Source organism: Nicotiana sylvestris, chromosome 2 (assembly GCF_000393655.2).
Source record: "Nicotiana sylvestris chromosome 2, ASM39365v2, whole genome shotgun sequence".
In the NCBI taxonomy this organism is placed as follows: Eukaryota; Viridiplantae; Streptophyta; class Magnoliopsida; order Solanales; family Solanaceae; genus Nicotiana; species Nicotiana sylvestris.
In genome coordinates, this window is record NC_091058.1 from 105,242,518 (window position 1) to 105,314,606 (window position 72,089).

The window sequence follows — 72,089 nt, forward strand, 5'->3', positions numbered from 1 at the left end:
TTTATGTCACATCATCCTGAGAAATCACAGTCATTGAGTTCAGTAATACTTGTGTAAAGAAGGGTTAAAATGAGATAATAAAAGGGTACAGATACATCTGATCAACTCTTGAGAAATCGTAGTCTGAATTAGTCTATATTAATGTACATTGGTGGAAGAATGTGCCGTCCCATAATAGTTATCTGGGTTTCATACAGAATGTCCTAGTTTATAGAATAAGCATCAGACTTTTTCCCTAATCAAACTATAGACGTATTATTAACACATGAATATAAATGACCCTTAAGCTCTTCTAGACAGTATAAATTTAAATAGATAGTTGTTAGTACCTCAAGAGTTTGGAAGGACTTTCTCAAATCTTTTACTTCACCAACAAAATTTGCTCTGTAAAGCATGGCTTCTACTCTTTTGAAGGCAAATGGTATATCAAGCACTCCCTTGAGGAATTGTTCTGCAGGCCCTAATTTGGAGGTGTCTCCGCTGTACTCTCTCAGTTTTATCTCTTCTTCTCTTGTTGGAGCCATCTTGACCAAAGTCTCCAGAAGTTCAGGCCCCAATCCTTCAGGATTTCCTGCAACACAGAAACACATTGTGTCGCACGTAAATTATTTTGATATATGCAGAACTGCAGATATGTGATTAATTAAGCCCCCTGGTGTACTTGCCATGTTTAACGCTCGTGGTTCAAAACATGGCACAACTTGAGACTGACAACAGATGTAGTTTAAGTTGATCTAGCATGCATGTCTTAAATGTTTGGTTGGGCAAAATGGTGATAGAGTTTTCAGGGAGATTCACAAAATCATTAAAAGCAAGAATGAAAATGATATGCTGCTTCTAGATAAAATTGTTTATTATGTTGAACACATATTTTCTGGCAAGACAAATCACAGATAAGTTTTCAGGAATACTACAAATATTAAAAAACAGATGAAAGGATATTCTGTCTAAATACTTCAAATTGTTTAATGAAATAAATGCGGGACCTCATGTTTGTTTGGATATATGTTGTTTTTTGTTTTCTTGCTCTTCTGAAGAGGTTGGAGTTATTACCTAATGAGAAGCGGAACTAATAAGCTTTTACCTTTGAAATAGGAAACTTTCGTTATTCTGCTGAGATAATTTGAATATTCTCCGAGGCACGGAATGGTATTAGGAAATTCTTGAGAATTCTATGGGTTAGACGCATGATCACTATGGTGCAATTGTGTTTAGGAACTTACAGCTGGAGAACTAGAAAGATATGCATTTGAAATGGCTTTCTCATCGCAAGGAGAATGAAAGTATGCAGGAAAAATACCATATGAAAAATGCTCGCTGGCTATTTCTAGTAATGGACTTGATTCAACCTTTCTAAATCTTATCTAATCTATAGGTCCTAGGCAATATCAGAATTTAATGTATATGCTTGTTATATACCAAACTTTATTCATTTATTTGATTGTGCAAAAAAGATTGCAGTTTCACCTGTTTGGGCATATCCAGAGTATGTACAAAATACTGAATCCGAATTCTAGTGCAGAGGCATGAGAGATTACATACCATTTAGAAGGGCTTCGGAAACCTCATTCTTGGTAACATTTAATGCTCGTAACATTATGGCAATATTCTGTGACTTCTTGGGGTCAAGTACCTTATTCTCCTGCTCAACAGGAGGAAGGACTGATTTCCTTGTTGCTTCCTTTGGTACTGGATTTGCTGAATTACATCCAAAAAGTGACTCCATCATGTCCTCATTCAATCTGCAATACAAAAGGTAGTACTTATATAAGATATTAGTGTTGCTGGTAATCGGACTTTAACATCTTTGATTGTCTACTTACTGGAAGGAGCTCGATTTTAGTTGGTCCCAAACTGTGGCTCGATCAGAGGTTGCTCGCACTTTGTCCCAGTGCAAAGGCTTCAACTTAGGCTTGGAAGGATCTGTATCGCCAGAATCATGTCTTTCTAAAGAACTGGCATCTCTGTTTTCCTCTTCAGAAGAACTTGTCTTCTCACTCCCTGGTGTTGTTTTTGGAGTGGGACTCCTCGATTCTGTCCTAACCATTTGAGGGGAAGCTGTCGAAAGAACACTTCCTTGTAATCCTCCCGGTTTGCGGGGTGTTGAGACTGGAAGTGGGGGTGGAGGAGGAGGACGAGGGGGAGGAGGAGGCGGAGGAGGTGGTGGTGCCTTCAATATTTGTTGGGCTTGGTTGCTTATCAATTGAAGCTTTGCCATGTCTGGTGGAGGAGGTGGTGATGAAAATTTAGCCCTTTTTGGCAGAAATGGCAGTACTGGCTTAGTATACTGCGAGGGAGGCTCAGGTGGAAGTCGTTCCAAATGACCCCCTTGTGGTTGTAGCGGTGGTGGTGGAGCTGGAGCTTGCTTAATGGATGGTATTATAGCATGTTTTACATCAGGGGATGAATCAGATAGGCGTGATCTTGGAGAAGTTCTCTTTGAGTAAGGGACAAAATTCTTGTTGCTTTGGTAACTCTGCTTTAAACTGGGAGTATAATAACCTTCTTCATTGCTAACAGAGGAGCCTTGTGGAGTGTGAAATGCAGTGTCACGGCTTTCCTCATCAGATGATGACATTGCAGTGGGTGAATCCATGCTAGGAGGGGGTGGGGGTTTGCTAAGTGGTGGAAGGGGTTGAAGGTCAGGACTTGGCCTATACCTATCCGGTCTTTTAACAGAGTTCAATTTTCGATAAGGTGAGCCATTAGCACCATTGGACTGAGTCACAGTTGTTTGAGCAGATGGCTCAACTGTCCCAATATAAAGGAAAGTAGAAGGTGGCATTCTTGATTCCTCATTGATCCTCTGATTATTGCCCCCTACAAGCTTTTGAGTTTCATCAGGGTGTCTAGCGCGGTGTTTGTAAATATAGAATGCCAAGGCAGATAACATTCCCAAGGTGACAATCCCAACTGATATTGCAATTGCCACTTTCTTGACTGGCTTTGCTGGCTGTGTGGCAACTGGATTTGACACTGGAGTTCCATTAATTGGACTTGCTGGAGGTTGCTGTGTCTGATCTGGTGTAGTCCCAGTAGGGACTTCTGGAAAGAAAGGCTGGTCTGGACTGGAAATGACCGGCTCTATCGGCGGCGGTGGCGGCGATAGTGGTGGTGTTGAACTAACTGGAAAGAGGGGCTGATGCAGAATTCTCCTTGTGTTTTCCTTGGCAACCAAATCTTGAGCTGTGAAAGATGTAAGCAGTAATAGTATGAAAAAGATGCTCATAAGATGAGCTGCTACTCTCATGGTGTTATTTTTAAGGTCTCTCTTAAGTTATTTTTCTTTTCCCAAATCATCTCCGGTTTTTGTTCCACAAAGAATTCTAAAGAGAGAGAGACTAAAGAGAAGCTTCTGTTAGCTGCAAGATCTGGATGCTGTAGTGTGGGGTGGATGATGGGAGCAGTCAGCCGCACTTTCTCTTTTCATATTTTGGTAATTTCCTAAGATTATGTCCTGGAATTTAGATTTCGTTAAGTTTACATTTGGTTGTTTTTGGAATCACTTTCTCCTAGTCAATTGTATTTAACGGGATGTGAAATTTTAAATTGTTAATGTAATTTGAGTAGAAAAATATAATTAAAGCAATTTGATTTTTAAAAACAATTAAGAACGTTTCAACTGAGGACGTATAAAGGAGCAGAATGCCATAGCGCACAGTGGTAGTGAGAATCTGCTTTTATTGGTGCTTTTTCCACGTTAATGGACGATGGGGATATAAAGATCACGTTCCTTGCAACTTTTTTCTCCATATAAAAACCTTTTTCTTATTTTGTTTTATTCCCTAAACTTACGCCTTTTCGTGACAGAGTGGAGGGGACAGAAGAATTTTCCACTCTTTCTTCTTGGTACGTTAAATACGCAGTCGAGTTGTGTCAATTTAGCTTTCAAAATTCTAAGGGCAAAAATTGGGCATTAAATTTGTTTGACCCAAAAGATATTGAAATCTTTTTGATTAAATCAATTAAAGAAGATGAGGTAAATCTCAGCCAAGTATAATAAACTCTAGATTGAAGGATGCAAGTGATGAATAAGATGAATAATGTTTCTTGATATTATGAAACCGAATGATTAATCGTCAATATCACAACTTTGAATGTAGAAAGATATTATAATGGATGCTCTTAGCCAAAAGTCAGTAGTTTTTACAAAGTCTTTCCCTCCTATTTATAAGGGACAACCCCCTCTTGAACCCTAAAAGATATAGCATAGAGAATATTCGAGAATATTCGAGTCTTCTAACCACTGTCAGTCGTCGCCGTCTTCAGCGGCCACAAGACGCCGTGTCGTAAGGATCTCGTCCCTTGTCGTATTCGTCAGTAGCCGTGGTTAGGGGTGTCAATGGATATTCGAAAACCGACCAAACTGTACCGCACCGAACCGATTTTTAGGTTTCTTTTTAAGAAACCGTAGGGTTTTATATAAATTTATAACCGCACCGATAATTAGGGTAGGCTTTTTATTTTATAAAAATAAACCGAAAAAAAACGAACTGTACCGAATAAATTTTACATGTAGAAAATATATTTATTTAGTAAGTTTAAAAATAATAATGCATTAAATTTTCTTTGAGCCTTGGAATTATGAAAACTATTACAAGCCAACAAGTAATTAAACTCAAAATACTAATTCCTAAAACCTATTATGCTACTTCTACTTAAACCAAGTTATTTCAAGTATCTTTATTAGCAAGACACAAAGTATTCTAGCAATTATGAGTAGCAAACTATAATGTAATGAATATGTTTCCTTTCATATAATTTAGATTTATTTTTTTGAATATTTAATCTTCTATAGACTTAAAATTCTTGAGTCCCAACTTGGTATATCTTTCAACTCGTGTGATTAATATTTTCTTTGCCTTTGTTTGATTTCTTTTACGCTGTTGCAGAATAGTTGATGGATCTATACTATAGCCATATTTTTTTTTTAAATTCATCACCCTTTAAACAATAAAAATGTATAGAAAGTGTTGCTAAGTCCTATAAAAGAACGTACGTTATTGCAATTCTACTTCTACTGGTGAATTTTACATGATATTAAAAAAATACCGAAAATTAACCGAATCGTACCGATACCGAAGAGAAACCGACATGATTGAGATGGTTTCGAAAAGTCTAATTTTGGTTATATATAATAGAATAACCGAAAAATTGGTATGGTACAAATTTTATAAAATAACCAACCGAACCGAACCATTGACACCCCTAGCCGTGGTCATCCAAATTTTGACCTATATAGTTAGTCCTTCCATTTGTCGAGGTTGCGGCTTGATGCGTCCTCAATAAACGAACATCGCCCACACCTGTAGAGAAATTTGGTTTACTAATCACAATGGTTTGGCCAACAACGGAAGGTTAGCGTGCTCAACGATATCTTGGGTGGTGTGTCTTGTCGGAAAATGATGTCACTTCCACGTGCGTCATCATTATGCGTGTTCTTGAGACAGAGGCTGATGGTTTGTCAATTCGGTTTCAGTGCCATTTTGCAGCCTTCCGCTTCAATTCTGGTGCCACCTAATCCTATAAATAGGTGGAGGGTTTGTTTTTTCAAAAACTCTTGGCCATTTCATCTCTGGTTATTCCTTCTCATCCCTTCCGCGTTTGCTCTAACGATTTCTTTGCTTTTTCTCTTCCATTCTCCGTTCTTAGTTTTTTCTGTTATATTAACACATCTCTTGCCATAGATATGCCTAGAACACATCGATCTCGTGAGGGGATTTCTGACACCACCCCGTTGTCCATGGCGCTCACCTGTGGTGGTGAGGACATGACGGTGGAGGAAGGGGATAGTTTTCCCACCGTGGAAGAGTTACTGTCGTACTGCCGAGACACCCCATGTCTCAGAATGACATTCTTAAAGAGCCTCCTCCTATTCCCGCCTCATTATTTTCTGGAACTGAGCAGGTCCATATCGATGCCCTCTGTGCAAAATACAACATTCCCACTCATATTGAGATGGTTCCAGCGGGAAGGGACTTCGTGGAAGTCCATAGACCGGGGTACTGTGCTTTTTATGAATACCGCTTTGTGATTGGTTATTCCTTCCACCTTCTCCCGTTAGCAGAAGAATTATGTTGATTCTATCAGGTTTGCCCGGCGCAGCTTTCCCCATACACGTGCAAAATACTCTTGGTATTGACAAAATACGCGGAGTTGGTGGGGTGCGAAGTCACCGTTCACCACTTCCTACACTTGTTTTCTCCTAGATTTCACAGGGGTACTATGGTGCATCTGAGGCACCGTGGGACAAAAGGGCTGGTGGTCAGAACTGATGACCGGGCGAGTCACAAATTTTGGCATAAGTACTTCTTCGTCAGAACTGAACACATCGTTCCCGGAGCGGTGGAACGAGAATCGTAAGTGTCGCAACTTGTTTACTCTTTCTTTTTTCTTTGTCCAACTTAGTGTTTATTTGCGGCTCTCTTTTGTAGCTATGGGGTGTCCACCCCACCCCATTGCAGGTATAGGGATTGGGTAGCCCGTCTGCTGCTTCATGGAGCGGAGACTCGAGACTGGCCCGCTTTTGTGAAATGCTTTGTGCCGAAAGTTTCATCTGGTAAGTATTTTCATCTATATCACTTTTCGGCTATATACCATTGTCTACTGATACGACTCTTTATGATGATAGGTTGTGGAGCTTCTAGGCGGAGGGCTCTAGTCCCTGCATTTCGCTAGACCGTCGCCTCCGCAGGAATGCAGTTCACTTTGGATGAGTCTGCTCGAGAGGGTCGTGCTCAACCGGTATAGGTGAGGGACTCCTCTCGGGATATGGTTGTGAGGGGAGAGATCTCTTCTTTACCATTCCATCATCTCGTGGATGAGTCCTCTAATGGGGATGAATCTTTGTTGAGAAAAAAAAGAAGGATAGAGCTCCGGAAGAGCGTGGTCATTGATACTGGTAAGAGTAGGACAGGTGCATCGGAGACGGTACCGGTACCAACTTTATGGCCGACGCCATCTTGGCGAGGAGGTCTCCTCAAATAGAAGGGGTTTATCAAGGAGTGGGGGTCTGTGCGCTCTGCCGAGGGTGGCGCATTGTCACGACCCTGACCCCGAACCCGGTCGTGATGGCGCCTCTCGTGAAGACAAGGCCAGCCAAACCAAAAGAGAACACCTCATTTAAATAACATAAATAGTTCTAAAACATGATATAATAGCCATAATTTACGGAAATAACGATGACAACAGTAGAAACCATCCCGACATAGCCCAAACCGGGGTGTCACAAGTCATGGGAAACTAATAAATCCGGATACCAGTCTACTAGATACGAAATCCAATACAGAAGTTCAAGAACATAAAAATAGTAAGATAAGGGAGGCACGGGGCTGCGAACGCCAATAGCTACCTCGTAGTCTCCGAAAAACACTACCTGGACTAAGAGGATTAGCACTCAAGAGCGGACTCTGCGATGCCTGAATCTACACACACGGTGCAGGGAGTAATATGAGTACTCCGACTCAGTGAGTAATAAATATAAATAATGGTTGAAAACAAGAAAACACGTAAAGGCACAAAGCAATTCTATATCACGCAGTAAAATCACTTAAAGCAGTAAATCCATGAAAAAGTCAAATGAAATTCCTTTAAACCAAGTAAAATAGGTAATTTAGCAGGTAAATAACAAGTAGAAATCTGCCCCTCGGGCACAGTAACAATCACTCAGAACAGTATCAGCCTCTCAGGCTCACTCTCAGTACAATATCAACCCCTCGGGCTCACTCTCAGTACAGTATCAGCCCCTCGGGCTCACTCTCAAATCATGATGGGTACCCGTGCTCACTATGGGGGTGCAAACTCCGGAGGGGCCCCTTACGGTCCAAGCGCTATATCAAGCCACCTCGTGGCATTATCTCTCGGCACTCGGCCTCACATCACTCAAGGCACCTTGTGGCACATAAAGTATCTCAGGCCCTCGGCCTCATATCACTCAGCATATCCTCACATATGGCCTTCTGCCTCACTCAATCCGAAAATCATCACAAGCCCCTCGGGCATTTGTAAAACAGTAGTTCTCAGCACAAAACATCATTTAGAAATATCATTTAAGTTTCAAATCTAAGTAAAAGTGGCTGAGTTCGTAAAATAGTAGATAACAACAGGACTGAGTTCAAATAATAAGTCAAAACAGTGATAAAATCCCTGAAGGATTCAAATAGTTGGCACGAAGCCCAAATATGGCAATCAGCCCAAATCATGATGATAACAAATAAGTTTCAGTCAAATACGCGGTAATATCATCGATCGGGACGGACCAAGTCGCAATCCCCTGTAGTAAAAGACCCCACGCTCATCATCCAGTACATGTCTCACCTCAATATAGCACTACGATGTGCAATCCGGGGTTTCAAACCCTCAGGACATCATTTACAATCATTACTCACCTCGAACCGGCTACAACTCTAGCTCGCGATGCCTTTGCCCCACGAATCAGCCTCCACGCGCGTCAAATCTATCCAAAATCAGAACGAATACATGACAATATGCTAAGGGAACAAAACCCAAGCGAAAACAATTGAAAAATATCGAAAATTCCGAAATTAGAAAAACCCGAGCCCACTTCTCGAAACTCAAAAATTTTCACATCATTAGATTCCTTATCACCCCACGAGTTCATACATACCAAAAGTTCTCAATTCCGACCTCAAATGGTTCTTCAAATCCCAATTCAAAAGTTCAAAATCTCAAGCCCTAGTTCTTCCATTTTTAGCTTAAGTTCCAAGAATTTCTAGGTTAATTTCACAATAGATTCGAGTTTTAGGTTCGAAAATCTTACCTCCAATCAATTCTCCTTGAATCCCTCTTTAATCACCTTCAAAAAGCACTCAAAATACTCAGCTATGGAGGAAAAATGGCTCAAAATTGCAGATAAAATGACTTATAAACTTTCTGCCCAGGGGTTTTCGCATCTGCGATCCCACCACCGCTCCTGCTATACCGCTTCTACGGTAATCCCTCCACATCTGCGGAAATCACTTAGGAGGCCAGGTTCCGCATCTGCGGTCCACGAGCCGCATCTACGACTGCGCAGGTGTGGTCCATATGCCACATCTGCGGTCCCTGGTTATTCTTCCCAAACCGCTTCTGCGGCTCTTCTTCCGCATGTGCGGCACCGCACCTACGGCCCCCAATCCGCAGGTGCGGAAATACCAGAAGCAACAACTTCTGAGATCTCTTAAGTCCAAAATCTTCCCGTTAACCATACGAATTCACCCTGTGGCGCCTGGGACCTCAATCAAAAGCACCAACATGACCCAATACATTATTCAAACTTGTTTCAATCATCAAAGCACCTCAAACAACATCAAATTACCCGAAACACATCGGATTCAAGCTTAGTTTTTGAGAAATCTTCCGAAATACGTTTTCGATCAAAAACCCAACCAAACCACGTCTGAATGACCTGAAATTTTGCACACACATCCCAAATGACACCACGAAGCTACTACAACTCTCGGAATTCCATTCCGACCCTCGGATCAAAATCTCACCTACCAATCGGAAATCGCCAAAATACTAACTTCGCCAATTCAAGCCTAATTCTACACCGAACCTCCAAAACCAATTTCGATCACACACCTAAGTCATAAATCACCTTCGAAGTTAAACGAACCATCGGAACTCACATCCGAGCCCTCTAACTCATAAGTCAACATCTGGTTGACTTTTCTAACTTAAACCTTCTTAAAAGAGACTAGGTGTTACCAAATCCACTCCGAATGCAAACTACTCAACTTGATCACATAAAACACGGATAACGAAGCATAATGAAGCAGAAATAGGGAGAAACGGAGCGGTAACTCATGTGACGACTGACCGAATCGTCACATCCTCCCCAACTTAAACAAACGTTCGTCCTCGAACGAGTTAAGAAACATACCTGAAGCCTCGAATATGTGAGGATATCTTCTCCACATATCCTGCTCGGTCTCCTAGGTAGCCTCCTCCACGGGCCGACCTTTCCACTGCACTTTCACTGAAACTATATCCTTTGACCTCAACTTCCGAACCTGATGACCCAAAATAGCTACTGGCTCCACATCATAGGTCAAATCATCATCCAACTGAACTGTGCTGAAGTCCAAAATATGAGACGGGTCTCCATTGTACTTCTGGAGCATAGAAACATGAAATACCGGATGCACGCTAGACAAGCTGGGTGGCAAGGCAAGCTCATAAGCCACCTCTCCAATCTTCCGAAGCACCTCAAAAGGCCCAATGAACCGCAGACTCAACTTTCCTTTCTTTCCAAATCTCATAACACCCTTTATGGGCGAAAGCTTCAGCAAGACCTTCTCACCAACCATGTAGGACACATCTCGAACCTTCCGGTCCGCATAACTCTTCTATCGCAACTGCGTTGTACGAAGCCTCTCCTGAATCACCTTCACCTTCTCTAAGGCATCCTGAACCAAATCTGTCCCCAATAGCCTAGCCTCGCCGGGCTCGAACCAACTAACTGGAGATCTACACTGCCTCCCATACAAAGCCTCATATGGAGCCATCTGAATACTCGACTGGTAGCTGCTGTCGTAAGCAAACTCTGCAAGCGGTAGAAACTCATCCCATGAACCTCTGAAATCAATGACACAAGCAACAACATGTCCTCTAATATCTAAATAGTATGCTCGGACTGCCCGTCCGTCTGAGGATGAAAAGTTGTGCTTAACTCCACCTGAGTACCCAACTCTCGCTGAACAGACTTCCAAAACTGGGAAGTAAACTGAGTGCCCCGATCTGAAATGATAGAAACTGGAACACCATGCCGCCGAACAATCTCCCTAATGTATAACTCTGCTAACCGCTCTGAATAATAAGTAGTACACGCAGGAATGAAGTGCGCGGACTTGGTCAGCCGATCCACAATCACCCAAATAGCATCGAACTTCTTCAAAGTCCGTGGAAGTCCAACAACAAAGTCCATAGTGAGCCTCTCCCACTTCCACTCGGGAATGACCATCTGCTGAAGCAAGCCACCCGGTCTCTGATGCTCATATTTCACCTGCTAACAATTGAGACACCGAGCTACAAATTCCACAATATCTTTCTACATTCTTCTCCACCAATAGTGCTGCCTCAAATCCTGATACATCTTCGCGGCACCCGGATGAATGGAATACCGCGAGCTATGGGCCTCCTCCAAAATCAACTCCCGAAGCCCATCCACATTGGGCACAAAAATCCGGCCCTGCATCCTCAACACCCCATCATCACCAATGGTCATATCTCTAGCATCATCATGTTGAACTCTATCCTTAAGGACAAGCAAATGCGGATCATCATACTGGCGCTCTCTGATGCGATCATACAAGGAAGATCGAGAAATCACATATGCCAACATCCGACTGGGCTCCGAAATATCCAACCTCACGAACCAATTGGCCAAGGCCTGAACATCAACTTCTAGGGGTCTCTCCCCAACTGGAATATATGCCAAACTCCTCATACTCACTGCCTTTCGGTTCAAAGCATCGGCCATCACATTGGCCTTTCCCGGATGGTACAATATAGTGATATCATAATTCTTGAGCAACTCCAACCATCTCTGCTGCCTCAAATTAAGATCCTTTTGCTTGAACAAATGCTAAAGACTGTGATGATCGGTGAATACCTCACAAGATACATCATACAAATAATGCCTCCAAATCTTCAATGCATGAACTATGGCAGCCAACTCCAAATCATGAACAGGGTAGTTCTTCTCATGGGGCTTCAACTATCGAGAAGCATAAGCAATAACTCTACCCTCCTGCATCAATACACAACCAATCCCAACTCTCGAAGCATCACAATATACGGTATATGAACCTGAAGCTGATGGCAAAACCAATATTGGAGCTATGGTCAAAGCTGTCTTGAGCTTCTGAAAACTCTCTTCACACTCGTCCGACCATACAAATTAAATGCCCTTCTGAGTCAACTTGGTCAAGGGCGATGCGATAGATGAGAATCCCTGAACAAACCGACGATAATAGCCTACCAGCCCAAGAAAGTTACGAATCTCTGTGGCTAAGGACGGTTTGGGCCAACTCTGAACCGCCTCTATCTTCTTCGGATCAACCTGAATACCCTCGCTGGACACCACGTGCCCCAAGAAAGCCACTGAACCGAGCCAAAACTCACACGTGGAGAATTTTGCATAAAGCTTCTCCTCCCTCAATCTCTGCAATATAACTCTCAAATGCTCCGCGTGCTCCTCTTGACTACGCGAGTACACTAGAATATCATCAATGAATACTATAACGAACGAATCAAGATAAGGCCGGAACACGTTGTTCATCAAATGCATGAACGCTGCTGGGGCATTTGTTAGCCCGAAAGACATCACAAGGAACTCATAATGACCATATCTGGTCCTGAAAGCATTTTTAAGAATATCTTAATCCCTGATCTTCAACTGGTGATAGCCCGAACGGAGATCAATCTTGGAGAACACTCTCGCCCCCTGAAGCTGGTCAAATAAATCAACAATTCGAGGCAAAGGATACTTGTTCTTAATTGTTACCTTGTTCAATTGCCTATAATCAATGCACATTCTCATTGTACCATCCTTCTTCTTCACAAACAGAATCGACGCACCCCAAGGTGACACACTAGGCCGAATGAACCCCTTATCTAGGAGTTCCTGAAGCTCTTCTTTCAATTCCTTCAACTTCGCTGGTGCCATACGATATGGCAGAATAGAAATGGGCTGAGTGTCCGGCACCAGGTCAATACCAAAATCAATATCCCTGTCCGGTGGCATGCCCGGCAGGTCTGCAAGAAACACATGGGGAAAATCCTTCACAACTGGGACAGAATCAATACTGGGAGTCTCAGCTCCAACATCCCTCACAAACGCTAGATATGAAAGGCAACCCTTCCCAACCATACGCTGGGCCTTCAAGAAAGAGATCACTCTACTAGGAACATAATCAGTCACACCACGTCACTCGATCTGCGGCACATCCGGCATAGCCAAAGTGATTGTCTTAGCATGATAGGCTAGAATAGCACGACACGAAGATAACCAATCCATGCCCAAAATGACATCAAAATCCACCATGCTCAATAGCAATAGATCCACTCGGGTCTCTAGACCCCTAATAGTCACCACACATGACCCGATACACACGGTCTACAACAACAGTATCGCCTACCGGGGTAGATACATAAACAGGTAAAGCAAGAAACTCACGGGGCATACCCAAATAACGAGCAAAGTATGATGACACATAAGAAAAGGTGGAACCGAGATCAAATAATACAGATCCATATCTGTGGCAGACTGAGACAATACTTGTAATGATAGTATCTGAAGCAATAGCATCGGGTCTAGCTGGAAGTGCATAGAAACGAGAATGGCCACGCCTGATCGACCTCCCCCTCTGGGGTGACCCCTAGCTGGCTGACCTCCACCCCTAGCTGGCTGGGCAGGTGGTGAAGTAACTGGAGCAAAAGTGGAGGGCTAACCCCTCTGCTGGGATGAACTAGCAACACGACGAGGACACTGCCTCCATATATGCCCAAACTCTCCACACTCAAAACAACTCCCAGGTGCTGGAGAAGGGGACTAAAGGGAACCCCTCGCATCGGAGTGACTAGCTGATGCACTTGGCATAGAAGAACCCTGAGCTGACGGAGCACGGGATGAACTCTGTGTTGGAAGGTCACTAAGTGATGACTGGCCCTGCTGAGTACCGTGATAACATGACCAGAAGATGCCCCACGATAACCTGGGCGAGCTGGATGAGCAGACCTGAATGAACGGCCTCTACTATGCTGAAACTGGCCCCTCAAAGGAGCACCACTATAACTGCCCGATCCTCGAGGCCTCTTGGCCTCCCTCTCCTCTCGATCCTGATGACGGACCGTCTCAATCTCGCGAGCGATATCAACCACCTCCTTGAACGTAGCACCCAACACTCTTTCTCTGGTCATAAGAATACGGAGGTGATAGTTAAGGCCATCAACAAATCTCCTGATCCTCTCACGATCTGTCAGAACCATCCAGACGGCATGACGAGCCAACTCAGAAAACCTCGACTCATACTGTGACACAGTCATATCCCCTTGTGTCAACCACTCAAATTGTCTACGCAGCTCCTTTCTGCGAGACTGCAGCACATACTTCTCCAGGAAGAGAATGGAGAACTCATGCCAAGTAAGAGGCGCTGCTCCCACAGGCCTACGCCTCTCATACGCCTCCCACCAAGTGAAGGCAGCCCCAGAAAACTGAAAGGTAGTAAATGTCACACCACTAGACTCAAGAATCCCTGGTGTACGGAGCATCCGCTGACACTTATTTAGAAAACCCTGGGCATCCTCGCCCTCAGCACCACTGAATGATGGAGGTTGGAGTCTACCAAACCTCACAAGACGACATTGCTCATCATCCAGCATAACTAGCACAACAAACTCCTGAGCTGGTGCAACCGGCTGGGCTGGAGGTGCCCTCGGCGACTGAAGTCCCTGCACTACCTGCTCAGGTGTGCGAGCAGCGAGGATCTGATTGCCTCCCCCGGTCTGTGAAGTAGCTACTGCTATGGTGGCTGAAACTGCCTGAGCCAGGCCAGTACAAACTGATAAGATCTATGCCAAGGCCTCATGAAGACCCGGAATCACAATGGGCACAACTAGTGCCTGAACTAGTGCTGCTAGAGCATCTATAGCTGGAGCCTGATCCGGAGCTAGGGCAGCTGGTGGATCTACAGGTGCTGCCCTCGCTGCTCTGCCTCTGCTACGACCACGTCCACGTCCTCTGGTGGTCTCAGCTGGTGGCACTGGTGGTCGTCCACCTCATTCGGTAGCTTGCGTCCTCATCATCTGTGAGAGAATGGAATAACAGAAGTTTAGTACTCGAACCAACAAGTTCGCACGACAAGAGTTTCAAGAATATGAAGTTTTTTCTAAAGGTTCTGCAGCCTCTCAAGGATAAATACAGACGTCTCCGTACCGATCCGTGAGACTCTACTAAACCTGCTCATGACTCGTGAGACCTATGTAAGCTAGGCTCTGATACCAACTTGTCACGACCCTAACCCCGAACCTGGTTGTGATGGCGCCTCTCGTGAAGACAAGGCCAGCCAGACCAAAAGAGAACACCTCATTTAAACAATTAAATACCATAAATAGTTCTAAAACATGATATAATAGCCATAATTTGCGGAAATAACGATGACAACAGTAGAAACTATCCCGACACAGCCCAAATCGGGGTGTCACAAGTCATGAGCAACTAATAAATCCGGATACCAGTCTACTAGATACGAAATCCGATATAGAAGTTCAAGAACATAAAAATAGTAAGATAAGGGAGGCACGGGGGCTGCGGACGCCAACAGCTACCTCGTAGTCTCCGAAAAATACTGTCTAGACTTGGAGGATCAGCACTCAGGAGCGGACTCTACAATGCCTGAATCTGCACACACTGTGTAGGGAGTAATGTGAGTACTCTGACTCAGTAAGTAATAAATATAAATAATGGTTGAAAGCAAGAAAACACGTAAAGGCACAAAGCAATTCTATATCACGTAGTAAAATCACTTAATTCAGTAAATCCATGAAGAAGTCAAATGAAATTCCTTTAAACCAAGTAAAACAAGTAATTTAGCAGGTAAATAACAAGTAGAAATCCGACCCTCGGGCACAGTAACAATCACTCAGAACATTATTAGCCCCTCGGGCTCACTCTTAGTACAATATCAGCCCCTCAGGCTCACTCTCAGTACAATATCAGCCCCTCGGGCTCACTCTCAATACAGTATCAGCCCCTCGGGTTCACTCTCAAATCATGATGGGTACCCGCGCTCACTGTGGGGGTGTAGACTCTAGAGGGGCCCCTTACGGCCCAAGCGCTATATCAAACCACCTCGTGGCATCATCTCTCGGCACTCGGCCTCACATCATTCGGCACTCGGCCTCACATCACTCAAGCCACCTTGTGGTACATAAAGTATCTCAGGCCCTCGGCCTCATATCACTCAGCATATCCTCACATATGGCCCTCGGCCTCACTCAATCCGAAAATCATCACAAGCCCCTCGGGCATTTCAAAAAGCTCTCAAAATACTCAGCTATGAAGGAAAAATAGCTCAAAATTGCGGATAAAATGACTTATAAACTTTCTGCCCAGGGGTTTTTGCATCTGCGATCCCACCACCGCTCCTGCGGTACCGCTTCTGCGGTAATCCCTCCGCATCTGCGGAAATCACTTAGGGGGCCAGGTTCTGCATCTGCGACTGCGCAGGTGCGGTCCATATGTCGTATCTGCGGTCCCTGGCTATTCTTCCCAAACCACTTCTGCGGCTCTTCTTCCGCATGTGCGGCACTGCCCCTGCGATCCCCAATCCGCAGGTGCAGAAATACCAGAAGCAACAACTTCTGAGATCTCTCAAGTCCAAAATCTTCCCGTTAACCATCCGAATTTACCCCGAGGCCCCCGGGACCTCAACCAAAAGCACCAATATGACCCAATACCTTATTCAAACTTGTTCCAATCATCAAAGCACCTCAAACAACATCAAATTACCCGAAACACATCGGATTCAAGCTTAGTTTTTGAGAAATCTTCTGAAATACGTTTTCGATCAAAAACCTAACCAAACCACGTCCGAATGTCTTGAAATTTTGCAAACACATCCCAAATGACACCACGAAGCTACTGCAACTCTCAGAATTATATTCCGACCCTCGGATCAAAATCTCACCTACCAACCGGAAATTGCCAAAATACTAACTTCGCCAATTCAAGCCTTATTCTACACCGGACCTCCAAAACCTATTCCGATCACACACATAAGTCATAAATCACCTACCGAAGCTAAACGAACCATCGGAACTCACATCCGAGCCCTCTAACTTATAAGTCAACATCCGATTGACTTTTCCAACTTAAACCTTCTTAAAAGAGACTTAGTGTCTCAGTTCTTACCAAATCCACTCCGAACGCAAACTACTCAACTCGATTACATAAAAAACGCATAACGAAGCATAATGAAGTAAAAATAGGGGGAAACGGAGTGGTAACTCATGAGATGACTGGCCGGGTCGTCACACGCATCATCTACTGTCGGAGGGGGCTTACATGCCGAGGTCGATGGCTCGGGCTCGGACGTTGAACTAGGGGATGTTCGCGAGTTTTTGGAGTGTCACACTCACGCAGAGGTCAGAATGGAGGGTTCTGATTGACATATAGTCATTCCTAAGGACTACGACTTGCTATCGAACTGTGATCAGGTGGCATATGTTTTTGCCCATTTGTGTGCTACCCCTAACAGTGAGGCACTTAGGGCGATGAGTAATGCAGAGTTGTCTTAGAGCATTTTTGGCATGGCTCTACGGGTAAATGCCTTTATGTTCATTTCGTCGTTGGTTCTGTGTTACTATTTTTGGCCCATCCTTTTGTTTTAACTTTACTTTTCGTGCTAGACCCTCATCATGGAGATCAAGCGTGAGCATCGGGAAAGGAGGAGGACGGCCATTTATGGAAAGATGTCTTCCAAGTATCAAGAATACCGCACCAAACATCGTGCGATGGTCGACATCTACAAGCAGGATTGTGACTTCCAATTGTTCCGCGAATGGCTCAAGTAGAGGGAGGGCCAATTGGCGCATAAGGGCAAGGAGTTGAAGGAATGAGATGAGGACCTTATGAAGGCCATTGACCGTAGTAGTGAGCTCGAGGCAGCCCTTAAAGCCAGGGAAGATGAGCTTGAGCTAAGTAGGGGAGTGGTGGCCAAAAATGCCGACCTCCAAGCAAAGGTGGCCAGTTTAACTGCCGAGCTGGATATGAAGATGGCGGAGGTCGATGAGCTTAAGGGTGAATTGAGTGTAAATGCTGATAGATTAGCACACGCCGAGAGGGAGAGGGTGAGTTTCGTTTCTGAGGCGACGGTTTCAGAAGACTCCCTCCATGTTTATAGGTTGGAGCGGGCTAAGGATATGGAGACATCTGCGCTTAAGACAGCGGAACTTGAGGGGCGTATTCATGGGTTGGAGGCGGAACTATCTGCATTAAACGAGCAAGTGGCTTCCTTGAAATCTGAGGACGCACGATGACGGTCGCAGCCTTCTACATATCATTCTTCAGCTGATCCTATCGTGCCTCGTCTTTTGTATGAGTTGTGGGTTCACACCGAAGCCCAGCTCGATGTGTACAAGGCTCTTCATGTTGACGGGAGGGCGTCTGAAGTAGAGCTTCGGGATGTGTGTGCCAAGTCCCGTGCAACTCGTGAGGCATGCGGGTACGATCCTCTCACGCCTGATAAAAATTATATTAATTCTGATGATGCAAACATGCTTGCCTCCGACTCGTGGTATGAAGACGTGTATGCCACCGGAAATGATGTGTAGTATTTGGTTTGTACTTATTTTTTGCTTCGCAATTTTTGTAAGGGCGTCTTTGAGCCCTTTGTAAAAACAAATATTTGTAATATATTTGTTGTAATGAAAGTCGTTTTGGTCGTGTATCTCTGAGTTGTTGTTTCCTTTCTTCGGTTTGTTTGATGATGACTTTCGCTGCAGTCACATTACTCCGAAGCTTTGTTGAAATGTTATTGTGTTGTGAATTTAGTTGAACTCTTTTCGTTAGCAACGACCTTAGCCGTAGGGATATTACTTTCAAGTTGGTGCCGAAGTAATATCCCATCGTGGTTTGAATGAAGTCGAACTCATTTTCCATTGATGGCCTTAGCCATTGGGATGTTACTTTAGAGCTGGTGCCGAAGTAATATCCCGTCGTGGTTCGAGTGATGTCGAACTCATTTTTCATTGATGGCCTTAGCCATTGGTATGTTACTTTCGAGCTAGTGCCAGAGTAATATCCCGTCGTGGTTCAAGTGATGTCGAACTCACTTTTCGTTGATGGCCTTAGCCATTGGGATGTTACTTTCGAGCTGGTGCCAGAGTAATATCCCGTCATGGTTCGAGTGATGGAGTATCCGCTTGATATGCCATTTTTCGAAAAACTCAGTCGTCTTTTACCCGACGAACTAGGGTCCATTGTCGCAACTGATTTCTTTGGGGATGCCGAAGCGGCATATGATGTATTTCCAGATGAACGCGATGACTTCTGCTTCCACCCATTTGAAAAGTAGTTAGTTAAAACCAAAAGGAAGCGTATCTTACCTCGCCCTGCTAGGAGGGGCCCGACGATATCCATCCCCCATTTTATAAATGGCCATGGAGAGGTGACAGAATGCAGGAGTTCCCCCGCCTGGTATATCATAGGGGCGTATTTTTGGCATTGCTTACATTTCTTGACGTACTCCGCAACCTCTTTTTTCATAGTGGGCCAGTAGTATCCTGCACGAATAAGACACCTAACGATGGCTCGGTTGCCAGTATGGGCACCGCAGTGGCCTTTGTGTACCTCTTAGAGCACACGCCTTGTCTGATTTGGTCCAAGTCATTTGGCTAACGGGCTACCGAATGTCCTTTTGTAAAGGTCGTGGTTTATGAGACTGTATCTGGTCGTTTGTATTCGAAGCTTTTTGGCTTCTTTTTTATTTTGTGGGAGTGTTCCTTCCTGTAGATATGATATGATGCGATTACGCCAGTCCCAAGTTAAATTTATAGAATGTACCTCGACTTGGTCTATAGATGAGTTGGGGAGGGTGACCACGTTCTCCTTGGTGATGTTTTTAGTTGTTGTTGCCAACTTGGCGAGACCGTCTGCTTCAATGTTTTGTGCTCGGGGTATTTGGTCGAATCGGCATTAATTCTGGCAGTAGTTAGTGGATTTCGGTTTAGTATTTCTGCAACCTCTGCTCCTTAATCTTGAAAGTCCCAATAACTTGATTTACAACGAGTTGAGAGTCGTAGCGTAGGATGACCTGCGAGCACCATACTTGAGGGCCAATTTCAATCCTGCAATTACGGCCTCATACTCGGCCTCATTGTTAGTCATTTTAGGGCATCGTATAGATTGACGAATTACTTCGCCCGTTGGGACTTCGTACGAGTCCTAGTACCGACGCATTGGACACGCCATCGGTATAGAGGACCCAGAGGTTGGGTCATTTAGATTATGTGCAAAGCGCTTCTTGCTCGACTTCGGGCAGTATCTCTGCGCTGAAATCGGCAACGAAATCAGTGAGCACTTGCGACTTTATTACGGTTTATGGTTGATATGTTATATCGTGCTCGCTCAGTTCTATAGCCCATTTGGCCAGCCGACCCGATAATTCAGGTTTGTGCAGGATACTCCTGAGAGGAGAGGTTGTCACCACCTTTATGGGGTGGCACTGAAAATATGGTCTAAGCTTTCGTGAAGCTATGACTAGCGGTAAAGCTAGTTTTTCAAGGTGGGGGTACCTTGTTTCGGCATTAATTAAGGTTTTGCTGATATAGTAAATTGGAGACTGCGTACCTTTGTTTTCTCGGACTAGAACTGCACTTACCGCGACTTCGGATACGGCTAGGTAGACTAAGAGTCACTCGCCTTGATCTGCTTTGGCAAGTAAGGGTGGCGAAGACAAGTATGCTTTTAGTTTCCTTAGGGCATCTACACATTTCGAATTCCATTGAAGTACATTGTCTTTCCTCAATACATTAAAGAATTTATGGCATCTATCCAATGACCGGGAGATGAACCTCGACAAGGCGGCTATTCATCCCGTTAATTTTTATACCTACTTTTTACTGGTCAGTGTTTTGGGTATTCCTTCGATGGCCTTAATCTGTTCTGGGTTGACCTCAATGCCTCTTTGTGATACTAGAAAACCGAGGAACTTTCCCGATCTTATGCTGAAGGCGTATTTTTCGGGGTTCAATTTCATGTCGTACCGTCTTAATATGTCAAAGGCTTCCTTTAGATGATCGATATGATCTTCTTTCCTTTTCGACTTAACCAGCATGTCGTCGATGTAGACTTCTATTGTTTTACCAAGTTGGCTTTTGAACATTTTGGTGACCAATCTGTGATACGTCACCCCTGCGTTCTTTAGTCCGAACGGCATAACCTTATAGCAGTACGTTCCTTGGTGAGTGATGAAAGTGGTTTTCTCCTGGTCTTCTTCTTCCATGAGGATCTGGTTGTAACTCGAGTAGGCATCCAAGAAGCTTAGCAACTCGTGTCATGCTATTGCGTCGATGAGCTGGTCGATATGTGGCAATGAAAAAGAATCTTTTGGACATGCCTTGTTTAGGTCCGTGAAATCTACGCACATCTGCCACTTTCCATTTTTCTTTTTCACCATGACCACATTGGCGACCCACTGAGGGTATTTTGACTCTCGGACGGAGCCATTTGTGAGTAGCTTATCGACTTCTTCGCTGACGGCTTCGTTAATCGCAGCGTTGAACTTCCTCCTTATTTGTCGTACCGACGGGTAAAAGGGGTCGACATTTAACTTGTGTGTGGCGATATCCTTTGGGATACTGGCATATCTGCATGGGAAAAGGCAAACAGATCAGCATGGTCAGTCAAGAACTTATGAAACTTACCTGGTTCCGAGAGGTTGTGCCCGATATAAGCCTTTTTTGTGTTGTCGTTGCCATCTAGCGGGACAGGATCAAGATTTTCTATCGTTGACTGGGATGCTTCCACGATGTTAGGATCCTTGATAACGTTTGTCTGTATGTCAAGTTTGGCTCCCGACATCGCTGACTTCTATGCTTCCGCATTTGCTCCTTTGAGTTGTTAGCTGTGTGCGCAATCTTGGGCGATGTGATAACACTCTTGTGCGGTGCGGTGCTCTCCTCGGATGCTGAATATTCCCCATGGGGTAGGAAACTTGATCACTTGATAGAGACTAGAAGGGACCTCTCGCATGGCGTGTATCCACGGGTGCCCTATGATGGCATTGTAAGTTGTTTCCTGGTTCATGATGTGAAACGTCATTTCCAGGGTGCCCCTCCGGCTAGGGTTGGTAGCACTATATCTCCAGAAGTCTGTTCAACTGCATTATTAAAACGTGTTAGTGTTATGCAGCGTGGTATTATTTTGTCTTCGAGTCTCATCTGTATGAGGACTCGAGGATGGATAATACACGCACCGCTCCCGTCATCTACCATTATTCTTTTTACATCAGTATCTGCAATACATAAAGTGATAACAAGAGCATCATAGTGAGGGAAAGACAAACCGTCGGCATCTAATTTATCGAAGATGATACTGTCTTCGAGGTCGTCATACCGTTCATGGGTGATTGATCGTTTGAGTTTATATGTGGTGGTGAACTTGACATGATTGATTGTTGCGCCATCGCCCCTTCCGATGATCATCTGTATAGTGCGAGCGGGAGAAGGCAGTTTTTGAGGCCCTTGGGCTTATTCGCGTCCGCGGGCGAAGTTAGCCCGTCCTCGATCGCTCAGCAACTCTTTCAGATGTCCCTGTTTTAACATTCGTACTACTTCTTGTCGTAGTCCTATGCAATCTTCGATTTTGTGACCCCTTTCTTGGTGAAATTCACAGAAAGCGCTCGACATCTGAGTGATGGGGTCTGACCTCATCTTTTGCGGCCATAGCACCTTTGGACCGAGTTTCTCTAGGGCGTACACTATTTCTGAAGGGGAAACACAAAAATTGTGAGCGGATAGGAGTGGAGGCATACCTTTCTCGTGTCGATATGGTGTTGTATGTCGAGGAGCATCCGTGCGCCACGGTGGAGGCAGGGCAGACGTCCTGACGTAGGGCTGATGCCTCTCCCGACCGAGGCGGGGCCCCAACTGATATCTTCGACCGTCGTTGCGACGATCTTTCCTTGCTTCAGTTTGAAGTGACATCAGCCGTTGGGACAGACCGTTGAGGTCGTCCTTATCGGCTCGTACCTCGGTACAGTAGGCATTATGGATTTCTTCCCAAGTAGTTGGAGGGTATTTCATGAGCCTGCTTAGCAATTTTCTAATTGCTCTCGACCCGTTTCTGTTTAATTCGTTCTGGAAGGCTGCTACTTCCATTCCTTCTGACACATTCGGCAAGCTCATTCTCACCCTGTTGAACCGAGCTACGAAATCCATGAGTCCTTCGCCGTGCATCTGTCTTACGGCAAATATAACCCTAGCTTCTGCCTTTTTGGCTCTTGCATGGGTGGTGACGAATTTGCCTGCCATTTCCTCGAACGTTGCTATCGAGCGTGCCGGTAGTTGAGAGTACCATGTCAAGGCTCCCCCTGTTAAGGTTTCGCCGAACTTTTTAAATAGCACCGATGGTACCTTGTCTTTTGAAAGATCGTTACCTTTTACGGTTGTAACGTAGTGGATGATATGATCTTCTGGATCGGTAGTACCATGATATATTTTTAAGTAGGGCGGCATTTTGAAGGTCTTTGGAATGGTGTAGGGGCACTTCTTCACTGTATGGTTGCTCGATGAATCGACCAACATCGCGTTTTGGCAGCAACTTTGGAGCGCCTGGTATTTTGTCAACCCTCTCTTGGTGTTCCTTCATTTGGTCACGGAGTGCCTTATTCTCATTTTCCATCTCCTTCATTTTCTTTAAAACGGTTGCAAGTGTATCATTGCCTGCGTCATTAGCAACATAAGTGCTACCTGTACGGAGGGCGTCTTGCTCATCAGCGTTTACCGTGACATATGCATGTGCAACATTCCTGTTATCCCTTTGGGCGGGTTTATCAAGTATGGTGTTCAGAGTACTTGTTAGCCATTCTTCCAGCAGTCTTCTTACTGTCAGTGGTGCCTCTCCTGTTTCAGATGTGGAGGCTTCCCTCTCGTGCGAAACAGTCACGCTCTCGTGCGAGGGAGGTGAAACGTCTCCCCCGGGTGTGGTGTTTGGTGTTTCATTTTCGTTATCCTCTCTGCTATCTTCGTTGATCGTGTCTAGGAGGTTGGTTGTGACGCCTACTATTGCTTTTTGCCTTGCATCTCCTTTCCCTGCCATTGTTGGTTTGTACCAAGCTAAGAAGAGGTGATTATCCCTTTCAGGAGTCTAGATGAAACTAAAATCTTAGCTAAAGAAATCCCCACAGACGGCGCCAAATTGTTTGACCCAAAAGATATTGAAACCTTTTTGATTAAATCAATTAAAGAAGATGAAGAAGTAAATCTCAGCCAAGTATAATAAACTCTAGATTGAAGGATGCAAGGGATGAATAAGATGAATAATGTTTCTTGATGTTATGAAACCGAATGATTAAGCGTCAATATCACAACTTTGAATGTAGAAAGATATTATAATGGATGCTCTTAGCCAAAAGTCTTTCCCTCCTATTTATAAAGTCTTTCCCTCCTAAGGGACAACCCCCTCTTGAACCCTAAAAGATATAGCATAGAGAATATTCGAGTCTTCTAACCGTTGTCAGTCGTCACCATCTTTAACGGCCAAAGGACGCCGTATCATAAGGATCTCATCCCTTGTCGTAGTCGAGGTCATCCAAATTTTGACCTATACAAAATTTATACTGTCTTTGGGTATCATCTCATTTTCATGTGAATACACGTGTTATTTTGGTAATGAGCAACTTTATTGGATGGCTTGAATTGATAGGGGGCCTTCTATAGTGCGAATTACGTGAGAAATATTAACTCTGTAGTCTCTCCTTGTTATCTTAAAAGCTGAATGAAACTCGCCTTCACAATATAGTTAGCAAAAGTAGGTGGAAAAAAATAAAAATAAAAGAATAGAATATAGTATCACAAATTCTATTATGTCATTTAATTTTTTCGCAAGAACTATGATTCAATTGCCTTTCCTTTATTAGAGCGAATACTCCCCGTCAAAATAGATTTATAGAAAAGAAAAAGAAAACGAAAATACCTAGTAGCATACTAGAGTACGTACATTTTTACCCAACAATTACCATAATTGTAATTTACTAAGGGCCAAGGGGGCTATGCTAGTAATTGGAAAGAGAAAGTTGACGTGCCTTGTTAACGTTATTCTCCTTTTTTTTGAGATTTTTTTCCATTTTTCTGACAGCTAGATCCACCGACGACTTATACATCTAATCTTGTTAATATCTTATGGAATAAAAACACGCCCTTCAACATCTGCCTTAATCCTTTTTCTTAAGGTTACCTTTTACTTTCGTTTATTTTTTACTAATTATTTGTTTATTGTGGTTAGATCTACCACTATACAAACGACAATGTAATCCTTTTTACCGCCCGTCGTACTCTCTATAGATTTGGGTGCAAATTGTTCATGCTCTGCGTAATTTATTTAGGCAAATTACGCTCGGTCAAAAATAATCATAATCCTAGTTAATATATAAAAATATATATAATATGTATATTTATATCTATATTATATTATTATATTAAAAGGAGAGTAGTTTTCAATGTGATTAAGCCAAGTGGCAAGTGAAGCCACTTGGCAATTTTAAGACAACATAAAAAAATTGGATTATAAATGAAAAAATATTTAATGAAAGTATAATTTAGTTATGGTAGGAATTCTTTTTAAGAAAGACTTAATTAAATAAATATTTTGTATCTTACATCTATATTATATTAAAGAAAATAGACTAAAAAAGTTCATAAAATAATCAAAGCCAAAATATTTTAAAATTTAAACAAAAAATGTTCTCTTTTGAGAACCTGTTGGACGTCCAAATCACAAAAATATTTTGTAAGTATCTTTAATTAAAATTTGGATTATAAATAAAAAAATATTTAATGAAAGTATAATTTAGTTATGGTAGGAATTTTTTTTAAGAAAGACTTAATTAAATAAATATTTTGTATCTAAATAAATATTTTGTATCTTACATCTATATTATATTAAAGAAAATAGACCAAAAAAGTTCATAAAATAATCAAAGCCAAATATTTTAAAATTTAAACAAAAAATATTCTCTTTTGAGAACCTGTTGGACGTCCAAATCACAAAAAAATTTTGTAAGTATCTTTAAATAAAATTTGGATTATAAATGGAAAAATATTTAATGAAAGTATGATTTAGTTATGGCAGGAATTCTTTTTATGAAAGACTTAATTAAATAAATATTTTGTATCTAAATAAATACTTTGTATCTTAATTAAATAAATATTTTATATCTAAATAAATATTTTGTATCTTACATCTATATTATATTAAATAAAATAGACTAAAAAAGTTCATAAAATAATCAAAGCCCAATATTTTAAAATTTAAATAAAAAATATTCTCTTTTGAGAACCTGTTGGACGTCCAAATCACAAAAATATTTTGTAAGATCTTTAATTAAAATTTGGATTATAAATGGAAAAATATTTAATGAAAGTATAATTTAGTTATGGTAGGAATTCTTTTTAAGAAAGACTTAATTAAATAAATATTTTGTATCTTAATTAAATAAATATTTTGTATCTAAATAAATATTTTGTTTCTTACATCTATATTATATTAAATAAAATAGACTAAAAATTTCACAAAATAATCAAAGCCAAATATTTTAAAATTTAAACAAAAAATGTTCTCTTTTGAGAACCTGTTGGGCGTCCAAATCACAAAAATATTTTGTAAGTATCTTTAATTAAAATTTGGATTATAAATGAAAAAATATTTAATGAAAGTATAATTTAGTTATGGTAGGAATTATTTTTAAGAAAGACTTAATTAAATAAATATTTTGTATCTAAATAAATATTTTGTATCTTAATTAAATTAATATTTTGTATCTAAATAAATATTTTGTATCTTACATCTATATTATATTAAAGAAAATAGACTAAAAAAGTTCATAAAATAATCAAATCCAAATATTTTAAAATTTAAACAAAAAATATTCTTTTTTGAGAACCTGTTGGACGTCCAAATCACAAAAATATTTTGTAAATATCTTTAGTTAAATTTGTGTCTAATTCAATTATTGTAGGAATTCGTTTTTGAGAAAGAATCAATTAATATAATTTTAAGTACCTTACACATTAATGTTAAGTTGAAATAATAATTCTACATTTAGTACAAGCTTTGTATTTGACCTTATTTGCGAACAATATACATTAATATAGGTATTATTTAGCTATGGTAGGCATTCTTTTTTAAGAAAGAATTAATTAAATATAAATTTTGTATCTAAATAAATATTTTATATCTTCCAAGAAAGATCATACGTTCAAATTTCTGCCAAAGATCCTTATAAATTAATTTACTACTATAGTCTTTTCTTACAAATCTTTATTTAAGCAACTTTTACTTAGGTTTGGCTTCTCTAAATTGCTTAGGGTTTAGCTCTCACACAACGCCAAAGTATGGCTCCAAACTATAACTATATCAGCGAAATAGTAATGTCCAAAATGAGTTGGAATTTGAAAGTTCGTGTTGTTAGATTGTGGCACATTCTAGACCGCGAGAAACCAGAAAATTCTAATTCAATCGAATTAATTATTCAAGATGAAAAGGTGCACACTCTTTTACATGTTGTTATTTTTTTCGAGTTGTGATGTATTTTTTTCAACTTATGCGCCTTACTAACTTCTTTTCACATTTTTTGTTTTAGGGTGATCGAATTCATGCAACTATTGGAAGAGTTGCTATGCTTATTTTCAAAACAAAATACATGAAATGGGATTGTATGTTATGAAAAACTTTATGGTTGGACCAAACAATCTGAAAATTATGACCAACAAACATAAATTGAAACTGACATTTTCTCATAGGACGAGTGTGGATGAAATTAGTGATCCACAATTTAGTTTGAATATTTTTAACTTTAAGCCTTTTCAGCATCTCACAAATCAAGTTGAGGTTGATGAAAATGAACAATTCGGTAATTGTTTTACCTTTCGCTATTTTTTGTTGAATGTTTTATCACCTTATTCATAACTATTATTTAAATGTGGCAGATGTCATAGGAGAAGTTATTGGTCATGGTAACGTAGAATCGTATAACCAAGGTGGTAAAACAAGTACCTTTATGAACTTGGAGCTCGAGGATCATGAGTATGCTTGCAACCATGAATTGAATTAGTTATAGAATCAATCACTATTATTTTGTCATTATTAATTTGTGTATTTTACATATAGGAGGAACAATATTTTAGCAACATTTTGGGGAGAATTTGCAGATGAAATCTTGCCCCACTTGGATGGATCACCCAATCAACGTGTCATAGTGGTTATGCAGCTAATAAAAGCTCGCAAATTTTAAGGTACTCGGATCGTAATAGTAGATTTGAATTCTATTTGTGTGTGTGTGTGTGTTATTAAATTAAAATTAATTTTATATGTAGACAAATATTATGTGCGTAATACTTGGCATTCCTCGAAGCTTTGGATTAATCCTGATCTTCCACAAGTTGCTGAATTTATATCCAGATTTTTTATATATAATATAAAATTTATATATGTACTACATAATTTTTTAGCATATTTAGAACTAATTCAAATTTGGATTAATGGAGATTAGGAAGTGGGCGTGAAGTTAACCTTGAGAGGTTTAGTCAAACAACTTTTCAACGTAGTTATTCTGTTTCTGAAGAACTAGCTGCTGTGAATGTGGAAGTTAAAAACATTAGAGAATTAATTAATTTTTTGGAGGTAAGTAAAATGTTCTTTAGATAAACTATGACTAGCAAATATAGCTCCGTAAACAATTTTCTTTGCTTACTAAATATAATGAATGACATTACATTTAGTTTTGGTTAGGTGCAGTATTTTTTAGCTTTTTAATTTACAATCAGTTGGAAGTATATACGTAATATTAGTATGTACAGGAAGGGCAAATCTGGATTGTTGCTACTATAGTGAATTTAGAAATTGAAAGGGGATGGTCATATGTAGGGTGCAAAAAATGTTCGAAGAAAGTTGATAAAATTAGAAATAAGTTTTACTGCAAGAAATATGAACGTGTTGGTCATTCTGCTCTGAAAAGGTTTGACCATAATTTATAAATGGATTAAAAAATATTAGAACATAAGTTAAAGTTAAAATTTTTAACTTAAAGAAGCTATCAGATACAGGCTTCATGTTCGAGTAATTGATGTCACTGGCTCTATTTCTTTGTTGCTTTGGGATCGTGAGGCGACAAAACTCATTGAAAAGTCTGCTGATACCTTGAAAGAAGGTGCAGTAGAGGTATGTTATTTTATTTCGATTGTTTCATGATTTTTAGCACTTCTAATACTAACATTGGTTTAGACATCTGGTGCTGCTTATGAGTGTTCTCATCCATTGGAGATTGATGCTATTATGGATAGAAAATTCATGTTTAAACCTATAGTAAAGTTAGTATTTGAATAGTCATGTGTTTTGGAGTTTTGTGAATATAAGTCATATCTTGATTTATAATCTTTGTACTATAGACACAAAAATTTTTAAACTTTCAAATCTTGAGACTAGATCTGCATAATACAATTGTATATTAGTTAGAAATTTAAATATTTGTAGCTCAAACATTACCATATAAGGAATAATATTATATGACCAAAAATATTCATAATTTCCTTCAAATTGAGGAAATCAAGGATGCATGAGACCGCTGATCTAGAAATATATTTGGAAAGTGAATAATCATGCAACAATCAAGAAACATATTATGAATATTATGAAAAAAATATTTTGATCAAGATCCATCCAAATATAAATAGGACATGCATTAATGCTAGGGAACCAAGAATATTTTGAGTTTTCACAATCTCACTTAGCGTATTAATGGATTTATGTTGATCATACTTACTATGTCATAGCTGTAGATAATTTAGATGTTTCTTATACACAAAGATGTAAAAAAAAAAAAAGGCAAAATAAAACAGAGCTTCACAATCTCAAACTATAATGAATCGACCAAACACCCATTCAAAAAATGAAAAAAAAGTAAACAGAAAGGTCTTAACCTGAGTCTTCATCATAGCCTAGGGAGATAGTACTAAATACCTTTCCCATTTGAGGAAACATTCTCCACAATTTTATGTGGAGCTAATTAACAATAACAGGATTTATGAATTGCATTTTTAGCAAAGTATTCAGAAAAACTTGCAGCATGACACAATTGATGTGAGAAAGAAAGGAGACTAAACTAAAGTGGTAAAACTAATATCTACACAATGATATCAAAAATCTTATTGGTAAGAAAACAAGAATGCTCCTTTTATCTACACACTCTCCAGATTCTCTCTCTTTCTTTGATTGAATATTAAGAATATTTATTAGATATAAAAGAGATGGGGTGAAGAAAACAATGTACATGACATGGAATAAAGAAAAGAGAGAAAGACAAAGAGCAATAATACGTGTCTAGCAAGAGGGAACACGTGTTTGCATTTGTAGTGAGTGCTTATTTAGTCTTTATTTTTTTTATTATCTTTATTTATAATTTATAATAAAGTAAAAGAAGAATAATAAATTCTTTTGACCTGACTTTTTAAAAAAGATTTGACAAAGAAGAAAAGAAATAGCATTAATAAATGAACCAAAGGAAAAAGGAATACAAAAAAAAAAAAATTAAAGCTGACTAGCACCCCCTCTTTCTCTCTCTCTTCCAACATACTTTCCAATTCCTCATATGAAATCAAGCTGCAAGAACCCATAGAAATGGAAAATAACGGGAAGAAACTTGCAAGAATAAACAGAATATGCATACAAAATCAGAAGCGGGCTAAATACTCCTGCGATAGCAAAGGTATGAAATCTCTTAAAGCTATGTTGCACTCTCAATTATTTTTACTGTTCATGTTATTTTACATTGCTAGAAAGACTTCTTTTACTTTTCCCATTATATAAATATGCCCCAAATATTTTCTTTATCATCTGCTTAATGGAACATTATGTCGGGATTATCTGTTGTTTGTTGTTACTATTATAGGTTTTGATTGAACAATAGTTGTATTGATATACCTTTTTAATCTTTTACTGGATATGATTGATAATTTAGTTGTTGTGTGTAGGTTATGGTTGAAGGCTTGTCAGATGTAGATTTCACTTATCAGAATCAACCAGCTGCTCAAGCTTCTTGTGCTAATGCTGCAGAAATAACTTCTGGTGTAATTCAACCAACAAGTTGTTTATAAAGGAAAATCCAAGAAAAGAGGTTATTTCCCTTTTTATTTTCTTTTTTAAAAAAAGTATATTTAGTTCTTAATTAAGACAAGAGAGCCAGTGGTTTAATTTTATTGCTCAGACTAAGTGCTTGCTTGAGCGTGTGGTGTGACTGGAATCGCCTGGCCGAGCAATGCTAATTAAAGACAGAAATTGTTATCCCCATTATTCAATGTAATAGAATATCTTTCTCTTTTGCTCCATTAGAACCATCAATTATATGTTTTTATTGTCACATTTAGCAAACTTAAACGTTCAATATTCATGTTTGAACTTTCTATAGGTTCCCGTTAATCTTATTACTTCAGTAAAAGCATGTAGTTCAGTAAAAGCGGCAAGGTTTATTTCCATGAAATACCCGATGAGGTCATTCATAGCTTGATAATTATGTCAGTGTCTTTAAATGAGGAAGGATTGTTCTTTACCTGCAACACTAACTATTAGTCCAATTGTGAAGATTTAAAAGGGGATTGGGGTAATGCTTCAAAAGTACCATCCGGGCATCGCACGGGTACTAATACTAGTTATATTAAAAGGAGAGTAGTATGCATTGTGGTTAAGCAAAATGGCAAGCTAAAATGAAGCCACTTGACAATTTTAGGACAACATTAATAATTAGAAATTATAAATGAAAACATAATCAATGGAAGTAGTTTAATGAATCTTATACATAATCTAAATACATTTTAGACAAATTTAATCTATATATCTATATTTATATTTATATATATTTATATATTTGTATCTATATATTGATCAACTCATAGATTTTCTTCTATATTAGCTAGAAATATGGAGGTAAAAAATTAATTAAAAAAGCTATAATAGAAAAAAAAATATAGAGATACGTAAATTGAGATAACCTATGACTATTTATATTTTGGAGTAAGTTAAAATATAATCTATATTATATTAAAAAGAGAGTAGTATGCATTGTGGTTACGCCAAGTGGCAAGCTAAAATGAAGCAACTTAGCAATTTAGGACAATATTAATAATTAGAAATTATAAATGGAAACATAATCAATAGAAGTAGTTTAATGAATCTTATACATAATCTAAATAGATCTTAGACAAATCTAATATATATATATATATATATATATATATATATATATATTTGTATCTATATATTGATCAACTCATAAATTTTCTTCTATATTGGCTAGAAATATGGAGGTAAAAAATTAATTAAAAAGCTATAATAGAAAAAAATAAAAATATAGAGATACGTAAATTGAGATAACCTATGACTATTTATATTTTGGAGTAAGTTAAAATATAATCTATATTATATTAAAAGGAGAGTAGTATGCATTGTGGTTAAGCCAAGTGACAAACTAAAATGAAGTCACTTGGCAACTTTAGGAAAACATTAATAATTAGAAATTATAAATGGAAACATAATCAATGGAAGTAGTTTAATGAATCTTATACATAATCTAAATAAATCTATGAGTTGATCAATATATAGATAGATATATATATATATATATATATATATATATATATATATATATATATATATATTTGTATCTATATATTGATCAACTCATAGATTTTCTTCTATATTAGCTAGAAATATGGAGGTAAAAAATTAATTAAAAAATTATAATAAAAAACATAAAAATATAGAGATACATAAATTGAGATAACCTATGACTATTTATATTTTGGAGTAAGTTAAAATATAAATAAAACTAAAATTTACTTAAGATATTAAAGATTTATTGAGTTTAAAAATTTAATAAATTCAAGCTGCAAAATAAGATCTTATTAAAGTATACAAATTATTTATAAGGGAAGGAAAAAACTAAAGAATCAGTAAAAAAATATTTTAATAACAATAATAATTAAGTCATATTAATATTGATAAATCGAGCAAATAATTATCTTATACATAAATATTACTACAACATTTAGATATAATGTGATTTGCAGCCGTACCCTATTTTTATGCCACCTTTTAACCTATACCCTATTTTTAAAAACTATTGATTTCGTAACCAACTAATAAAAAATTCGTAATAATATGACCATTATACCCCTTCCAAAACATATAAAAGTTGCATCAAGCATACCCAAATTCAAATTCCAGATCTCCTCCATCAATCCGTCTCTCCTGAGATCGCCGCTCGCAACCAGATTCAAATTCCAAATTCAAATTCAAATACATTGTAAGTATTCAAATTCATCTCCAGAATTCAAAATAGTTTTTGAATTATATGTTTTCTGATTGATTGATTGAAGTTGTTTGACAAACTTCACTGATATGCTGAATTTGCATTCTAAATCTGTTTGACAATGAATTCTAATATTCTAATCCGACAAATATGCTAAAAAAATTATATTAAAACATTATATAAGTGTTTTAATATTTAAAACACCTATGCACAAAAAACTTCGGCATATGTGCTGAAGTTTTTTTTGTTATTATTTAAAAGCTGAAGTTTTTCTATTACACTGGGTAAAAAAAAATAAAACATTAATTAAAATTTCATATTGCACAAAAAACTTCGGCACAGGTGCTGAAGTTTTTTAGTTAATCTGTAAAAATTTCGGCTAATGGAGCTGAAGTTTTTCTCCTGCACTATGTATTTTATTATCATTTTTTGGAAAAACTTCATACCAAAAAAATAAAACATCAATTAAAATTTCAAAATGCACAAAAAACTTCGGCATAAGTGCTGAAGTTTTTATTCAAACAATTAAGAAAATACTTTTGTATGATTAATATTTGAATTGAGTACAGTTAGTTTAAGTTTGAAAGCATAACATAAATTTTTGAAAATGCGGTCCAATTTAGAAAGTAGAATGATAAAAAAATATTTGAATTTGAGATGAGAAAGTTATTTAATTTTTATCTATATTATATTAGAATGAGTGTGATAGAAATATATATTAAATTAGAACAAGCTAATAAAAATTCACATGACAATGTAATAATATTAGGAATTGAATAATATAATATCAAAAATAAAGACTAGTTAGAGAAAAAAATAAAAATTCAGATTTTTTATCATAGAGAAAAGGGGTAAAACTAATTTAAATTTGAGATAAGAAAGTCTTTTATATTGTGATAAAAAAAGTCATAATATGGGTAAGTCCACGTAACTCAAGTCTAATATATAAAATCAAAAACTAAAAATATTGAATAATAAAAATAAATTAGAGATAATGTGAGGATATTTATAAATCATGATTTAGAAAATAAAATAAAGTAAATATATAATAGTTAAAAATATTATTAAAATTTAAATAATTTAAAATTTTCAAGCAATATTTTTAAATCAAATAAATATTTATTTTATGATTAAAAAATTATATATTTATCTATATTATATTAAAGAATAGTAGTTGATAATGATATTAAATAAAGTTACAAGTTAATGAAAAGCCACATAAAACATAGTAAGACTATATATCAGATTAAAAAATAGCTAAATTACGTTAAATTACTAAAAAATTACTATTCAAAATGAAAGGGAAAAACTACTTGAATGTGAGATTAGAGTTCTTAAAACTATGATGAGAATTCTCAAATTATGGATAATACCACAAAATTGAAGTCTTATTTATGAAAAATAAAATATAAAATAAAAAATAAATTTCTATATAGGCAATTATACTAATAAAAATTAAAAATAAATTTCTATCTTAAAACTAAAAGAGAAAGAAAATTTACATAAGTAAATAATATGATAGTGAAAATATTGCTACAACATTCAGCTACAATGTGTTCAAAATAATTATAAAATATTTTTTTATGATTAAAATAAAATTTTAATATAGGTAATTTTACTAATAAAAATTAAAAACTAAATTTGCATCTTAAAGCTAAAAAGAAAGAAAATTTAACTGCAGCTAATACAAAAATAATTATAAGAGAACTCAATACATTTGGAACATAATAATAAAATAAATTAATTCAAAGTTACAATTTAAAATAAAATATGATATTATTTTGGTTATAGGTGAAATAGTAATATAAAAACTAGTTAAAATATTGTAGTAGAGAAAAGAGTGTATAAAAAATAGAGGTAGTGTGAGGATACTTATACTTTAAATTAAATAAAAATAAATAAATAAAATAATTAAAATATATTTTAAAATATTACTTATAAATTTAAATGATTAAAAAATTTCGAATAAGAGGTTACAAGCATAAAAATATACCAAATTTCAAGAATAAAACATTTATATTTATTAAGGACTATTAAAGGATAATAAGCAAGACATTAATTTAATTATTAAGCTAATAAAAACTTATATGATAGTATAATAATATTAATTAATAAATATACAATAACTATAAGAAAAGAACAAAAAAAAAGAATTTGCATAAAAATGATGTGATAAATAAGACATATTTGACTTTCAGTCTTTCAGATAAAAACAAAGTGATGGTAAGAATTTTGTTAAAATAATATTATCTCATGTGCTCAAACAAGACAGATCACAACATGACATGTTTAGTATTCTTTAATATTGACAGCAAAATGAAATGCAAGTACTACAATTAAGGATTATGCCAATACAAATATAAAAAAAAAGATAGGTTGTCCACTAGGAGATTTGAACAATAATTTCATATCCTTCTTCATAACTAATATCTAATATTATATAATTTTTATCTCAGAGGTTTATATTTTAAGGTTATTCGCACATGATTCAAATAACCTACATCACAATTTGATATGATTTTTGCCCGCGCGTCGCGCGGGTACTAATACTAGTTATATTAAAAGGAGAATAGTGAAGCATATTGTTAAGCCAAGTGACAAGCTAAAATGAAGCCACATGGCAATTTTATGGAATTTATTTGTTGGATTCTATTTGAATAACAATGAAAAAATTTATTAATAGATATTCTTTTGAATCTAATTAATATTTCACAAATATATCTATGAGGAATTGCATATTCTGTAATCTATATTATATTTATATTAAAAGGAGAGTAGTGAAGCATGTGGTTAAGCCAAGTGGCAAGCTAAAATGAAGCCACATGGCAATTTTAGGACAACATTAATAATTAGAAATTATATATAGAAACATAATTAATGGAGGTAGTTTAATGAATCTTATACATAATCTAAATAGATCTAGACAAATCTAATCTATATATCTATATTTGAATTTATACGTATATTTGTATCAATATCTATATATTGATCCACTCATAGATTTTCTTCTATGTTAGCTAGAAATATGGAGGTGAAAAATTAATTAAAAACTATAATAGAAAAAATATATATAAAGACGTAAATTGAGATAACCTATGACTATTTATACTTTGGAGTAAGTTAAAATATAAAATAAAACTAAAAATTACTTAAGATATTAAAGATTTATTGAGTTTAAAAACTAAATAAATTCAAGCAACAAAATAAGATCTTACATAAAGTATACAAATTAATTATAAGGTAAGAGAAAAATTAAATAATCAGCAAAAGATATTTTAATAACAAGAAAAATAAACTCATACTAATATTGATAAATCGTGCAAACGAATATTTTATAATTAAATATTACTTCAACATTTAGATATAACGTGTTCAAATAATTAAGAAAATATTTTTCTATGATTAATATTTGAATTGAGTTTAGTTAGTTTAAGTTTGAAAGCATACCATAATTTTTTGAAAATATGGTCAAATTAAGAAAATAGAATGATAAAAATTATTTGAATTTGAGATGAGAAAGTATTTTAATTTTTATCTATATTATATTAGAATGAGTATTGTAAAAATAGATATTAAATTCAAACGGGCTAATAAAAATTCACATGACAATGTAATAATATTAGGTATTGAATAATATAAAATCAATAATAAATAATAAATAGGAAAAAAAAACTAAGATTTTTTATCATAGGAAAAAGTATAAAACTTATTTAAATTTGAGATGAGAAAGTTTTTTATATTATGATAAGAAACATCATAATATAAGTCCACATAACTCAAGTCTAATAGTAAAATCAAAAACTAAAAATATTGAATAATAAAAATAAATTAGAGATAATATAAGGATATTTATAAATCATAAGTTTAGAAAATAAAATAAAGTAAATATACAATACTTAAAAATATTATTAAATTTTAAATAATTTAAAATTTTCGAGCAATATTTTTGAAACAAAATAAATATTTATTTTATAATTAAAAAATTATATATTTATCTTATATTATTAAAGAAAAGTAGTTGAGAATGATATTAAATAAAGTTACGAGTTAATGAAAAGCCATATAAAACGTAATAAGACTATATATTAGATTAAAAAAATAGGAAAATTATGTTAACTTATTAGAAATTTACTATTAGAAATGAAAATAAAAGACTATTTGAATTTGAGATTAGAAAGTTCTTAAAACTATGCTGTGAATGCTCAAATTATGAATAATACCACGAAATTGAAGTCTTATTTATGAAAAATAAAACAATAATAAAAATTAAAATTTAAATTATAAAATAAATTTCCAATATAGGTAATTTTACAAAATTAAATTTGTATCTTAAAACTTAAAAAGAAAAAAAATTATGTAAAGAAGTAAAATGACAGTGAAAATATTACTACAACATTTAAATATAATATGTTCAAACAATTAAGAAAATATTTTTCTGTGATTAATATCTTAATCGAGTGCAGTTAGTTTGAGTTTGGATGCATAGCATAATTATTTGAAAATACGGTCTAGTTTAGAAAATAAAATGATAAGACTTATTTGAGTTTGAGATGAGATTTATTTTTGAAAATATTACGTAAAGGATTAAAATGACAATAAAAATATTATTACAATATTTAGCAATAATCTGATAAAAAAATTAAGAATTTTTTTTCTATGAATAAATAAATTTTTAAGAATACAAAATAAATTTCTAATATTGGTAACCTTAATAACGAAAATTAAAAATTAAATTTTATATTATAGCTAAAAAAGAACAAAAATTTAATTGCATCTAATACAAAATTAATTATAAGAGAACTCAATACATTTGGAACGTGATAATCAAATAATGTATTAATATTTTAGACTTATGATTAATATCTGAATCGAGTGCAGTTAGTTTTAGTTTGAATGCATAGCATAATTTTTTGAAAATGTGGTCCAGTTTAGAAAATAAAATGATAAGAATTATTTGAGTTTGAGATGAAACTTTTTTTTAAAAAATATTATGTAAATAATTAAAATGATAGTAAAAATATTATTACAATATTTAGAAATAATGTGTTCATAAAATTAAGAATTTTTTTTCTATGATTAAATAAATTTTTGAAAATACAAAATAATTTTTTAATATTGGTAATCTTAATAATGAAAATTAAAATTAAATTTTATCTTATAGCTAAAAAGATTTTTTTTTTACTGCATCATACAAAATTAATTATAAGAGAACTCAATATATTTGGAATATGATAATCAAATAACTTATGTATTAATATTTTAGACTAATTAAAAGTACAATTTAAAATAAAATATGATATTATTTTGGTTATAGGTAAAATATTAATATAAAACTAATTAACATTTATAGTAGGGAAGAGAATGTATATTAAAAGGAAAATAGAGGTAGTGTGAGGATACTTATGCTTTAAATTAATTTTAATATAGATAAAATCAATTAATTAAATTTTATTTAAAATATTACTGACAAATTTAAATGATTAAAATATTATGAATAAGAGGATAAAAGCATAAAAATATATCAAATTTCGAGAATAAAACATTTATTTTTATCACATACTAATTAAAAGATAATAAGCAAGACATTGATTTAATCATAAGTTAACAAAAAATTATATAATAGTATGATAATATGAAATATTAAATAATATAATAACTATAAGAAAAGAACAAAAAAAAGAATTTACGTAAAAATGATGTGATGAATAAGACATATTTGGCTTCCTGTTAAAAATAAAGTGATTGTAAGAATTTTGTTAAAATAATATGATCTAATGTGCTCGAACAAGACAGATCACAATGACATGTTTAGTATTCTTTAATATCGACAACGGAATGAAATGCAAGTACTAAAATCAAGGGGTTAGGTTGCTACAAATATATGTTAAAAAGATTGGTTGTCTACTACGAGATTTGATCAATAATTTCATATCCTGCTTCACAATTAAATTCTCATATTATATAATTTTTATCTGAGAGATATATATTTTAAGGTTATTTGTACATGATTCAAACAACATATATCGCAATTTGAAATGATTTATCCGCGCATCACGCGGGTACTAATACTAGTTATATATTAATATACAAAAAAAAGATATTTATTAGGTATTATTTTTAAAAGCGGCTATATTGTATAATTTTTTCCATTTATTTACATTCATACCAGCCCAATGGACTCTAGGTAAAAGATAAACAAAGTAATATATCAATAAATTCTTCCCAAAATCCTCCAATATGAATTTCTGCATGCGTTTTCCGTTGTGGAATACTAATATAGTGTGGAATATGAATTCTAATGGTATCATAATAATGATTGTCCAATTTACCCTTTCTTACTTCCAATTAATTATGTGAAAAAAATAATTTATTTACAATAAAAACATAAATTTCTTATTTACAAAAAATTCTTTGGGTAATATTTACAAAATTATAGGGTCTTAGAACAGGGACTTTAACATCGCTGGAAAGACCAGTGAAGATGCATGCGCATAGTTCAAACGTACCTCAACCATATCGTATAACCATGAAATCATTTCCTAAAATTTTATAATTTCTATCTCTCATCATAATTACTTTCACTAGAATTTTGCTTTAATTTTTTCTTTTCCATTACGCCAAATTATGCGTCTCCCTGGCACAATCATAACAAGCTAGCTCATAGTTTCACTATGCACAAATGAATACTTTCCTCACTACTTTGAATTTATTTTCCTGTTTTACTTCTAAACAAAAATTACTAAAATGCAATGCAAATCCCCCCCCCCCCCCTTTCTTCTTCTTCTTCTTTTCTATTGCCAAATGGTGCTTCTGTCTGGCACAATCATAACAAGCTCATAGTTTTCCCATTAGCAATTGAATACTTTCCCCCTTCGTTGAATTCTTAATGTTTTAACGTTAATATAAAATTAAAATAATGCAAGTTGCCATACTCATTACTCATTTCATCTCCGGGAATGAACACTTCCCCGCGTCTTGATTTTCTCTCTCTTGTTTTACATGTAAGTAAGAAATAAATTTAATGCAAATCATACACTCATTGATCATTGTATAATATGCAAATACCATACTCGTTAAAATTGCATACTATTTTTTCCATTTTTACTTCTTCAAAATTTGCCAAATTAACCCTTAATCAGAGAAAAGTGTCATATAGATCAGGACAAAACAGGAAATACATTATTCCATGTTCAAAACTTGATTAATAATCCTTTTCCTTAGCAGATTTGTTTGAAAGATAAAACAATTTGGGCAAGGCAGTTGCCCAGTACAAAAAAGTATCCTAATTTGGATGTGTTTACCCACAAAATCGGATAACAATTGAATTTGTAAGTGGTTTTAAGGATACGTGGATTAACTTGATACAAATTGATAAATTAAGTTGTAATTGAATAAACAATGATAAAGTAAATTCAAACCACATGAATGGGATAATTTCAGTCTTGGAAGGTCAGCTACCTTCGAATCGGATGCCCTTCGATCAGTATCAGGATACAATAGAATAAGAGCATAAAGAGAAAAAATAACAGTGTATTATTTTTGAGTGTGTGTTACAATGTGTTAAACAAATCATCAGACCCCTTTATATAGTGGGGGAGTCCTACTTTAGGTACAACTCTATAAAAGGTAAAAATCTCTTGATTTGCTGATTGTCGGTTCCTTATTGATACGTGCCGAGATTCCAGCCGTAATATCCGACCGTTCACAGATATTTCAGTCTTCTATTGGTTATGCTAACAATATTTCTTCTAGCTTGTTTGGGTTAGGGTCAACTCCAAGATCACGTACTCAATGTTCTCGAAGACATGCATTCTGACCCCGGGTTCTAGCCCGGTGGGACTTGGGGTCGATCTTCAGTCCTTCATGTTCCGAGCCTGATCTACCATGTCATAGACGAGCCTAATTTCGACCGTATATAGATAGTCCCCTCATTTTTCGGAGAGTAGACGATAAGAAACGACATGAGCTTCCGATTCTTACTTTAATACCCCGCGACAAAAACGACAAAATAAATGAAATGTCTCGTTAGTCAAGTCTTAATGGCATTAAATGCTTGTCAGTTGTCGATCGTCCACTCTTGGATGCGAACCGTCGTTTGAAAAACTATAAATACCCCCCCTTTTGTTCATTCAAACTTCACATCCAAACTTCTTACCTTCGTACCTTAGAAATCTTAATACTTTCCGGCAATATCTCGGTTATTTGAGATCTTTTATAGGAACTTTTGTTCGTCTTCATCCCAAAAAATCAAGTATACTCCTTTAATTTCCTCTATTTTAAAAGAAATGGCGAAGACTTCAAAAACCGTTCCCAAAAAAAAAACTCCTTCTACCTCGCGGCCGGCTGTCGAGGAGACCGTTTCGCGTACTGCTGTCGAGGAATCAGTAGAGGAACCCTCATTGAAGATGTTCATCCCTGGTGGATGCTCGATAACCGCCGATTTCAAGGTTGAAAAACCTTCAATCCGTACAAGGCCGGTGTGAGGAGTTCTGGAGATACGTATGCTTGATCACTAAAGAAGTCCTCCCCACGGTCAAGAAGGATTGAAATTGGATTGACAAGCACGTGGAGGTTCCCGGACCCGATGAAGATATCACCACCCATGTCGAGGGATACTTAAGTGTTTACACTTATCCCTTTACGCTGGGCCCATTGGATCCGATCATCATTAACTTCAGCAAAAGATACGAGGTATGCCCCGATATCGTGATCCTTCTTCGGTTTTTCGTGAGCAAGATCGATGGATGCCATATACAGTTCCCGTCTCTTTGGGGGGAGGGGGACTGATCAAGCTCGCGCGTCAGGCTAGTAAAGCATTCTCGAGTATTAATGAAGATCGGGATCAAGGCTGACTAGGCCATTTTGTCTGAGTGAGGACCTCGGACTTGATCCTAGCTGAGCGCATGCCGTTCCCCGAGAAGTGGAATATAACACGTAAGTAAAATTTCATTTTCAAAATCTTATTTTCCTATATTTTCCTTCCTTCTTATCGGTGCTTTGTGGTGGTGCAGCTGTCGCTCGCATCCCGAATTCAGTCGCTCGATTCAAGGAGTGAGTCGAGGGCATCGTGTTACAAAGGCCACATTTTGAGCGCGCATGGCGTGAACTTTCGAAGGGCCAGTGGGAGGCCTGTTCTCATGGTGAGATTCCTTTCCCGAGTGAGTAATATTTGGGTTCCTTTCGTGTTGCTAGGTTCTCACTTATTTCATTTCCTTTTGCAGGTTTATCTGAGGACGTCACACTGAGGCCTTTATCCGGTGGATAGGACTTCCCCGCCGAGTCCTCTGCTCCGAGACAGGGTGATGAGAAGAGAGGAAAAGGCTCCGAATTCTCCGAACTCGAAAAAAAAGAAACCAAGGAGAAGGCTGGTGCGCAAACCCAAAGAGAGCACCAACGCCTGAGCGCCATCATTGAACTCACTCTACCGTCTGAGGGATGATTCCGAAGAAGAAGAAGCAGAAGAATTTGATCCGGTGGCCCACGAGCCATCACAGCTCGAGGGGCAAGGGGCCTCCGAACCAGAGAGAGGCGATGCTGAATTGCCTCAATTTAGGGAGGCCGACAAGGAAGCCGTGGCCGAGGCTTCCGAACCGGAGAGAGGTAAGGCTGATTTGTATCAAGTTAGAGAGGCCGACGAGGAGGCCGTGGCAGAAGCTTCCCGGGCTATGGACAATGACTCGAAGGATGAACTCGGTGTGATAGACATCTCCGAGTCGCCTTCGTTCACTGAGTCCATGTATAACGAGGCTCAGATGGTGAAAGAACGTCCCAACGAGGGGGCTCAAGGAGCGGAAGACCCCCTCCGCAGCTTTTTTGATGGCGCGGATTATACCTCCACGGAGGACGTCATCAAATTGGGTGACTTAGAGGTGCCGAGGAAGATTTCACCTTCGGGAACAAGTGGGACTTCCTCAAGTCTGAAACTAATTAACCGGTTCCCAGCTCCGAGTGTGGATCCTGAATGGAAGTGATCGATCATCATCTCCGTTTCGGAGGATGCTCGGGTCCTCTCTACCCCTGTAGGGTTAGCCAGTTACCTTCAGTGTCTCGTGACCGAGGAATACCAAGCCAAGATGAATGAGGCAGACGCGCCGTGCCTTTTCAACGAAGCATAAAAGGCGTTAAATTGGGTAACTTCAGATACCTCTTAATGACTTTTAATTTGTACTTAGATTAATTTATAGATCATAACATTTTTCTTTGTGTAAGCCTTAATGAGACTTTTCTCGATATTGGGACGAGCTGAAATAGTTTGAGGCCTAGGTTCGAGCGCTCACTGAGAAGAGAGATGCTTACAAACCTCTAAGCGAGCAACATGAAGGGGAGGCTAAGAGCCTCCGAGTGGAGCTAGAGGTGGCTCGGAAGGAGAACACCGACTTGGTCGAGCAGGTAAAAATATTTGAGGTTAGTGACGATGAGCTAGACTTGGTGACTAACGGTTCGAACCTGCAGGTCCAATAGAAGCTTGATCGGATCGACCAGCTTCGGGCAGAGATGAACATGATCAAGGTCGAGGTCGAAGAATGGAAAATCAGGATCGCTTGGTCTTGGAAAAGGAGACTGTCCGGGCACAATTGGCTTCGGCTGAGGTCCAGCTTCAGGTGGTAAAGGGAAAGGCCAAGGTGCAAACCAAAAAAATTGAGGAGCTCCAGTCTCAGCTAAGTTCGGCTGTCTCTGATCGAGATACTCTGGCCAAGGATCTTGAAACGGCCAAGTCGATGGTCGTGGTGGTTAAAGCCGATGCCGATGATATGTTGTCCCAATATAAGGCCGATGCTGAGGCAGCCCAGGATTGAACGAAGTATATCGTTGAGCACGCAAAATGGCAATCCCAAAGGGAAGCCCTTGAGGATTTTCATACTCGGGGTTTCGACTTGTCAGCTGAAATTGAGAATACTAAAGGGCGCGAACCCGAGGCCAAGAAGTTGGCTTATCCCGATGATGATGAAGACTCCAAGGGTTCGAGCGTATTCGAGGGTGGAGGAGAGCCCAAAGGCCTTGGCGATGAGGCGGGCTCCGGCGAACACTAGGTCGTTGAAGTGCATTGTACATTTTTCTTTGTTTTTTGTATTTTTGTACTTGTGTACTTCTGTACTTTTTGTCAAGGCCGTTTGGCCTTTGTAAAGACTATATGTATATATAATACAAGGCTTCTTTCTCCCTTCGAAAATCTCTGAGTTTTGTTTTCCTTTGCTTTAGTATTTATTTTTGCAAAGATCGAAATGCCTTAACATGAAATAATTAGGTCATGTTCGAGGGTTCGAACATGCCTTGCCTTTGATATTATTTTGTTTAAGGTGTTGTGGGGGTTTAGTATGACCGGATTTTTTTTCCCAAAGTACTTATAATTTTTTAGATTATAGTCTGCAGAGGGTAGCTTTTAGAACTTGTTAAGAAATTTTGAAGGCCTTGTTTTTTGTTACGGGTCTCAGACGTCTCCGAGCCATTTTAATATGGTCGTAGCCTATTTAGTTCAGGTGTTGCCTAGGGGCTTGTCACCCTGAGTTATCCGGGCTTGCCTAAGATAATAGTCCCCGAATGGTAATGTGCGTAGCCTTTATGATTCGGGCGCACAGTCCGAGTTTGTCTTTGGATGGTAGTCCCCGAGTAGGAGTGATCGTTTGAACTTGGATTAAGGCGGCCCTTGGGCTCGATACCTTTAGGGGATTATATGTAGGAATTTCCTTAAGAAAAAAGAAGAATTTTTAAGGGACAAGATATTTATCCGCAAATTAGAGATTTTTTTAATTCTTGTGCGTAATAGTTACACATGTGTACAAGCTTTGTGCTATGGCTCGATCAGTCTATACGAGCACGGTTCATTTGGCCATTTGTCCCTTGGAACGAATCCTATCGATCGATCCGAGACCATTCAATCACAAAATTTCTCTCCTTGCTAAAGTCGTTATCCGAGGGTAGTGCCCCCTAGTGTTCAGAGCAAATCGTAGGGAGGCCTCGAATACTGCTGTCGTGATCTTTGATACTAGTTCGTAGCCGACCTTCAATTCTAAGTTAGTACAATTTACTGTTGCCTCGTTAAAAACCTTGCCTGAAAACCCACTTGGGACAAAACTGGTTCAAGGGAAAAAGAGTGCTACGTGTGCTTTCCGGCCTAAAAGTCATGTCATTCTTTGGCGGTCGCCTGCAAGTGTTAGATAAAAATGCAAATTGTGAGCACGTGATTTTTGCATTACGAAAACTACTCCAAAATAAATCAAAAAATAAAATAAATTTCTTTTACTGTGTAATTTTTTAATTTGCGTGGTGTTAAATATTTGTTTTATGTCCGTAAATGTTTACTTTGTCATAATAAAATGAAAATTAAAATAAAATACATGTTGCATGCATATAGGATTTAATTATGCATTTGAAAGATAATTTAAATAAAATCACAAAAATATGCATTCGTTCTATTTTTTAATATGTTACTGTGTGATTAATGTTTTGACTATGTGTTAAATAGTTGTTATAAAGTAATTAATATTTTTGTGTAAGGTTAAAATTTGTTTTATAATTTTTATTAGGATTTTTTTAATGATAAATAATAAAATAAAATAAAATAAAATAAGTTGTAAATAAAAAATTGGACCTGGATTAAAATCCAGGCCCAAATCAAATTACCCTCCCCCCCAACAGCCCAATCCAAATAGCCTGTCTGGTCCAATTTACACAAGCCAAAACGACAGCGTTTGGTCGCCCTCATCAAAGGCCGTTGGATCAAAGCCAACCAACGGCTGAGATCCCACAAACCTTAACCCATAGCCTTTACCCGACCCAATGACCCGATCCAGGCTGACCCTGAACTTAGACCAAACGACAACATTTGGTTAAGTAGATTGATCTCAACCGTGAATCTTAATTGATCCAACAGGGGTAGAGAGGACCCGAGATGCAGAAAATGTCAAGGAAACGCGAATTAGCATTCACCTATCGCCATCAAAGAAGAAAGAATACACAAAATTTCTAAAGGAGTATGAGGACATATTCGCCTAGTCGTATGATGGCATGACTAGTCTGAGTACGTCTATTGTGGCTCACAAACTATTAACCAATCCAATGTGTCCACCAATAAAGCAAAAGCTCAGAAAATTCAAGCCTGATATGAGTTTGAAAATCAAGGAAAAAGTCACCAAGCAAATAAACCCCAAGGTTCTCAGGGTAGTAGAATACCCGACATGGTTAGCCAACATTGTGACGGTGCCAAAGAAGGATGGGAAGATCAGAATCTGTGTCGACTACCGGGATCTCAACCGGGCCAGTTCGAAAGACGACTTCCCTTTGCTAAATATACACATCCTAATTGACAATTGCGCCAAGCATGAGCTACAGTCGTTTGTAGATTGCTTCGCTGGTTATCATCAGATCTGGATGGATGAGGAAAATGCTGAGAAAACAGCTTTCATTACGCCGTGGGGAGTGTACTATTACAAGATGATGCCATTTGGCCTGAAGAATGCAGGGGCCACCTACATGAGGGCCATGACTACCATTTTCCATGATATGATACACAAGGAGATAGAGGTATATATGGATGATGTTATTATCAAATCCAAGAAGGTCACTGACCACATAGAAGATCTGAGGAAGTTCTTTAATAGACTGCGGAGATATAACTTGAAACTAAACCCGGCAAAGTGCGCATTTGGGGTTCCTACTGGGAAATTGCTTGGGTTTATTGTGAGCCGCCGAGGAATAGAACTGGATCCATCAAAAGTCAAAGCCATTCAAGAACTACCACCGCTAAGGAACAAGAAGGATGTGTGAGTCTCTTGGGAAGGCTTAACTACATCAACCAATTCATAGCACAGTCTACAATTATCTGTGAGCCAATCTTTAAGATGTTAAAGAAGGCCGCCGCCACCAAATGGACCGATAACTGCCAAAAGGCCTTTGACAAAATCAATGAGTACCTGTCAACACCACCAGTCTTGGTCCCGCCCGAGCCAGGTAGACCCTTATTACTCTACCTTGTAGTGATAGATAGAGCTTTTGACTGCGTTCTAGGACAGCACGATTAAACAGGGAGAAAGGAGCAAGCCATTTATTCTCTCAGTAAGAAGTTCACCCCGTACGAGGCCCGGTATTCCCTATTGGAATGCACTTGTTATGCTTTGACTTGGGTAGCTTAGAAGCTGAGACATTACTTCTGCGCCTATACTACATATCTCATATCGAGAATGGATCCCTTTAAGTACATCTTTCAGAAGCCTATGCCTACCGGCAAGCTAGCCAAGTGGCAAATCCTGTTGAGTGAGTTTGACATTATTTACATAACTCAGAAAGCAGTCAAGAGACAGGCACTGGCAGACCACCTTTGCTGAAAACCTCGTGGATGGAGGATACGAACCCCTAAAAATGTATTTTCCTGATGAAGAGGTATCATTCATAAGAGAAGACATTGCGGAATCCTATGACAGTTGGAAAATGTTCTTCGACGGAGCAGCAAACTTCAAAGGAGTTGGCATAAGATCAGTCCTAATATCAGAAATCGGTCAGCATTATCCGGTGTCTGCCAAACTCAGGTTCCCTTGCACTAACAATATGGCTGAGTATGAAGCCTGCATCTTAGGACTCAAAATGGCTATTGACATGAATGTTCAAGAATTGCTAGTGATTGGAGATTCAGACTTGCTTATACTCCAGGTACGAGGAGAATGGACGACCAAGAACTCCAAGATACTCCCTTATCTGCATCATGTACAGGAATTGAGAAGGAGGTTCACGAAGACGGAATTCCAACATATTCCCAGAATCCAGAATGAGTTCACTGATGCATTGGCTACCCTATCATCTATGATACAGCATCCCGACAAGAATTTCATTGATCCTATTTCAGTGAAAATCTATAATCAGCCAGCTTACTATGCCCATGTTGAAGATGAAGTAGACGGAAAGCCTTGGTTTTATGATATCAAGGAATACCTAGCAAAAGGAGAGTACCCGGAGCTTGCGAATCCTACTTAGAAACGCACACTTCGGAGATTGTCCAACAGCTTCTTTCACAGCGGAGGAATCCTGTATAGGAGGACTCCCGATTTAGGATTATTAAGATGTGTCGACGCAAAGGAAGCATCCAGGGAACTAGAGGAAATTCATGCTGGGACCTGCATTGCACACATGAACGGTTTTGTCTTAGCAAAAAAGATACTCCGGGCTGGTTACTTTTGGATGACTATGGAAACAGACTGCATCCAGTATGTTCGGAAATGCCACTGCTATCAGATACATGCAAACATTATAAAGGTACCTCTAAGCGAGCTTAACACAACAAGCTCACCGTGGCCGTTCGCTGCTTGGGGAATGGACGTTATTGGACCAATCGAGCTTACCGCTTCCAATGGACACAGGTTTATCCTAGTAGCCATCGACTATTTCACCAAATGGGTCGAAGCAGCATCTTACAAAGTAGTGACTAAGAAAGTCGTGGCAGACTTTGTCCACGACCGCATTATTTGTCGATTCGGAATTCCAAAGTCAATCATTGCTTATAATGGCTCCAACCTCAACAACGACTTGATGAAAGCTATGAGTGAAACTTTCAAGATCAAATACAAGAATTCCACAGCCTACATACCTCAGATGAATGGAGCTGTAGAAGCCACCAACAAGAATATCAAGAAGATATTGAGGAAAATGATAAAGAATCACAGATAGTGGCACAAAAAGTTATTATTTGCTCTACTGGGGTATCGCACCACAGTCCGCACATCAACTAAGGCAACCCCCTACATGCTGGTTTACGGTACAGAGGCTGTCATTCCCGCTAAGGTAGAAATTCCTTCCCTAAGGATCATACAAGAAGCTAAGCTCGATGACACAGAGTGGGTAAAAAGTCGTTATGAACAACTAGCCCTTATAGACGGAAAGAGAATGAATGTAGTCTACCATGGTCAACTCTACCAAAATAGAATGTCCAGAGCCTTCAACAGGAGAGTCAAGCTAAGACAGTTCACACCGGGGCAGCTGGTGTTGAAGAAAATTTTTCCGCATCAAGATGAAGCCAAAGGGAAGTTCTCTCCCAACTAGCAGGGTCCATACATGGTTCACCGGGTTTTGATAGGAGGAGCCCTCATACTTGCAGAAATGGACGGAGAAGTCTAGCCAAAACCGATCAATTCAGATGCAGTCAAGCATTACTATGTGTAATCTTTATGCTTTCCTTATATGATGTAAATTGAACTACGCCTGACCTGATTCCCGTTTTAGAGAGGATACGTAGGCAGCCTTATGGGTTCGGTCACAATTCAATAAAATTTCATTCCCCCCTCGCAATTAGAAATTGGGGCAGAATTTTAAGGAGGACCCTCAAAATTCTGAAGTAATTTCAGCCGACCGCCGCACGAGCAACAGTCCGAAACGTTAACCCATCAAACTGGGGCAGAATTTTGAGGGGGAGGAGAGGTTGCAATGTCCTGAACTACGTCACAGTCGTCGTATCATCTAAAAGTTATTTTTTTAATTTACATCACACTTTTACAAAATCATGCATGTTATTATTGAAACTGCTTTGTTTAGCGACGCTACCCCAACAATACAGATGGTATCATCAAATCAAAGCTGAACAAGTCAAGCAAAGCCAATGGGGATACGAACTGACCTCCCCTTTACAAAACTCACGATTTTTCTTTGGATGCAGGCACTAGGATTGTGAAATCATTAGACATACTGTACACCCACGAGACAAACATTGTTCAAAATAGGATTCTCAGAACCGTTGCACTTACCAATATTTGCTATCAGTACACACCAGTGATGTTCCGCATGTCACAATGTTCCCAGTAATCACAACGCCACAATCTGCTATCAGCTAAGAAAGCTCTACTTTCATTTGTTATCTTATTTCTTGCATAAGGATACCATTCTGCCTTCCGAGACTAAACGCTGTCTCTATCTGCATTCGCATTGCATAAGGCTACTATTTTGCCTTCCAATATGCATAAGGATACCATTCTGCCTTCTGAGACTAAATGCTGTCTCCATCTGCATTCGCATTGCATAAGGCTACTATTCTGCCTTCTAATCTGCATAAGGCTACCATTCTGCCTTCGGAGACTAAACGCTGTCTCCATCTGTATCTTCATTGCATAAGGCTACTATTCCGCCTTCCAATTTGCATAAGGCTACTATTTTGTCTTCCGAAGTTAAGCTCTACCTCCATCTGCATCTGCATTGCATAAGGCTACCATTCTGCCTTCCAAGGTTAATCTCTACTTCCATCTGCATCTATATTGCATAAGGCTACCATTCTGCCTTCTGAGGTTAAGCTCTACCTCTATCTACATTTGCATCTTTGCATAAGGCTACTCTCCTGCCTTTCAAGGCTAGACTCTGCCTCCAATTTTCCTCTAAATTAAGCGCTATCTCAAGCACTATTTATCTCGCTTCTCTTACGGGCTAAGCTCTGCCTTTCAATTTGAAAGACTGAGCTTTGTCTTGTCCGCATCATACAACTACATCTTTCATAGGCTGAAATATCACCAACTCATCCAAAGGCATCATCGTTCAGAGGCATCATCTTCATAGCCCGAGAACACCATGTCATGGCCTGAGGATCTCTTTCAATCTTTTGCATATTATTATTCAAAGGCGTCATGGTTCGGAGGTACCATCTTCATAGACCAAGAACATCATTTCATGGCCTGCAAATACTGCATCAAACAACCCATGGCCCAGGACATCATGGTATGAGGACGCTATTCGTAACCGTCCGAAGACAACATTCATGGTCCAACGGGAACTTGCATCATGTTTAAATTTATGCACAATATTTGTTTGTATTGCTTATTTGCAGTTAATCTGGCAAGCAACAACTATCCTAGCAGGAGCAGTCCCGCTCCAGTTTCCCTAACCATTCCCGTAAACCGTCCACTCACCCAGCCCTAGATGTTGCGTCCGTTCTTGAAATCGCTTCATCGGTATACTCCGCCGATAGATCCTGAACTACAAATGACCTGATCCAGTAAAACCAGGGATATGTAGGCAACTCAAAAGCTAGGGTGCAGCCTAAATCTTCCCAAGCCGTTTCGCTCGGTCAAAATTGGCCATCATTTCTTTACTCGAAAACTCTTTCATCCTTCCCGGGTAAAGAGGACAACTGTTGATACCCAATTTTTCCCTATATATTTTAAATATGCAAAATACCTTCAAAATAACATATATATGAATATATAATCATGTCCAAGGTTTTTATTATTTTTTTCATAATGTTAAGGTTTTAAATTGATTTATTTTCTCCCCTTTTATCCATAAAATCCCCAATAATTATTTCCAAAATTATTGTTTTGATAATTAATCTATTGGATTTCTATATTTATGCCAAAATATGGCTAAGATAATTTTTACATATTTTTATAATTACATTTAGTATTTTTAAAGCTAAATTGCACATAACTACAATATTAGCCCTTTTAAGATTTAATTATGTTCTATATGCATAAAATTAGAACCTGTATTTTAAATTGTTAATTATGTATTTTAAATCATTTTAGAGCCTTAATTTATTTTCCAAAAATTACCTATTATTTTTTTATAAATTAAATGGGGGAAAATTGGCTATTTAAATAACAACCAAATTTGGCTTTCAATTATAGCCAAAATTGGACCCCTTTCCAGCCCAATTTCACACCTGAATCACCAGACCCATACCCTATTAACCCTTACCCAAACCTGGAACCCACATACCCTTTTTAATCTCGACCGTTGATCTCCTAGATCAACGGTCCAAACACACCCTTTCCTTTTTAATTTCACCCGACCCCTAACCCTAGTCTCATAATTCAGAGACAGCTGCCCTCAAACTCTCTCATCTCCAAATTCTCTCTCAACTCACCCTAACCCTAATCGCCATCACCAGCAAGAACCTCCTTCCTATGGTGTTTTCGTGCCTTCTCCAACCACCTCTGGTCTCCTATACTCCATGGCTCTTCGACTTCATGAGGCCTTGAGAAGATCTCAAGGAAAGCCATCCTGCTCTGGTTTGAAACTCGTTTAGAGGCCTGTCTCCAGCCATTTTCGTTTGTAAGAAAGGATTTCCTCTTGTTTTTTTTCGTTTGAATCCATGAGTTTTTAACCGATTCTCTTCATCTCTACTATTTTCTGAAAACCCTAGTTTGCTACTGTTTGATTCTTCTCAGATCTTTATAGATCTGAGGTGATTCGAGTATTATTAAGCGTTTTCCTTTAAAAATCTCCTGTTTCAACTAACTATTTCGATTTTAGTCATTCTTTTCTAAAACTAGGGTTTATCGGAGTTCTTTTACGCATGTTCTAACTGATTTCGTTATGATTAAACATTTTACCTTGATTGTTTTGACCGATTTTGTGCTCTTACTGCTTTTAACTTGACTCTGTTAAACGCCCTATTTTTTTTAAGATTTTCTTTACTTTGTTTCTATGAATGTTAGCATGATTTTCCTTACTTTGCTTCTATGAGGGTTAGCATGCTTTCTTTACTTCGTTTCCGTGTATTAGTCTGCTTACTCAAAGTCCTGTGAGTTGCTTGCTTTATTAATTTTCCCTTGCCTTGTCTGCATTGCTACTTAATTCTTACTGATTGTTTCCTTAGTTTAAAATTTTTTCTAAACCTAGCCTTAATTACCTGCTCTATACTGGTACTATTTTGAAATCTTTCCTTATTTGTTATACTCCAACCGTGTATAATTTCTTTCCTTACTTGCCACCTGCTCTTTATCGTTTGCACTGACTCCCTTAATTAAAGGGAGATTTGAACCAATTTTTTTATACTGAGTTCTATAATTACTGAAGAATTGATTCTTGCCTTATTTTAACCAGTTTTCAAACTACTGTATAAATGACTCTCTTCTACAGTCTTAACACACAAACAATTAGTTCAAAATACACACACATAAAAATTTTCTCTTCTCTGCTACTTGTGCTAACTGCTTGTCTTGCCGGCTGAAAACCAAGGCTAGACTGTGGAACTTTACTTGCTTTACTTTCTGCATTTTGCTTCCTTAACTGGTATGTCTCTAGTTTAAATTTGAAACTCAACTTTATGTGCTCCATGACTATACATCAATGCTTGTTCCTGTACTAGTTATTCAATTTGTTTCTATGCTAGCTGTTATTAGGCATGTCTAAATTCTCCCTTATGTGTAATCATCATATCAGACTTTACTTAGTTCTTTGATACTTGTCCAGCATGTTCACTTAGTTCCCTTACCCCTCCCTTAATTGGTATGACCATGTAGTTATTTAGTCTTCTAGTGCATTCTGTTGGCCTTAATGGTATGTCAAATTTTGTTCAACAAAACTCTTATCTTTAACATGATCCTGCTGCATTCTTCCCTATGTTTTAAATGTCTGTTACCATGACTGATTTGTTCAGTAGACTTATAGTTGTTCTGTATAATGTTTCCCTATTTATGTGGTTTCAAACTTATATGTTCCCAATCCCTTCACCCCTATTTGTAAGTCTGCTTGTCGAGTAAATCTGGGTATTCTATGGTTAGTTGGGTTGTTTGCTGAGTATGCTTTTCTCAAAGAATGATTTCAAAACTGATAACTCCTAGTATCTTTAAAAACTATTTCTGAACCTTTTCACTTCTGAATTGCTTTACTAAGTCTTTCATCACTATGTCACGCACTCTCACTCTACTCTTAGACCATTAAGCTTTGCCCCTTTTGTGTGAGCCTTCCCTTGGGACCCTTGAGCTCCCTCTGAACTTGGACACATGAAAGCTGGCCTTTTCACACTGCACTTACTCTATCTTGGCTATGAAATCAGGGTGTGAGCACTGCCTGGGATCCCTTGAGGTCCTTAGGGAACTCTGACACGCCCAGATATAAGGAAAAACTATGAAACAATCTTGGTACTTGAGGTGATTTACTATATAACTCAGAGAGGAAGTCTTAATCAGGTGTTGGAAATCTGGGCCTGTTTTTAGACTCTCTATAGTGTAACTTTTACTTTTCTTTTCCACTTATGTAATTCATTTCAGTATTGGTCTGTAATAATTTATTGTAAACAAGTATTGGGGCTGGCTAGTGAGAAGGGGATGGTAGTTATATATGCTATCAATATCAATGGGTAGAAACCATGCCTTAGGTTTACATTTCCTATATGTGCATTAGAATCCATGTGTAAGACCAACATATTCAAAGCATGTCATGCATTAGATACCATTTTCTTAGGTTCACTGTTTCAGCATCTCATTTGACATCACTTGATCACTTAGAAATCCTGCTTTAGGCTAAATAACAGCATTAACATAAAATGTTGCTCTGCACTTAGAAACCATGCTCTAGGAATTCTGCATAATCATTCTGCATTATTCATATGTGCATGTTAGATACCCTATTTTAGGAACTCGCTCAGTCACACCTAGTTAATCCAATAAATGCATGAAAAAGGACATAAAACGGTCTCATATTTGATTATCTTATTTGAGTAAAACTGGTTATAATCCTGCATGTCTTTGCAACATTTAGAATAGCATGGATTAGGTAAAATAACTGTTTTAATAATTCTAGTAACTGCTGCATATTATTTTATGCCTAGGCAAGACTTAGGTAATAGCTTAAATAAAAAACAAGAATTGTCTTTGTTTAACTGCTAGCATGTTAAAATCAGTAGGCAAGCCTGATTAGGACTCTGCTGTTATCACTTAGATATCATGCTTAGGATCTGAATTCAGACCTTAATTATGTATGAGTCATGCTCTTTATGTGTATTGTGTGTGGAGGTATATCTGAGCTTTTCATTTGTCTTCCATGCCCCCTTAATTGAAGTCCTACTTGTTTATTATATGTCGGTTTAGTATTTTGCCTTTAAACTTGAGGGTCTACCTAGAACCCCCTTTTTATAGGATAGGAGTCCTAAATTCCTCTGGGACTGATAGGAATGGATGTGTAATAACATGCAATAGGGGTCGAGACCAACCTTCACTTTAATTACCTTCACGGGTGGGGAAAGGGTAGATACGAACATGATGACCGATGCGTTAATACCACATATAGCCCCTCTTTGAGGAGTGTCGTACCGGGTATTTCATTGATGTGATCCATATTGTAAACAAACCTAGGACACCCCCCTTTTACATTCACAAATGTGCTTAGGTTGTAATTGTTTTTAAACTCTTATTTTTCATTAATTGCTTTTCAAACATCTGTGTTCTTAAACTTAAATCTCCTACTATTTGAGCCATACTTGTTTATTTGCTATTTGTACAAATTTACAAAAACTGTTTGGCCGGGAACTATACTAGTGGATCCTGAGGGGTGCCTAACACCTTCCTCTTAGGATAATTTCAAGCCCTTACCCTGTCTCTGGTTACCAAACACAGTTAGAAATAAACCCTATAGGTGCCCTAACGCACCTTAAATCATTAGGTGGCGACTCTTCAAAAATGCAAACCCTCTTTCCCAAAAGGAAAGAGTTGTCCCAACCAAAATATCATAAACCTGATTTCACGAATGAAAAAGAGGGCGCGACAAAAGCACCTCTATATCATTAGCAAACATAAGTCTTGTCTCAAACTCTTATAACTCATCTCTATAGCACGACTTGGATTTGAAAGAAGGGTAGCAGACTCCTAAATGCCTTGTAGCTTCCTGTTTATATAATGTGGTGCACAACACATCTATAAACAAGGCTCTACTAGACGCGACTTGTAGACTCCCTAGAATAGAGCTGCTCTGATACCAAGTTTGTCATGCCCCAAACTCAAAGAGTCATGGCCGGCACCTGGTGGCGTACTCGGCCCGAGTGTACCACTCTGTAACTGTGGACTCTGGAGGGGTAACCCTCAACTTAGGCCGATGAGGCCATATTCTAAATCGTCTGAAAATAATGTCTCTCTCATATGTGGGGTAACCATACCCAAAAGCTCATATATATATATATGGAGGCTCATGAGGCCGCCAAGAACATCTACTAATATACAAACTATACAGGACTTGTCTACAAGCCTCTAAAGATAACTGAACTGTACCATGGTCGGGACAGGGCCTCGACCTACCCATCAAACCTATATATATATATATAATGGACTCCAAGGTCTAGACCTGGCAACTCCGAGGAAGTGGAGCTTACCAACCAAGCTGATGTTTGACTCTGTCTGCTGGGAGGGTCTGTCCAACTATCTATCAAGACCTGCAGGCATGAAATGCAGCATCCCCAGCAAAAGGGACGTCAGTACAAAATAATATACCGAGTATGTAAGGCAACAGATTAACTAAAAGCTAAAATTGAATTGATAATATAATAACTGAAAGTAACTGGGAGTCAAAGATAATCTAAAGATATGCTTACCTGCTGATACTGGCTCAACTCTCTCAATATAGTAAGTAAAATAGCTGTCAGGCCTTATAAGGCTCGATATATGTAACTGATATGCCATAGTAGGCTCGCTCATAGGCACTCGACCATACTAGGCTTTGTATATTAGCCATTGTGCGCTCGCTCATAGGCGCTCGGCCATAGTAGGCTCGGCATATAACTTACCATCTGATTAGAGGTTGCCCAATAGGGGCTCGCCCACTGATTATAGCTCGATGGTGGTGAAAATACTGTAGTACTGCCCAATAGGGGCCTGCCCACTGATTATAGCTCGATGGTGGTGAAAATACTGTAATACTGTATATAAATAGACTCTCTGCTCCCTTGGCTAACATAAGACAAAGCTAAACTGAATATGAAGTCCCGATAAGGGAGAATACTATAACTTATGAGACTAGGATATTGTATATAAATTCGGGAGTATGAACTTCTCTTTATATCTCGTTGTCAAACACATGTAGTTATTGGATCATGCCAAATGAAAAAAAGGTTTAGCCTTAACATACCTTATCACAATCTTTCAAATCACCAAGTTGAACTCGCCTCTTTGCACCTTAATCTACAACAACAATAATAATACTATCCTTAAGTTACTAAAGGTACAACTATCGCACAATGAACGACAAGTTTATTTTGTATAAAAACAGGCAACATCTCCCCAATAATCCTTACTTCCTCTAAATTCAAGATAATACCAACGACACAAGAACACAATAATATCAACATATATACATTATTTTCCAACTTATATACACCACAAAATACTACAAAATAGCCCAACACACCCCAATCTCTTCATACACAAAACGACCACCGTAGTAGTGTCAAACATCCCAAAATATTACAACGAACGACCATCCCTCCACCCTGCATATATGTGGTATTTATCCACACCATTCCTCCTTCAATACTCTAGAAAACAGTAGTAAAATATGCAGCCCAACAACAACACAAAACAATCCACAAAATAGTTCACTACAAGTTAATAACTCGAACTCACGGCTTCCGATCACCATCCCGTGAGTTCATACAAGTATAGAACGACTTACCATGAATTTAACGAAGAAAAAATGGATGAAAGAGAGCAGCAAAATACTTTATTTGTTGGATAACTTAGCTCCTATCTTGGTTTTTCAAACTCTAGGTTTTACCTGCAATTAGAACTTGAAAGGGAGAGAAAATCAATTAGTGTTTGTGGGTAATTTTTGGGAGGAAGTTTGCTGGGGTTTAGGTCTGGTTATTTGTGATATATGATGAGGGTTATATTTCAGGATATAAGCCCTTAAATGGTCTCTTTGGCTGAGCTGAAATAGCCTCTTTTGAGCTCTCATTTAACCAAGTAGGCGACATACCTACTTGTCACCTAGCAGCTTGTGCAGTCTCGCAAAAATGCATATATCTATATACTCCGATGTCGTATTGAGAAACGGTTTAATGTGTTAGAAAATAGACTCATATATCTTCAAATTTATGGGTGGAACACCCCATAAATCTAAGTATATTGGGAGAAAATCGTAGTTACATTTGACCCAAATTTTCAGTAAAACTTATGAATGTAACTTGTGATGACTTTCATCGACTTTTGTTCCACAGCTTGCTTGACTTCAAAACATAACACACGAATGTCATACGACTAGAATAATTCATAACATAACCTCCTTATCATGTTAAGCACCCTAGTATCACCCCAACAGTATATGTTATAACATTCCCAACTTGTCGACTTTCGGCGAAACATTGTTTTCTTCAATTCCTTAGCTTCTGAACATTCCAACCCTCTTTGTACATGTTGTTCATGATCTTCAGTATTTTGTAACCTCCAAGGTAACATGATTAACTTACTTTATATACTTTCAAAGATGATCTCATTTCTAATCTTACATCAGTTGACTTACGACGTACTCTCACGTACGAAAACATGGGGTGTAACAAGCATAGCCTCCGTAAGGGTATTTTTATTAGATATTTTCAGCTTAGTATAAATACAACTTTATATTATTTTTAGGGTAAGTTTAGCTTGCATAGGTGCACCTGAATGTTTTTATTTGCTTCTTTAAGTAATTTTTTGATAGATTGACTTCTTAACACTAGATTTTCTTTGTTTCATATATGATTATGCATTCTACCTTAATTGCTTCTTATATTTCTTTGTTTTCTATGAGTAGCTAGATCTTTAGCTAGGGTTGTGATCCAACACTAGTGTGGGTATTTAATTTTAGGGCTTGTTTGTGATTGTGTTGGTGATATCTAGCCTTGTTTATGATTAAATTATAGAATTAATAGTTGCAAACAATGATTCATGCCTTTTTGACGTGGTCTTTGCTTGAGAAAGAGAGACTAGGTTTAGGAAAACTTGGCTAACAAGGAATTGCGGTGAATTCAAGAAATTGATAGCCCCAATTAAAGGGTCAAATCTAGAGATAGTAAAACCCGACTTTAGAATATATCACTTGATTTGTGCAAATACCCATTTAGGCTTGAGAAAGCCAAATCGGGCAAAATCACTCAAACTACTGAGAGGTATAGAGTGATTAATTGCATGCGTTTGCTATACCACGAACCCGATAAATCAAACTTGCCCTATAGTTTACAACCTGTTAGGTAGCCACCTAGGTGGAAGTCACGACCCTAGATTCCTTTATCAATTGAAAAACATCTCAAAACCAAAAATATTATCCTTTAGTTTTATCTTTGCAATAAATAGAGTAAAGTAGAAGTAATACACCAATCAACTTTTGTGGAAGTACAATTTAAGACAAAACTTGCAATCAACCTAGATATACACCTAATCCCATATTCTAACTCCCTGTGGATTTGATCTCGACCTTTGTTGGGTTATTATTGCATCAACCGCTTCGCTACTTAAATGTGGTGTGGATTTGGCCGAGATCAATTTTTGGTGTCGTTGCCGGGGACTTAAACGGATTTAGCTATATATCTAGGTTTTTGTGTGTTTTGGCTTTCTTTCCTTTCGAGTTACTAATTTGTGTTTGGATTGATTCTAGGTACGAAAATGGCTCTCAACAACGAGCCCATCGGAAATCTGCACTTGGGGGAGGATGTGGACGATGATGCCATGGATGAGGTCCCTATTGAACCTAAACTAATAGATTAGGCTGTCCGCCTCATGATAATGTTCCCGTCCCTCCCCCACCTCCACCAAGAGCAGCACACTGGGTGTTGCCAAAAGAGGGTTATGCAAGTGCTATAGTCCCGCCCCGGATTAGGGCGGGCAACTTCCAAATAACCAATGTGATGCTTATACTGCATGAGCAGAGGGGTTTCTTCACCGGATCTTCACACAAAAATGCCTACAAGCATCTAAAGGGGTTCGTTGATACTTGTTGGGGGAGCAAGCAAACCAATATTTCTAAGGACGCGCTAAGGTTGAGGCTATTTCCTTTTTCTCTACGTGGAAAGAATTGGACTGGTTAGAGAGGTTGCTCAACCATTCCATCACCACTTGGGATGAGTTGGCATAAAAGTTCATTTCCAAATTCTTTTCTTCGGGTCATATGACGACGCTTAGGGATGAGATTCTTGCTTTTAAGCAAGAACCCAATAAGCCATTGCACGAGATTTGGGAGAGATGTCGTACCATGGTTAAAGAGTGCCCGAACAACGATATGACTGAGGCCATGATCCAACACACCTTCTACTAGGGGATCAACACAACAAACCAATGTGTGGTTAACCAACTCGCCGGGGCGAACTTCATGAATACGCCATATGCCGAAGCTTGTGAAATACTTGATGAGATGGTGGATACCTCTTCGATGTGGCAAAGTAGAGCCAATGTACCAAAAGGTGACCCTAATGTTATTCACCTACACAAGAAGCTACATGACCACGGGAAAGCTATAGCCGAGTTGACAACTACCATGAACCAATTGGCTAAAGCTCAGCTTCAACAAGTTCAAGGGCCAAAACATGTGAATGCAATGTAAGGTGTAAATATAATGGTAAACAAGAGGTGACAATAAGAAATGCAAAACCGTCCGGAACAATTCATGCAAGATGATAGTGGTTATGATTAAGGTGATTCATTCAATGACCAAGACGAAGAATATACAATATGTAAACAATTACCAAGGTCAAAGAAATAATGCTCAAGGGCAAAACAAAAAACAATGGAGGTCACAAGGGAACCTAGGGAATTGGAATAACCAAAAACACCATGGCAATTGGAGTGGTGGTAATTATAGTCAAAGCAATTGGAACAATCAAGGAAATCAAGGCAATTGGGGCAACAACAATCAAGGCAATTGTGGAGGCAATAATCTCGGAGGGTGGAACAACAACAACAACAATCGGGGGTCGGGTTTTCAAAGGCCTTCGATGTTCCAACACCTATGAAATCCACCCCTATCCTTCTCAAGGCCCAAGCTCTTCTTTCAATGAGATGGGTAGAAATGTAAACATGTTGAAACAGATAATGGAGAAGAATGCCGACTCCGATGCTCAAATAGCCTCGCACAATACTTTTATTCGGAATTTGGAGGTTCAACTAGGCCAAATCTCACAAGCTTTGAACACTCGTCCTAAGGGGGCATTACCTAGTATGGTGGTGAACTCGAAAGGTGGGAATAATACAGGGCATGTTATGGCCGTGACTACTAGAAGTGGAAAAGGTGGAGATGCTACCACCTCAAATCAAAGAAGGATTGTGGATGAAGATGTTGTGGTTCAAGACGATGAAGTCCCAAGCAATGTGGTTCAAGCTAATAAAGAAGTGAGAATTGACATGGATGAAAGTGTGGATGAGACACAAGAAGAAGTGAACCCATCTAGGGAACACGTGATTAACATATCGGAACCGGTGATGCCAAAGGCTAAGGCACCAATGCCAAGTCCTCCTCCTCCATAACCTCAAAGGCTGGCAAAACAAAATAGTGAGAACCAACTCAAAAAGTTTATTGATATGATGAAGAGTTTGTCCATTTATGAGCCGTTGGTTGAGGCTTTAGAACAAATGCCGGGATATGTAAAATTCATGAAAGGTTTGGTAACCAAGAAAAGATCGATGAATTGCGAAACCATCAAGATGACTCACCAAGTGAGTGCCATTGTGCACTCCATGGCTCCAAAGTTAGAAGACCCCGATGCCTTTACAATCCCATGCACTATTGTTAGTGCCAATTTTGCCAAAGTTTTGTGTGACTTGGGGGAAAGCATTAACTTGATGCCCTATTCTGTGTTCAAGACATTGGTATTGGGCAACCAAGACCCACATCCACGAGGTTGTAAATGGTGGACCGGATAATGAAGAGGCCATTGGGGATAATTGATGATGTGCTAGTTCAGGTCGACATGTCATACTTCCTGCAGATTTTGTGATACTTGACTATGAGGTTGACTACGAGGTGCCAATCATATTGAGGAGACCTTTCCTAGATACAGGGAAGGATTTATTTGATGTGGAAGCTGGGGAGCTCACTAATAACTAGGGATTTTGATGCATTTTATACTCCCTCTTGCTTATGTTTTGATTAAAAATTCGTACAAAATAGTCTTAAAAGGCTCACAAGTTGTGCTTGATTGCAGGTTTGATCAACAAAGTGACAAGATGTCAAAGATCAGGTCAAAAGGAGTGAAACTTGCACAAGTACCAAGACAAGGCAAAAGCTTAGGCAAAAATAGGCCCAATGCGACCGCACACCATTCTGTGCGGTCCGCACGAGGAGGTTCAGAGAGGTGGCATTCAGGCCAAAAGGGCAATGTGGCCGCACTAGGTTTTGTGCAGTCCACACTAGGATCAATGCGGCCACACTCGATTTAGTGCATTCCGCAGTAAGAAGGATCAGAGAGTTGCCAACTTCCAAGTTTCAAGCCAATGCGGTCCACGCTCCATTTCATGCGGACCGCACTAGAAGCCTCCGCGGCCGCAGTCTAATCTCTGTAGTTCGCAGTGCCTGAGTTTAGAGAGATGGGTTTTCAAGTACAGAGCCTTAGTGCGGCCGCACACCATTTTGTACGGTCCGCACTAGCCCCGCAGGGGTATTTTTGTCCAGATTTTTCAGCTTAGTATAAATAGCTTCTTTTCCCATTTTAGGGTATCAGATAGTTTTTAGCTGTAGCTGCGCTCGTGGGTTCGAAGTCTTTAGCTATTTTGGGAAATTTTATCTACATTTCAAGATTGAATCTTATTGTTTATCTTAGTAATTAATTAATATGAGTTATTCTTCATCTATTTCTTGCTTTTCTTCTTCAATTATGAGTAGCTAAACCCATAATCTAGGGTTGTGGCTCAACTTTAGTGTGGGTAATTGATGGGTCTTGTGTTTTAGGGCTAGATTGACTATGGGTGTTTGATATTTGGGCTAATTTCATGTTTAATTGTTGAATTAGTGGTTGCAAACACTAGTTTGTGTTTAGTTGACTTGTGCTCTTCTTGAGAAAGAGAGCTTGAGTCTCTGAAATTGGGCCAACAAGGAATTGAGGCGTACTCAAGAGATTGATAGCTCCAATTAAAGGGTTAAACCTCGAGAGAGTAATACCCGACTTGAACCTTGATTGTATGCGCAAATTTGCATACCCAATTGGTCTTGAGAAAGTCAATTCGGGCAAAATCACTCGAACCACCGAGTGGTGTAGAGTGGGTAAAATCGTGCAACGGTTATATCATACTCCCCAAATATGTCAATCATGCCTTAGAGTCAAGTGTCCGTAAATTGACCACCTAGGCGAAAGTCACTACGCTAGTGCCTTTTAAACCATTTGAACAACCCGCAACATTTTACTCTTACTTTATTCTAGTTTAATTCACCATTGTAGTTTTATAAAAGTAGAAGTAAAACAAAAACCCAAAAATATTTAGAAGTGCAATTTGGAACACGTACAACCCTAAATAAGATAGATAACCGACTCCAACTTCTAGATCTTTGTGGAAATCAATCCCGACCCTAAATCGGGTAAAAGCTAATTCAATCCTCTCTTGCTACTCAATAGTAGTGTAGGGTAGGCTTCGATCAACTTTTTGGCGCCGTTTCCAGGGAGCTAACTGTTTTGGCTATCTATTTAGTTTGTTTTGTATATTGTTCTTCTTTCCTTCTTTGTTACTCACTTGTTTGTGTCATAACTTAGGTACCAAATGGCAATGAACAACGCTAATGACTCTCTTGGAAATGTGATTGAGGGGGAGGAGGTAGATGATGTCGGAGATAATGAGGTGCCTCTTGTACCTCAAGGACAACGTAGAGGCCGGCAGGCCAATGCGAATGATAATAACAATATTTCAGACCCTCCTCCACTACCTCCAAGAGTGGCACCTAGAGTGCTTCCGAACCAAGGCTATGCAAGTGCTATTGTCCCACCTGAATCCGGGTGGGCAATTTTGAAATAACAAATGTGATGTTGACTTTACTAGAGCAGCGTGGGTACTTCACGGGCGCTGCAAATCAAAATGCTTACAAACATCTCAAAGGGTTCGTGGATACATGTTGGTGGAGCAAGCAAACTAATGTGTCCGAGTATGCTCTCCAGTTAAGACTCTTCCAATTCTCACTTAGGGGGAAGGCATTGGATTGGCTCGAGCGACTGTCCAACCATTCCATCACCACCTGGGATGAGTTGGCGGATAAGTTCATTACTCAATTTTTCTCACCGGGGCATATGGCGGCATTGCGAGATGAGATATTGGCATTCAAGCAAGAGCCCACTGAACCTTTGCATGAGATTTGGAAGCGTTATAGAACAATGGCGAAAGAATGCCTCAACAATGATATGACCGAAGCTATGATCCAACAAACTTTCTACTGGGGCATTAACACCGCAAACCAATGCATAGTGAACCAACTTGTCGGGGGCAACTTTCTGAAGCTGTCATATGATGAGGCATGTGATATACTTGACGAGATAGCTGACACTTCTTCTGCATGGCAAAGTAGAGCCAATGTTCCTCAAGGTGACCCCACGGTCACTAATTTGCACAAGGAATTACATGATCACGGGCAAGCTATAGCTGAGCTGACAACTACTATGAACCAATTGGCAAAGACACAGTTGCAACAAGTCCAAAATCCTTGCCAAATGAATGCCATGAAGGGTGTCAATATTCTTGTCAACAAAAGAAGGCAACAAAACCAAGGTAATTCTGAGCAATTTGATGATGACTGTGATGGATTTCAAAATGATGGTTATGATGAACAAAGTGAAGAGGCTCAATACAAGAATAATTATCAAGGCCAACGGGGAAACTTTTCCAACCAACAACAATGGAAACCTCAAGACAATTGGGGCAATCAACAACAAAACAATGGTAAGTGGGGAACAACAACCAAAAGAACAACTGGGGCAATCAGAACAACAATCAGAGCAACCAAGGGAATTGGAATGGTAATAACAACATTGGGGTGGCAATAACAATCAAGGTGGATGGAACAACAGAAACCAAGGAAACCGGGGGCAAGGATTTCAAAGGCCCCCAATGTACCAACAACCGAATAATCCACCCCCATTTCCATCCCAAGGTCCTAGTTCTTCTAGCTATGATATGGGTAGAATTGAAATGATGTTCGAATAGATGATGAAGAAGAATGCGGACTCGGATGCTCAGTTGGCTTCCCACAATACCTCTATCAGAAACTTGGAGGTGCAGTTAGGACAAATCTCATAGTCTTTAAATACTCGCCCTAAGGGTGCTCTACCAAGTGATACGGTAGTGAACCCGAAGGGTGGGAACAACCATGTTATGGCGGTTACAACAAGAAGAGGGAGAGGCGGTGATGTGAATACCTCCAACCAAAAGCAAATCTTGGATGATGATGTTGAGTTGTAAAAGGATGAAGTCCCTTTAGTAGTTGAAGATGCGGTTGATGAAAAGGTGAACAAGGAAGTAAGGATTGATATTCAAGATGTCAAGGTGGAAACTCAAAATGATGCGAACCCATTTAGGGAACACATAATAGATATGCCGGAGCCGGTTATGCCAAAAGCTAAGGCTCCTTTACCAAGGCCACCTCCACCTTATCCTCAAAGGCTCGCAAAGCAGAGAAGTGAGAATCAGTTTAAAAAGTTCATTGATATGATGAAGAGCTTGTCCATTAATGTGCCTTTGGTATAGGATCTTGAACAAATGCTGGGCTATGCAAAATTCATGAAAGAATTGGTCACAAATAAGCGTTCTATAGATTGTGAAACTATAAAGATGACTCACCAAGTTAGTGTTATAGTGCATTCAATGGCCTCGAAGCTTGAAGATCCCGGTGCTTTCACCATTCCTTGCACCATTGGGAGTGCGGATTTTGCTAAAGCTCTATGTGATTTGGGGCTAGTATCAATTTGATGCCCTATTCCGTTTTCAAGACTTTGGGTATCGGGCAACCAAGGCCAACTTCTATGAGATTACAAATGGAAAATAGAACAATGGAGAGACCATTAGGTATTATTGATGATGTGCTTGTCCGGGTGGACAAATTTATCTTGCCAGTTGACTTTGTGATCTTGGACTGTGAGGTGGACTATGAAGTTCCTATCATATTAGGAAGACCTTTCCTAGCTACAGGAAAGGCATTGGTTGATGTGGAAGCAGGGGAACTCGCCTTCCGAGTGGGTGATGAAAAGGTGGTATTTCATGTGTGCAAATCAAGGAAGCAGCCCAACAGTACCGAGGTGTGCTCTTTTGTTGACCTCGTCACAGCAGTGATAATTGATGACACCAATGCAATGATCAATATGGAGGACCCATTGGAGGCCGTACTATTGAATCTTGATGTCAATGAGGATGCAAGTCGGGTGGAGTGCGTGAATGCTTTACATGAAATGGGCTCTTATTCTTATGAGCCTAGGAAATTATCTTTGGACCTCGAGAATAGAAAAACTCCACTAACAAAGCCTTCAATTGAGGGGCCTCCTGTATTGGAGTTGAAACCAATGCCTCCACACCTCAAGTATGAGTTCTTAGGCTCAAATTCTACTTTGCCAGTTATTCTTTCTTCTTGTCTTACTAACCTGCAGGTTGATGCCACATTGACGGTGCTTCAAAAGTGGAAAAAGGCAATTGGATGGACTTTAGCTGATATTCGGGAGATAAGCCCCGCATTCTGTATGCACAAGATTATTTTCGAAGATGATGCAAAACCTTCCTTGGATCATCAAAGGAGGTTGAACGAGGCAATGTAAGAAGTTGTGAAAAAGGAGGTGATCAAGTGGTTGGATGCCGGGGTTGTGTACCCCATCTCTGATAGCTCTTGGACTTCACCGGTGCAATGTGTACCGAAGAAGGGTGGCATGACCGTGGTTGCAAATTCACAAAATGAGTTTATTCCTACCAGAACCGTCATCAGTTGGAGGGTATGCATGGATTATCGCAAGTTGAACAAAGTGACCCGCAAGGATCACTTTCCTTTGCCTTTTCTTGATCAGATGTTAGATCGACTTGTTGGGCGTGCCTTCTACTATTTCTTGATGGGTATTATGGGTACAACCAAATCTTTATTGCTCTGGAAGATCAGGAGAAGATCACATTCACTTGTCCATATGGCACTTTTGCCTTCTCTAGGATGCCTTTTGGGTTGTGTAATGCACCGGCTACATTTTAGCGGTGTATGATGGCCATTTTTACCGATATGGTGGAAGACATTTTGGAGGTGTTCATGGAAGACTTTAGTGTTGTGGGGGATTCATTTGATGAGTGCTTGAAGAATCTTGATAGAGTTTTGGCCCGTTATGAAGAAACCAATCTTGTCCTCAATTGGGAGAAATGCCACTTTATGGTGGAAGAAGGAATTGTTCTTGGGCATAAAATTTCGAAACATGGCATTGAGGTGGATAAAGCAAAAATCTAAGTGATTTCAAGGCTCCCTCCCCCTACATCTGTTAAGGGAGGTCGAAGTTTTCTTGGGCATGCGGGTTTCTACCAGAGATTTATCAAAAACTTTTTGAAGGTAGTGAATCCCTTATGCAAGTTGTTAGAAAAAGATGCTAAGTTTGTGTTTGATGAAAAATGTATGCAAACCTTTGAACTTCTCAAGCATAAGTTGACCACCACTCCTATCATTACCGCACCTAATTAGAGCTTACCCTTTGAGCTCATGTGTGATGCAAGCGATGTTGCGGTTGGGGCGGTTTTGGGCAAAGAGTGAACAAAATGTTTCATCCAATGTACTATGCGAGCAAGACAATGAATGATGCTCAAATGAACTACACAGTGACCGAGAAAGTACTTTTGGCTATTGTGTTCGCAATGGAAAAATTTCGGCCGTATCTTATGGGTGCTAAGGTTATTATTCATACCGACCATGTTGCACTCCGGTACCTGATGACGAAGAAGGATTCCAAAGCTAGACTGATGCGATGGGTCTTGTTACTTCAAGAGTTTGATTTGGAGATTGTGCACTGGAAGGGTAGTGAAAACAAAGTGGTGGACCACTTGTCCCGCTTAGAGGAGGAGGGGAGGCCTCGTGACGGCCTAGAGATCAATGATTCATTTCCCGACGAACAACTCCTTCGGTGTCGATGAATGATATGCCATAGTTTGCCGATGTTGCTAATTTCCTTGTGACTGGTATAATCCCGTGTGAGCTCTCTTCTAACCAAAGGAAGAAGCTCAAGTGGGATAGTTTGGATTTCTATTGGGATGAATCGTACTTGTTCAAGATTTGCACGGATTGGGTGATCCGAAGGTGTGCCTCGGAGGAAGAGCAATTGAGTATCTTGGAGGATTGTCATTCCTCTCCCTATGGTGTCCATCATGGCGGGTCGAGGACAGCTTTTAAAGTTCTTAGTTGTGGGTTTTATTGGCCAACTTTGTTCAAAGATGCGGGTGATTTTGTGAAGAGATGCGACGAATGCCAAAGAGCGGGTAGAATTTCAAAGAAAGATGAGATACCTCTCAATACCATCCTTGAGGTTGATATTTTTGATGTGTGGGGGATTGATTTCATGGGCCCATTTGTTAGCTCTTGTGGGAACACTTACATTTTTGTGGCGGTGGACTATGTTTCAAAGTGGGTTGAAGCTGTGGCTTTGCCCAACAATGAGGCCCGGAGTGTTGTTGCATTTCTCAATAAAAGCATTTTACAAGGTTTGGTACTCCGCGTGCAATCATAAGTGACTGGGGGGGGTCTCATTTTTGCAATAGAACTTTCGACACTTTGCTTTCAAAGTATGGTGTCAATTACAAAGTTTATACTCCCTATCATCCTCAAGCAAGTGATCAAGTTGAAGTCTCCAACAGGGAAATCAAAAGCATATTGTCAAAAACAGTCAATGCAAATAGGACCGATTGGTCAAAGAAGTTGGATGACACTCTATGGGTTTATAGGACTGCTTACAAGACTCCGATTGGTATGTCTCCGTATCGGTTGGTGTTTGGAAAAGTTTGCCATCTACCGGTCGAGTTAGATCACAAAGCCATGTGGGCTTTGAGGAAGCTAAATCTTAAGTGGGATATTGCAGCCAATCTTTGTGTGGAGCAGCTTAATGAACTTGATAAATTCCGATTCCATGCCTACTCCAGTTCGTCCTTGTACAAGGACAAGATGAAGTACCTTCATGATAAATATGCTCGTGGAAAAGAGTTTAAAGTAGGTGATTTGGTTCTCTTGTTCAATTCTTGGTTACGTCTATTTCCAGGAAAGCTTAAATCAAAATGGAGTGGACCGTTTGAAGTAGTGTTGGTGACCCCTTTTGGTGCTCTTGATTTGAAAAACAAAAATGGAGAGATCTTCAGAGTTAATGGGCACCGGGTCAAGCATTATCTCAGAAAAATTGATGACAACCACGTGGTGGCACTTCTTCATCTCAAATGATGTGATGATAACATGCGTCGTGCCGCAACGTTAAATCAGGCGCTTCTTAGGAGGCAATCTATGTGCTTTTCTTCGTGTTTTTATTTGATTTTCATTGTAGTGTAGGATTGATTTTTGGGCTAACTGGTTGTGAGATGTTACAGGATTGTGTTGCAGGACATAGTGGAAAAAAGTGTTTAGGTCTCTGAAGTTGTGATGCGACCGCACTACATTTAGTGCGGACCGTACTGGTGAAGGAGAAAATGTCCAACTCTTTGAAGATTGCCACCGCAGGCGCAATATAGTTTGTGTGGTTCGCGGTGGACCATTGCGGCCGCATGGCATTTTGTGTGGACCGCAGTGGGTTGCCTGTGTAAAACTTGAAAAGGCTGTGTAGTGCAGACCGCGGTCCATTTTGTTCGGTCCGCACTGGGGTAGGTAAGCTGGGCCCCAGGACTTTTTCTATAAATAGTACCTGAGGCCCACCATTTACACTTTTCGAACCTTTGATTCTCTGAACCCTTAAAGCACTGTTCATCAACCCCTTTGCTCGTAATTAATTGTTCGGAACTAATTGTCATCTTTTCATCTCACATCTGGTAAATCTATTTCTTTTTAATTGTTTTAATTTTGTTATTTTCTTTTCCTTTTTGTTTTATTTGACTGTTATTCTTTTCTTCCTTTATTTTCCTTCATTGATTAGGTTAAGGTAGTTAATCTGTTGATTAAAATAGACTCAGTTAGTTAAATACACTTGGCAACACGTAGGGATACTAATTAGGTGAAAATTGGGCTTAAAAATCAAAATCTCGTAAACCCTAACTTAGTACCACAACTGGGCACTCCGTGTGGTCTGCAGTGCTTGTGTGTGGTCCGTGGTGCTTGTGTGCGGTCCGCAGTAACATTTTGTGCGGACCGCATTGATGAAAGTCCTGAAAGCTAAACTTTTGGGACTGCGGCTGCACTACATTTTGTGCGGACCGCAGTAGTCCCTATGCAGCTGCACTACCTTTTGCGCGGTCTGCACTGCCTGGATACAGAGAGTGGGTAGTCTGAACCCCACGTCTGTGTGGACCGCATGGCCACTATGTGCGGTACGCATTAACCCCTGTGCGGCCGCACACCATTTTGTGCGGTCCGCACTGCATGATTTTTGCAATAGTCTCCAACCCATTCTGCAACACTGCTTTCAACTGTCTACTGATACTAACAAACTCATTTGATTGTGTTTGCAGACTATGGTGAAACGACAAGGTAAAGGCTCTAAACAACCAGGCAGAGGAGAATCCTCCTGGGGAGGGAAACAGAAAATGGTAAGATTGACTGTTCAAGCTCGGCAAAACATTAAAAACATGATGAAGATGATTAAAGCTGCTGATAGGGCCATTGACATGTCTGGGAGTGAGTACGAGCCCTCCCGGGAGATATCTTCATAATCAATCCCAGAATACATCCCTGACTGGCCAGAGAGAAACAGACTAAGAGACACTCCTCCCACTTGCCCCGCTGCCCAACCGTCAGTAAATATATCTTCTGGGTCGTCTGAGGGCTCAGCTGAAGGCGGTGGGAATGAATACTCCACCTCTCCCACAACTTCATTATCTGGAGAGGGTGCAGTAGGTGATGAGGAGGAAGTAGGAGGAGAAGAAGTAGTTGGAGAAGGGGGTGAACCTCAGGTGGGGGTATTGCTAGAACTAGGAAACCAGAGGTGTGGCAAGACCGGTTTGTTAGTGATGTAGCGTACCAAAAATTTAGGAAATGGTGGCCGGTGAGGAAATTAATCCCGGAGCGTAGTTTTGTTGATAGAGATCTATTGCCTTACAACCCCAATGTGAGTAGGCAGTTTAGGGAGAGAATTAACTGGGAGTACTTTCTGAGTGAATGTGTAGATGTCAACGAGCACTTGGTCAAGGAATTCTACACCAATGTTGCCCACATCAAAAAGGGCACAAAAGTGACCAAGGTGTGAAATCAGAAGGTGTTGTTTGATGGGAAAACAATAAATGACTACCTTGGCTTTGATGAAGAGGATGGGGCACTATTTATAGCAAAGATGGAAATGGGCGAGTAAGTCCGTCCCTGGCTGGCACAGTATCTGGCAATCCCAGGTACCACCTCCGACTGGTTGACTGTGGGAGTCAAGATTCTGAGACATAGTTTAAACTTAGAGGCAAGGGGGTGGGAAACATTTGTATGTAGCAGGTTGGTCCCCACGACTCATGACAACTCCCTCTCTTTTCACCGGGCAGTTTTGGTGGCTTCAATCATGGCGGGGTACCCAATCAATGTGGGAAATGTTATGTCTAGGATAATTATAATAGTAGGCAGTGAGCATGACAGAAACTACCATTTCCTCAGTTTTCTGACTGTACTTTCGAGACCTAAAAGTTGAAAAGAGGCCATTCGACATCAAGGTCAAAGCGAAGGCCCCATTTTCTTGGTACAACATGCAGGGGGATGATGACCCCAAGAACAAGAACTTCAAGGGAACAACTACTGCTCCAACTAGCTAGACTGAAGAGCTAGTTGTGGTAGTGGCTCCTGCTCAGCCTGCCTCCACCTCCACTGATATCCCTCCTGGTCCATCCACCTCAGTAAACCCGTAGATCCCTTCTTCCCGTGCCTATCCAGTGACTGCCAACCGACTGAGCCAGGCTCTTCTCAGTATCAACAACTGGATGTAGATTGCGTTATCCAAGTTGTCTACCCTCACTACCACATTAGAGGCTCAGTCGGCACCTCTACCTCCACAGGTCCCCCAGTCCATAGAGGATGCTCTCAAGGAGATTTTAGCCAACCAAAAGAAAATCCTCGACACTTAATAGGTGCTCACAGATGTAGTTGCTTCACACAGCCAGGATCTCAAGGAGCTTGCTAAGGAGCACAAGAAGTTGAGAAAGACGCGGGCTTCCAAGGAGTCCGTGAAGGCGCTGAGGGTTGATGTTGACAGAATGAAGGTAGATCATCTGCCTTTGGACT

At 38.8% G+C, this 72,089-nt stretch overlaps 3 protein-coding genes and 1 long non-coding RNA gene across 4 annotated transcripts in view; 3 read left to right on the forward strand and 1 right to left on the reverse strand.

Moving 5' to 3' along the window:
* LOC104237535 (formin-like protein 6) overlaps positions 1–3,511 on the reverse strand; it is a 5,334-nt gene extending 1,823 nt beyond the window's left edge. The window contains exons 1-3 of the mRNA XM_009791704.2: positions 1,824–3,511; positions 1,543–1,742; positions 330–571 (exon numbers count right to left, since the gene is read on the reverse strand). Of these exons, the coding sequence (XP_009790006.1) occupies positions 330–571; positions 1,543–1,742; positions 1,824–3,250 (1,869 nt within the window). The 5' untranslated portion in view covers positions 3,251–3,511. The remainder of the gene's footprint in view (positions 1–329; positions 572–1,542; positions 1,743–1,823) is intronic.
* A 14,123-nt stretch (positions 3,512–17,634) lies between these two features.
* Positions 17,635–18,042, forward strand: LOC138885361 (autophagy-related protein 16-like). The gene has a single exon (XM_070166305.1). It carries the CDS (start codon positions 17,635–17,637, stop codon positions 18,040–18,042), a length of 408 nt encoding a protein of 135 aa, XP_070022406.1.
* Positions 18,043–27,117: 9,075 nt separating this feature from the next.
* On the forward strand, positions 27,118–29,107 carry LOC138885362 (uncharacterized). The gene is made up of 7 exons (XM_070166306.1): positions 27,118–27,267; positions 27,366–27,438; positions 27,712–27,774; positions 28,275–28,405; positions 28,582–28,739; positions 28,828–28,942; positions 29,006–29,107. Exons 1-7 carry the CDS (start codon positions 27,118–27,120, stop codon positions 29,105–29,107), a joined length of 792 nt encoding a protein of 263 aa, XP_070022407.1.
* Positions 29,108–30,313: 1,206 nt separating this feature from the next.
* LOC138886368 (uncharacterized) lies at positions 30,314–31,104 on the forward strand. The gene is made up of 2 exons (XR_011405073.1): positions 30,314–30,485; positions 30,751–31,104. It is a non-coding gene; the product is annotated as an uncharacterized lncRNA (long non-coding RNA).
* The last annotated feature ends 40,985 nt before the right edge of the window (positions 31,105–72,089 follow it).

Bases quoted from the DNA above. Each gene is read 5' to 3' on its own strand.
- LOC138885361 (XM_070166305.1), top strand. From the start codon at position 17,635: ATGAAGGCCATTGACCGTAGTAGTGAGCTCGAGGCAGCCCTTAAAGCC.
- LOC138885362 (XM_070166306.1), top strand. From the start codon at position 27,118: ATGGCTCCAAACTATAACTATATCAGCGAAATAGTAATGTCCAAAATG. The intron at 27,775-28,274 runs GTACCTTTATGA...AATGGAGATTAG, and splicing joins TAACCAAGGTGGTAAAACAA to GAAGTGGGCGTGAAGTTAAC. The intron at 28,943-29,005 runs GTATGTTATTTT...ACATTGGTTTAG, and splicing joins TGAAAGAAGGTGCAGTAGAG to ACATCTGGTGCTGCTTATGA.